A 72,089-nucleotide genomic window follows, 5' to 3' on the forward strand; every position below is an offset into this window, starting at 1 on the left:
TTGATGCATGAACATCTTCCATAAACACTGGGACTCAGTTGGAGACTCACTCCAAGCTCTTTCTTGCTGTAATTTTTCTTAGAACCCTGCAATGTACTCCATCCTTCCCTTTCCTGAGTTCATGGAATCCATGTTCCCAATCACAGAAGTAGGAGGGCTGTTGCTTGAATGAGCTGACAGGTACCTCTTTTCATGCCATTAATGTGGCCCTCTTCTCCACGTGTGAAATATCACACTTGTAAACATTTTACCCACAGGTTTATTTGAAAGGAGAAGCTGTTTTCAGGAGAAGAGACAGGCCCTGGTTCTGATTTTCCCCATGAATGTTCTGAGTCAGCCAAAAGGATACCTACACCCAATGGGCATCAAGAATGGGAAAGAAAGGAATTCCATATAAACTTCTCTAAGGCAAAAAACAAAGACGGGTTTTATCTTCAGTGTGACCACAACTTTCACTTTAAATAAGTTTTACTTAAATCACGGCGTTTGAAATTTACATCCAGGGTCTGCCAGGCATTAGGCTCTCTGCTTTTATAGGAAGATAGTTCCCTCTTAACTGGCTCACGGGGTACAAAGGGAGGCATCTGGGTACCATGTGAGGCATAGCTTTAATGTCACCTCTCCCAGGCTGAGAAGTCAGCTCTGCACTCTGGCACGGGTCTTGATTCCACCTCCTTGGCTGCAAGCTAAAGAAAAAGTGATCACAAACTGCTCTCGGTCTGTGTCCTCAAAGAGACTGAGCTCTTTGAGGCAGAAGGTTGTATCTTATTCAGTTGTAGTCGTTGGTCTTGTCCCCCTTGTCTGCTACAACTGGGGCACAAAGACCAAAAATGAAAGAGAGAGCGGGGGGGACAGAGAGAGAGAGAAAGAGAGAGAGAGAGAGAGAGGAAGGGGGCAGCAGGAAGGAGCAGGAAGAGAGAAGAGGAGGAGGAGGATAAGATAAGGAAGAACAGGAGACAGAGACAATTCCTACAGAACATGCTGCTATAGGGGCTCCTGGGCGGCTCAGTCGGTTAAGTGTCTGACTTCAGCTCAGGTCATGATATGGTTCGTGGGTTCGAGCTTCGTGACAAGCTCTGTGCTGGCAGCTCAGAGCCTGGAGCCTGCCTTGGATTCTGTGTCTCCCTCTCTCTCTCTGCCCCTCCCCTGCTCTCTCTCTCCCCAAAATAAATAATCAAAAAAAATGAAGAATATGCTGCTATACAGGATCGGAAGTAAGAAAGGCATAAAAACAACTCTACTACAAAATTCCCCAAACGGCCAGCCATGTGCTGTTTCCCTTCTTCAAGCAAATCTGCTACAGAGGGACAGTAACTGGTGAAGCCATGAGACCACCCTGCCGTCCTTGTCACTACACATGTCCTGAGGTCAGAGAGGGCTCAAAGATCATCATCACCTTCCCCACCCCAGGAACAGGGGCAATGGGAACTGTGAGCCTGTTACTTCAGGGAGAGAGTGGCAGGGAGAAGTGATAATGATGTATGAAGTGTAACTGTTCATTTATGCTCATTTAGTGAACAAATTAGACACTTCACATATCTTGTTAATTTTTGCAACTTATTCTGAGAGTTGAGATTGAGATATTTTGTTGACATTTTACATAGCATGACCGTAAACAACTCCCATCATACGGAGAAACATTATTCTGAATTACGGAGGGTCCTTAACGTTCCCAGAAAGACCGCAGGTACCTATTCTCAGTTCCCATGAAGGGTCTTTGTGAAGGAAGGGTGGATCTGAACTATCAGAAATAGAAGAACTATTTTCAGAGTACATTCTATGGGCTGGGCACTATGCCAAAGGCACTTTTTTTTTCCTACTCTAGAGCATTTGACTTGCCCCCAAACCCAATTTTCACACCCGAGTACCCAGGTCCCAATTAGAGATGAGCAAGTAGAGACTAAGTTATTGTCCAAGATCATGCATTCTGGTGAAGCTGATAATTTGAATTGAGATCTATCTGCTTTCAAAGCTCATTCTCTTTCCATCACATCATGCAACTAAAAATAAAGAACCAACTGGAATTTAGTTGACATGTGCTTCTACATGACCCAGTAGAGACAAAGACTGTTCTGGGGACAGGGACTTAGAAATTCTGAAAGTCCCCACAATGTTGATCATCCTAGATGATGGAACTTTACATGCCCATGACTTCACCATTGACATAGCCAATACGTACTGTGAGAACCAGCATTCTCCCATGTAACATGATGGAAACTCTACATGGGAACCTGGAGTAGAACTGATCTTGACACAAAGTGATCCTGAGATAAAAATAGCTATCTCCCCACCCTCTCCATTTTCCTTTTCCTTCCTCCCCTTTTCTCTTTTGCCTTTCCCTCTCCCCCTCCTCTTCGTTCGTCCCCTCCTCCTTCTTCTGTCTGTGTCCTTTGCTTTTCCCTATGTTGGTCGCATTCCTTCCTACAGCTGACTTCCTCCGTTTATTTGGACAAATGAGAAACAGAAACGTCTACAGAATGCTCCACACTTACGTCATGCCAGCCTTGCAATGGCAAAAGTTGGAGACATTTTCATTCTTCTGTTATCAATACATGAAATCCTCTGGAATTCACTTGATGGATCCTTTGGGATCATAGGCTCACCCTCTGTACTAATCTCCGTGAACAAGGCCTATTACTGGCAGCCCACGCTGTGGTCTAGTGCAGTGGGAAAATGTGACTTGTCATCCCCATCAGAGCCATATGGAATAGAAGAACGGTTATTTCTCGGGAGGGAGGGTAGGCTATTACCACAAAAAGGGATGAAGAGATTACAAGCAGAAAGTGATTGACAAATGTCCACAAAGATTCATTTTGACCTAACCTCACTCAAATTCCCAGAAGCATGGTCTTTCTCTCCTTCCTTGATGTCCAAAATTTGTAGCTCTCTTCCAGGTTTGGAGTTAGTCCTTATAATTTATTTTAATATCATCATCTTATAGCTGGCACTAAGATATTGACGTGCACGCTGTCTAGCAAGGCATAGAGGCCCCTCACGGTCTGGCTAGCCATCATGATGATGACGAGGACAGTGATCACCACCACTGTTACCAAGTGCCTACGATATGGTTATGAATCTGGACTCTGAAGGCCTAGATAGATAGAGGTGGTTTCAAACCAGCTGGTCACTTGCGGCTCGTGGGATCTTGTTCCTGACTTCCGGTTTCCTCGTTGGCAATACGGTGCCAGGGTGATGGTAGCATGAGCCCCCGAGCGCTTCAGTGAAGTTTAATTAGAAATGTACTTATAAGAGTGTCGGGCACATTGCTTGGCACATGTGAAATATATCAATAAACTGTAGCTACTCTTTGTAGGTCCCAGTCCCAGCTCTGGACATGTTATTTGATCCTAAACAGCTGAGTAAAGGGGGAAAGTGTTTCCTCATTTGTTTCACAGGGGAGAAAACAGAAGCTCAGGAAGAGCCGGATCAATTTGCTCCGACACATGTGGCTCGTGAGTGGCAGCCTGGGATTTGAAGGCACCTCTTAGACTTCAGAGCCCTAGCCGTTTGACCGCCAATGGATCTCTGTCACTTTGGGATAAAAATGTAGGTCAGAGCCTGGTAAGGGACAAAATCCTGAAAGCCGGTTCTGTACCTGAGTATGCAGAGTGCCCAGCGGCCAGGAGAGACGGCAGGCATCCCCGTGGTTCTGTGCGTGGCTCTACCACTGCTGTCTCAACATCCCTCTTCCTTTAATGTTCCATTTATCATCTTGCAGACAGTCTACGGGGTGGTTTTGGAACTGCTGCCTTGGGCGTTGCTACCCAGAGACTCCTGGGAGGCGATGGGGTTGCTGCCTGGTGTTGTTATTTCTTGAACATGCTGGGAGCGTTTTGCGGGATGGGTGGGTTGAGACGAGGGCCCGTGCCAGCGGCCTGCGCCTTCCTGTCAGAGAGTAGCTTCTTGGGGCTACCCAGCTGCGGGTGATGATGCTGTTGAAAACAATTTCTGTCGAGCAGAATCCTGAGCGGGGGCCAGGCTGTGTCTGTCCTCCTCCTGCCGCTCCAGTTTACGTCCGATCCCGGGGTAAGTGTTCCCATCTGTGTTATTCTGTTAACTGAAAAGGAAGGAATTAGCGCATGAACTTGTCACATCTTGTGACCTGTTGCACACTGAGATGGGAGGTGGTGGCAGAACGAATACCATTCTTTCTCTCAGCGCCTCGCAGGCTTGCGCAGGGGAGTCAGAAGAGCCCTTCTGGCTCCGTGAAACACGCCGGCACCAGCCCTCAAGTCAGACAAGGCCCCTCCGAGCTGCACCTTATGGAGAGCCGAAGGGAGAGGGTGGCACAACCTCAAAGGAAATCTCCCCTCTCTGCCAAGCTCCAGATGGAAGGCCTTCCCACGGAAATGCTTGCTGGAGACGCTTTGCTGACACAGAGCGTTGCCAAGGGAAAGGGCCTCTGGTGGGGCTGCTGCTCTTGTCCTTTCTCACGGGGGGGCACAAGGCCGGGAGGGGGCACAGCTTCTCCTTGGCGGAAGGACCCTACGGGAGGGCCCCGTGTGAAGGGTGTCGGGGAAGTTCTGACCTCGAGCTGCTGGTGGCCACTGGCCCCTCACGCAGAGATTTTCAGTGCGACATGACAACACTTTGAAGGTGTCTTTGATCCGTGTTTTCTTTTCACAAGGCTTTTATAGGAATCCATGCTTGGCTAAGTGTTGGATGCAGATTCAGGGAACGAACACACTCGGGTATGAAGTGTTCGGGAGAACTGGGCTCCATCGAGATTTCCTGATGGCGTCGGTTTGTACCCGTTTGCCTTGGCAGAAACTCAGTTAGGAAAGGAGAGAAAGAGGGAAAAAACATAGAAAAGAGAAATCCTTTTTGAATTCAACGAAATCGTGCCCCTGTAAATGGCAGAGACCAAGGGTCAGAGCAATCGTAGGCTCTCTCGTCAGAGATAGCAAGAGACGGGACCTCTCTCTTGGGTGAGTTGGCCGAGGCTGAGAGAAGGCTCTGTAGGCCCCAGAGAAGTTTTGCCCAGAAGAAGGGGCTCCCTGCCAACTCGGATTGCCACCAAGAGGCATTGTCTGTTTCCCACTTCCCATGTCCTCTCAGAAAAGAAACACTCAGCTCCACGAAGACAAACATTGATTCCAGGATCTCACAGACCCAGCCTATGTCATGACCTCTAGAAATAATTTCCATCAGCAAGAATATAAATACGCTTTTTTTTTTTCCTCTCTCTCTCTTTGATTTCCTCTGTTTTTAGAATTTTACGGCACATGCTGGGAGCCACTGTTGAGGTAGTTCCAGGCAAGCTATTCTCTGCCTCACCCGTCACCAATAAGCTGCGAACCGGTGAGTCAGGGCTGAGGTCAAGGAGCTTCAATAAGCATCTGACCCACAGGACTGTGATGCCGATGGTGCATCGGCCTGCTTGGAAACACTTTGCATGGGGGACTCCATGTGTCTGTAAACCCACGGATAATACCTGATTCAGCCAAATGCTCCAAACCTCAACCTGAACCCTCCTGTTGGAAGGGTGTATTGGATCCCAACGGCACTAATATGCTGGAACAAGACAGAATAACATACCATCCACACTTTCACGCTCTTTTGGTACGTAATGTCCTCAATAATTAAGGGCTCTCCTAGATTATAGATAAGCAGTGATTAATCCAGCAAGATTAATCCAAAGAACATTTTATCAGGCACATTTTTTTTTAAATACTGTGGTTGCCTTTGGTAACCTACAGATGATCACAACAAATGATGGTCTAGAAGGAGTCGCAGCCTTGTAATAAATATTTTCAATTGGACATAATATAGATATTGGGTAGTATCTAATTAAGCCTTTAATATCACTCAAGGGCTGTAAATATATTAAAGCATTTCATCAACTGTATGGAATAGGTGCCTGTGGTTATCCGCATCTTACTGATGAGGAAACTGAAGCTCCAAGAATTTGGGTAATTTGCTCACGAATATTCTACTGGTGATGCCACTCTGGTGCCCAACCCGGCATGCAACTCCAGAGCACATAGTCTTTAAATTAAGCTGTGACAGTTCGCTGGGGAAACTGGGAAGGTGTAGTGTATCGTACTGGGACAGAGAGGGCAAATTACGGCGATTATTTCGCACCCTGCATTTTCCTCTACGTATTATTTGGTAACCACAAAGCCATGACCCCATCTCCACCTCTCGTGAGCTCCACTTACCGTGTCCAACGTCCACTGCTCATCTGCACCCACGGGGCCAAAGGCACCAAGAAGCCAACACATCCCAACATCAACTAATTACCCTTTCCTCTAAATCTCTCTTTTCTCTCCCACTTTCTGGAAAAGTGGAAGACTTGGCTTTCTCCTTAAAAAGGAAAAAAAGAGACGACTAGCTATGGCTGTCTCCAGCCTGAAAATAAAGAGATCATAGGCTAGAGCATCAAGAAAAGACATTCCCTTTCTTCCAATAAAGATAAATTTCCAATTTCCAATTGAAGTCAAATGACCACACATGTGTTTATTCATTTCAGGTCTGTTTGGCCTTGAGGGTAGAACTAAGTCTCTCTCTCTCTCTCTCTCTCTCTCTCTCTCTTTTTTTTTTTTTTTTTATATCCATGTACCTAGTACAGTACCTTTAAATACTTAACAAATATTGTGGGACCAGTAAATGAATCCCTACATTGGATTCTGTACATTGTACAACAATCCCTACATTGTTGATTCTTCATAAAGCTGATGTAACACCTACCGTGTGCCAAGGGTTCTCTTGGTCTTGTGAATGCAGAGCCACACAAGACAACAACTTATGCTTAAGAAGCTGATAGTTTTGGAAAGCCGTAGGGGTCTTTTAAAATCACAGATCAAGCTTCTTGTCTGGCTGCAACTCTCCAGTGGCTCCCCGTGTTCAGGAAGGATAACATCGGAACTGGAGCATGGTCTGCAAGGTGCTCCCAGCCCGTGGTCGGTGCTTCCCACCTCATGGCACCTTCCTTGTTGTTGAAAATGTACAAGCTCCATTGGCCTGTTGATCTTTGTCTGCCTTGAACCTGCTAAGCTCATTTCCCTCTTGGAGCCTTTGCATCAGCCGCTTCCCTGAATTCCCCTTTCCTGATCTTCCCCTGCCTCCATCCTTTGGCCGTTCATTTACCAGCCTTAATGACCGCGGCTTGGAGAAACCTTCCTAGATGATCCAACTAAAGTGGATGATGCTGTCTCATACCATCCCGTGTTGATTCCTCATGTAGTGCTCCCGGATATCTAATACGTCGTTTGTTTATAAGTTTAAAATCTATCTCCCCTGTTAGCTTCTATGCTGTAATAAAAGTGACATTCTCTGACTTGTTCTCTATTGCATCTCATTATCAGAGGAGGACGAGACGCATTGTGGATGCCCAATAAATAACGAGATTAAGAATTGAATTACTGACTAACATCAACCTCCAAGCCAAGGTGCTGGACATGGCGTTCCCTTCTCATTCTGTAGCAGCCTGAAGTCTGTTTGTTTTAATTTTCAAGAATCTGTGATGTTTCCCGATCTCTCCGGTACTTGATGGTTTTGTTGCATCGGGTTCAAACTGTTTGTGGAAGTGCTGTTTGTAATGTTCAGAAATTAGAAGGGCTTTATCATCAGTAAGGACTGGGTAAATGAACTTCCTCACCCCCATAAAATGGAAAACTCTGCCATCATTAAAATGCTCATGGATGCCTTTATTTATTGACATGAAAAGCTAGTCACATAGATTATTGACCAAAACATGTATAAAATATTAGTTCATTGAAATTGTGTGCTTTCAGAAAGTTCTTCAGTGAAATGTTAGTGGTCGTTTTCTCAAGGTTGTGGGACTTTAGGTAATTTAGAAATATTATTTATAGGAGCCCCTGGGTGGCTCAGTCAGTTAAGCGTTCGACTTTGGCTCAGGTCATGATCTCATGGCTTGTGGGTTCAAGTCGTGCATCGGGCCCTGGGCTGACAGCTCGGAGCCTGGAGCCTGCTTCGGATTCTGTGTCTCCCTCTCTCTCTGCGCCTCCCCTGCTTAACTCACTCGCTCTCTCTCTCTCTCTCTCTCTCTGAAAAATAAATTAAAAATAATCATTTATAATTTTTCTGTAGATTAGTATGCTTATAATAATTATACAATATTTCCCTTGATGGAAGGACATTTTTAAAAGTTTTTTTCCGTTTAAAAAATAAAGTAAGAAAGCAATATTTGGAACAAAAAAAAACCCAGAGACAAACAAGAATATGATTTATTGTTCTTGGAGCTTTCTCACGGATCCCTATTTCCCACAGAGTGAAGTCTGAACAACTCAGTGTGGCCTCAAGATCCTTCTCTGTGGTACCATATTCTCCAGGCTGGCTTTCCAACAAGGCGCCCGCTAGGATTCTAAACCCAGGCACACCTCTCCTTTTGCAGTTTCCTAAGACGGCCTTGCTCGGCCATGACCTCATTTCCATAGCTGCTCCCTTTGACGACAGTGCCCTTCTCCACCTTGCTATCAGGAACACATCTTCGTATCTTTGCACCTGTGGACTCAGTGCCACACTCCCTCCCCTCTGAGACCTTCTTTTCTTTCTTTTTTGTTTAAATGCTTATTATTATTTATTTTTGAGAGAGAGCAAGAGGGATAGAGTGGGGGAGAGTGGGGGAGGGGCAGAGAAAGAGGAGACCCAGAATCCGAAGCAGGCTCCAGGCTCCGAGCTGTCAGCACGGAGCCCGATGCAGGGCTCGAGCCCACAAACTGTGAGATCATGACCTGAGCTGAAGTTGGACGCTCCACCAACTGAGCCACCCAGGAGCCAGGAGACCTCTCTTTAAACCTTGCGCGTGGCTGTGTCAAAGCCCTCCTTCTCTCTTCCGCCTACATCCTGGTATCTGCTTGTTCACATCCATGCCCTGTCTAATCGCTGGCTTTGTGTCCTGGTAATTAACACGTGCCTAATAATTGTGGGAAACAGTCTTGTTCTTAATTCATCACCACCCTGCAAATACTAGCATTGCCTCCATTTGACAGTATGGGACATTGAAGAGAGTTTTGCAATTTCACACAGTCAGTCATTCGGTGGGAGTTCCAGGATTCCAATCCAGCCGGTTCTGTTCCAGATTGTATGCGGCTGCCACCCACCTGCCGTAGCACGAGACACGTCATGGGCCTTTATTTAGACTTAAGGAATGGCCAATGCCACAGAGGTATCCATTTTCTCACTGGGATGAATCTCCATCCTAAATACAAGAAATAAACCTCAACACTTACATGTCCTTGCCTTTTTGTGGTTTAAGATACTCATCTTATACTACGATTCTTTTTTTTTTTTTTAATGTTTATTTTTGAGAGAGAGACAGAACACGAGGCGGGAAGGCAGAGAGAGGGAGAGACAGAATCTGAAGTAGGCTCTGACACGGGGCTCGAACTCATGAACCACAAGGTCATGACCTGAGTCAGAGTCAGATGCTCAATCGACTGAGCCACCCAGGCGCCCCATAATTCTTAAAGTTTTCTCTGAAGTAAAACCTTTTGAAGATGCGCCTTCAAGAATATGTCTCATGGTAGAAGGCCCCGATCCTGATGCCTTGTTTCTATTTGACATTTTAGTTAGTCCCTTAGAAGTACACAGAGGTACAGTATAGTCTGTTACTAGAAATTTAAAATTAAATTTGGTAACTGATAGTACAGAATGGTGTTTCTCTGATGAATGCAGTACTTAAGAGCATAGAGCTCTGGACTCCAAATTCTCCTTTCACCCCTTGCTGTGGGCCCTTGAGTAAGTTCCTTTTCTTTTCTATTCTCCTCTGCCCCATGAAAAAACCATGCTATACTACCTTCCCCACAGGGTTATTTTTAGGATGCAATGCAATAATGCAGGGGAAATGATTAGGATGGTCTGGAGCATAAGTGCTCACTCAAGCATCAAATCCAAAAATTAGCTATGGCTGTCACTATTTTCTACTCCAGGGACCATATCACACTGGGAAGAATAGAGGCCAGGTAAGACACTCAAAGCTTGAGGTCCTGAAGGAAACGTACCTTCCTTACTAATCTGCAGACATATCATACAAGACCAACAAATCCGGTAACTGCTAACATTTACCTCTTCCCAGACTATATTCCCCTGTATTTTTTTCCTAAAGGTTTGCTGCCTCCCTTTTGCCTATTTTTTTTTCCAGTAACACTTTTCTCTAATGCTAGCTTGCATCGACCCTAGCCCTAACAGGTGAGGGGCAGACAGGTAAGCACTCTGTCCCAGGGCAAGGGGAAGGGATAGGGATCCACATCTATAACTTTCTCTTCCACCACCCTCCCTCTCGGACCACAACCAAGTGGATCCTGGTACTGTTCCCAGTCTAGCAGGGTCCCAGAGTGGGAGCCTAAAGTGTGTACATCCTGAATATGCAGACTTGTCTGGAAATGCCTGGAGGGTGAGCCTGACAAGCAGGATGTTCGCCAAGGAGGCTTGTGGGTGGGATTCCAACCTATGATTATCTTCCTACCTGGCCATCGCCCTGTTAGAGCAACTGTTCTGTTGCAGCTCTTAGCTTGCCTATTGGTTCTTCTCTAAATACTCAATTCACTGAGGCCTTCCAGGATGCCTGCCTTATTAATATTCATCCAGCCCACAACAGAGAGCCTGACCCACAGAACACATGCACTAATCATGTGTGGAAAAATGAGTGAGCGGATGAGTGAATGAATGAATGACAAAGAGCTCAAAAGCTCATGAGTTTGACCCAAGGAAAATAGTTTTCTATATATAGGAGAGGCCATTTTGAATCGAACATAGCATGGTGAGTTGTTCAAGTGGAATTTGGCTACCCCTGCCCCTAGGAAGTGGTAACGATACACTGTAAGAAAACAACTTTAAGTGAGACAAATTCCCACCAATCTCCGTAAGCGAGGATAACACCGAATGTCCTAGCTTTAGGTCTGTTTCCCAGGAGCATATACTGAGAGGGCCTGGATAATTTCTTTCACTGGTGCTTGAACACTTGAGAATATTGGAGAACAGAAATAAGGAGAAGCTACAAACGTTCTGGAAGCTGTCAAAGAGGGAGACATCCCTGAAATGACCTGGGAATCCCTGCGACTAGAGATTGAATAAGAATCCACAGGAAGGGTCACTGGAGAAGGGAGATGTTTCTGTGATAAAAAGGAGTGTTAACAGTACCAGCTCTGCCCTGCACTTATTCTGTGGCTTTGGGCATGAAAAACTCCATTTTTTCATCACTAACGTGGAAGTTTTAATGGCATCCACGTTGGACATTATTGTAAGATTAAGTTATATAATATATGCACAGTGTTCTGCATGGTTGATAATTCCAGTTGTGATAGTTTAGGAAGCATGATGAAGAGGAGGGTGATGATGAGGAGGAGAATGACAGATGATGAAGTCACGTTGCAAAGCTTATCAGAAATTCTGCATTCTGATCAGGGTAGGGAAGTCTTCGTGAGTTTTCCCAATTCTGGCATATGGCTAAGGAGCCAGAGAATGTTTTATAACCAGTCTGACAATCCAAAGGTATTTAAGACGATTGTGGTCAGGACAAAAAATCAAGGATTACAATTTTGAGGACTTACCCAGATGTATTTAGCAAGTGCCCATCTGGACCATCAGCCAGTTTCTACTCCTGCTATTAGAGCCAATCCATCCTTTGTGAGCAATGCACCAGATAGTTCGCTGGTGTGAGACAACTGTGCGTCCTCACATATTTTTTTTTTTTCTCTAGCATGGGTGATACGAATGAGTTCCTCTAAAAGTCTGCGCTAGAGTCCAAGTCTTGGAAAGTTGTTCAATACAGCAAGACATTAAAAGGCAGTTTTCTGTGAAGGTAGATTCAGTGAATATTCCCAAGAGTTTACTTGTATAATGGGAACCTAGAGAGTCCATGAGTCTCCGAAGAGCTGGTCCTTATTTATAGAAAAGGAGTTTCAAATCTTTCTAGAAAAGACTGGGTGCTTGCATGTATGGGAACACATGTATAGTGCCGACTCCAGAATGTCAGCAGAGAAGTGTGACCATACGGGAGGACAAAATAGAGACATAATCCACATTCTTATGAAAACCATGCCCTAAGGAAAATTAAACCAGTCCGAGGAAGACTTCCCTGAAATTCAGCAGGAGAAAACTCTTGAAACATAGCTGGCTAGATGACTATTCATTCTTTAGGTGTATCAGGTGTAGGGTACAAGTTTGTGTGTTCGTATCACGTTAATAAAGCCTTCTCCCTCTGTATTTATTTTGTCTATATGACGTGTCTAGTTGAGAGTAATGTATATATTCCAAACAAACATTTCCTTTGAATTTCTAAAAGATTAATTTACATATTTATTTAATACTCAGTCATCGAGACTAGCAAAGAATATTAGTTATTTGTTCATAACGGGATCTCACTCCAAGTAAGTTCACTCTTGTCCTCTTTGTATATTTTTTTCCGCCCGGGAGTCTACTCTGTCCGATATTAATACTGACACATCTATGTTGTTCTTATTTGCACTTTCCTGATACACGTTTTCCAAATACTGGGTTTAAATCTTAGGAGACATTTGAAAAAAAATTGTTTTTTCCAGGAGGTGTGTTTTTGTTTCTCACCTGAACCGGTGGTTTCTAAATATTGTGGTTTTACGATCATTTACAGTTATCATCATAAAAGATAAATTCCCACTTCCTTCTGCGATCTTATGTTTTCTGTATCTCATGCTTTCCTACCATTTTCCTCTATTTCCTGTCTTTTGCGAGTTGAACTCTGCTTTGATTTCTTTAATCTCCTACAGTAATTTGGGAGGAATCATCCTGTTGTTTTGTTTCTACAAAATTTTGCAAAATAACATACTTGATCTGATATTCCCTTAATTATCAAGGTCAAGAAGAAACAATAGCCTTTGACTCCATCCTATTTTAGTCAAGAAATTTAGCACATTTTATTTTTTCGTCCCTTCTCCCGTTTCCCGGCATTTCGCAGTGTAATATGTGATTCTGGACAACTGTTATTATTTCTAAAATATTTTATATTTTGAGTTAGAAAATCCCCCTTCTTCAAATTAAAAAAAAAGTGGGGCAAAGGAAATATCCTTTTAAAACTCAAGCATACTGGGTGTTTGCCTTGTATCCTGTCAGAGGAAACAAATTGAAAAAGAAAAGAAAATCCCCCTTCTTGTTTCTTTTAGAAACATTCTTCACACTGTCTCTCTCTCTCTCTCAAAAATAAATAAACATTAAAAAATTAAAAATAAATAAATAAATGAATAAATACATAAATAAAAAGGGGCACCTGGGTGGCTCAGTTGGCTAGGCATCCGACTTTGGCTCAGGTCGTGATCTCACGTTCTTGGCCTTGTTCTCATTAGTTTCCACTTTAAATGTTCTCATTCAGTTTGCTTTTCCATGGTCTTGCAGGGTGTTCTGATGTGGCAGTTCCTTAAATGCGATGGCCCTGGGTCCCTCTGTTCTGTGCCTTTTCCCTCCCAATCTCTATAGCCTCTTAGGTGATCTCCTACATACTCGGGCATCTGGTCATCACCTCTGTGCTTTTGACTGCCTGCATCTCTGTCCATCTATTTCTCTGGTCATCTGGGCATCTGGTCATCACCTCTGTCCTTTTGACTGCCCGCATCTCTGTCTATCTGTTTCTCTCCTGACATCGAGATGCGTGCACCCAACCGGGTTGCTGGATGCCTCCACCCAGTCTTCAAGGGGTGACCTCATGTAGGAAAGGAAACGTATGGCTCGACCTTGCCCTAACTCTTGGTTGTCTCTTGAAACTCAGTGATTGCCCGACCAGCTGACTTTACGTTTAACAGCTCGCAATTGCCGATCGTGCACCAAGACCTGTCAGTGTCAGTACTTAGATCCAGGCTGATTGGAAGCCAGAGCCTCAGACAGCAGCTTTTAAAGTATGCAAATATATACAGGCTGTCTACCAAGAAGACGACGAGGCTGTAAAGCAACCAAAAGCGTTTATTTGGGGTTTTGGGGATTGCAATCCAGGAGACACAGAGTCGACTGAAATCGAAAGTGTGCTCCGAATTCCAAGTGGGGAGTGCAGGCGTATGAAAGGCAGAAACCACAGGGTTACATAACTTGTTGGCAAGGCATTGTGGTTGGGGCTGACGGAGTTAAACTGACCATCTAACGCATGATTGGCGATTTAGCTACCAGGTGTCACATTATCTCTGTTGCGGTCCAAAGTTGAAGGATGTGTTCCAGAAGGCGGTCCAGGTGCAATTGACAAATTACAATTGACAAAAGTCAAAAGTCCACGGTGTTCCAAAAGTGGAAACAGGATTGAAATAGGGGACTTGCATAGGCCTGCTTCCTCAGTATCCTCTAGAACCTACTTTTTGTGATGCTTATTTATTTGAGAGAGAGAGAGAGAGAGGGAGAGAGAACACGCATGCACATGGGGGAGGGGCATAGAGGGTGGGAGAGGGAGAATGCGTTGTCAGTGACGAGTTCAACCCGGGGTTTATCCCATGAACCATGAGATCATGACCTGAGCCGAAATCAAGAGTCAGACGCTTCCCTGAGCCACCCAGGAGCAACCAGACCCTAATTTTAAGGACTCTCTTAGCACTGCTTCCTTCACTTTGGAATCTTCTCTCACAGGTGCACCTCATTTTATTATGCTTTGCAGATAATTGCGTGTTTTGGTTTGCTTTGCTTTGCTTTTTACAAACTGAAGGTTTGCGGCAACGCTGTCTCCAGCAAGTCTGTTGGTGCCATTTTTCCAAGAGGGCTTGCTTACTTCATACCCCTGGGTCATATCTTGGTAGCTCTCACAGTGTTTCAAACTTATTCAGCGTTGTTAAATTTGTTACGGTGACCTGTGATTACAATTCACTGAAAGCTCAGAAGGTAGCATCTTTTAGTGATAATGTATTTTTTAATGAAGCGATTGATGGACGTTGTTTTGGTTTTTAGACGTAATACTATTGCACGCTTAGTAGACTACGGTATAGTGTAAACATGACTCCTATATACACTGGGAAACCAAAAAATTCATTTGACTCACTTTATGGTGAGATACGCTCGATCACAGCGGCCTGGAACTGAACACTCCATATCTCCGAGGTGAGCCTGTACCGTGCCGTGGGACCGCAAGCCCAAGCCCTGCTGGCCACCAGACCATCAATGCCGTCCTTCCCAGAGATGCTCCCAACAGCCACCCCCCCTCACTCCCCGCCCTGCCACCAGAGAGCTTTAGGTCAGAAAATAATTCACATTCAAGACTGGGTGTTTTTCAAGTGGCTGCCCCTGCATCGGGCCCTGGAGTGAGTGAGCCCATGTGAGCCTTTGAGAGGTACTTCACAGTTTGCCTGGGCCGTTTGGATCTCAGGGAGACGGGCCCCACTGGTTTTCAAGGCCAGATGTTTCGGGAGCTCAGGTGCAAGTCTTAAAAGTTGGGGTGCCTGATGCAGGGTATGAACCCTTCACTCCTGAGGGAGAAGCTCCAGGGCTTTGAGTTCTCTCCCAGTTGTGGGTCTCCTCAGGGTTGAGGGGTATGGCAGGACTGAGTCACAGCCTCTCCTGCCTACCTCAGGTGTGTCCCTTTTCACATTTTCCCCATGGGAAGGAACCGCTCCACAGCTCTCAGGTGTTTCGCAGAGGTGGTTGTTCCATACGTAGCCGTATATTTCATGTGTCCTGGGAGGAGGTGAGTTCATGGTCTTCCTATGTCGCCATCTTGGACTGCCTTTCCTGGATATCTTCTTTAATATCTCAGAGACACACAAAGCTTTTCAATAGGAACGATCACAGAAATAGAGACTTCTCGCATTATTCTACTTTTCTCTTAAGTCAAGGGAATGTGCAGAGAGCTAACTAATAATGAAGACCTATTATATGCCTGTCACTGCATGAGGCATTTTTTATACTCAATCCCCACTTTAACACTCCGGTCTGAGGACTCAAGTGTCTAATTCTAAAAGTGGGAAAACTGAGTCTCGGGAAGGTGAAGAAACTTACCCAAGACTCAGTTTTTTGTTTTTAAATGCTTGCATTTTCTATTTCATCCACATCAAAACTTCCCTCTGTTGTTTCTTTGGATCCCCTTTATCTTCACGGCTCAACTTCCTTTCTTTAAGGAGACAAATCTTGGAGCACCTGGGTGGCTCAGTCGGTTAAGTGTCCAACTTTGGCTCAGGTCATGATCTCACCATTCCTGGGTTCAAGCCCTGCGTCGGGCTCTGTGCTGACAGCTCAGAGCCTGGAACCTGCTTCAGATTTTGTGTCTTCCTCTCTCTCTGTCCCTCCCTTGCTCATGCTCTCTCCCTCTCTCTCAAACATTTAAAAAAATTTTAAAAATAAATAGACAAATCTTACTCTTTCCATTTGGACTCATCCTTGTAGGCTGCCCATTCCTTTCTGAGGTTGTTTCCAGGTTTCATTTAACCTAAAGAGACCCTGACAGTGGAATGACTTCATCCTACGGTTAGCCAGGAGACCAGCTCCACTCCGTAGTGGGGGGAAGGGGATGTCCTAGATCCCAACCCCTGTGACTCTAGTGGAACAATCAATCAGTTGCCAGGACCCAGACCTTGAGGTGAAAGGAATGGTGGGGATTATATCCTATGGGATTCTGCCTAAGAGATTCATTGGCCTTCAGCACTATTTTCCTTCTAGTCCTTCCCGTTTCGCTTAAGAAGATGGGTGGGACTAGAACAGCATACAGGTTTTTGGGTTTTTTTTTTTTTTTTTTTTTTTTTTTTTTGAGAATGGACTACTGTGTTTGAAGTGCCATGTGGAAGGTTCTGGTTTAGTGTTAATCCTGGAGGATTCTTCCACTGGCCCTGTTTGTCCGCAGCCAGGTTTCTTGTCTCTGGCACTCCAGGTCAACCTAAAACATGGCAGAGTATTTACAGTGATCAAGCTAAAGGAGCTCTCAAATTTCCATGTAAATGGAACGGAAGACTGGAACTTTCCTACCTATACTTTGGGTGGTACAAAATGCCCACATTCCTGTAGTCCCGCTTCTGCAGACCAAGGCAAACAGATTGTCCTTTGAATGTCTCAAAAGCTCTTTATTTTTTTTCTTGTAATGCCAAATGCAATATTTGTTTGAAAAGACTACACCAGAAGTTTCCCAGCTGAGAAAACAGGCTTGTGAAAAATGGTTTCAGAAAATGAAATAAACCATGCAAAAGTTGTTCAGGGTGTGTTTGAAATGAACATCTGGATATGAACTGCTAAATTACCTCCTTCCTCCTCCTCCTCTTTCTCACAGCTGTTTGAAAGAGTCCTGAGGGCAGGGAAACAGGTCAATGGACCAAATTGCACCTTTCCCCCACTTCTGATCCCTTTTGCACCTATGCAAGGAATCTATTGCACATGTGTGTTTAATAAGTGGGCACAAATACAAGACAAAAATTATCTCAATTCCTGTTGACTCTCTACAGCAATACCAAAGGAAAATAAACTCTGGATTTTAAAATTTCTCAAACAAAACTTATGGTTCCAATAAAATATCACTTTTCAGTTGACTTTTTTATATCAAGAGCTGAACAGACCACTCATTTCTCTTCATTTCTTCAGAAAGAAGGAATGATTATTACGTCACACTTTCCCCAAAGTCAAGAAAGTCCAGTTCCCAAAGCCCTGCCTTTTAACTCATGATGGAGGCACACGAGAAGTTCTGCATGTTCGTGCCGTCACGCAGCCCCCTCCATAGCCACCTCTTCGACACACGCATCTAAAGAAGTACGTTGGGAAAGAACAAGTTGACGTTTGTCGATCTTCACGAGACTATCAGTGGCCACAACTAACGCAGAAAATATGAAATAATTGCCTCATGTTAGAAGAACGTGTAGGCGAGTCTTTGGGGAGACATGATAGATGTTTTCACGTAAGAGGAGGCTGGCTGGTGAACTCTGTACTGTCAGAGGCCAAAACGGGCCTGATGAGAAAAGGAGACGCCATACGGAAGCAGGTTTTATCCTCTGTTTCAAATGTCTGTTTCTGCTACAGCCTCTCCTCCTTTCTAGGATAGGAGAGGAGACTCGCTCACCCTTGGATCCTGGTGCTGTGCGGTCAACTGTATACAGTGCATTATAGGTGCTCCTGTGATGGACGAACGCCTAACCGACTGAATGCAATTCCTAGTTTAGGTTTTCCAGAAGAAACAGGAGAAAACTCCCTTATGAATACACGGATGAATATTTGCAGGGCAAGTTGGAGAAGGCGTTGGGAGCACACTTCTGAGATCAGATGGACTCCAAGGCTCTCCCATGGTTTGGAGTCTGAAATTCTATGTTCTCCTTCTGTATTGTTTAGAAGGAGATGTCCATCCACATGCCAGGGCTCAATCTCAGCCATCCTCCTTTCTTATATCCCCTAGGCTCTACTCGACACTGAGCTGGTTCTTGGCTAGGACCACTGTAGAAGGAGTCTTTGAACTTGACTCAAAGCTGCATGCCTCTAATCTAGGCATCTCTTTCCAGCTGATTTTATTTTGTTTCGACCTCTTGTTCTGTACCAAGAAAACTGTGCATAGTAGTGGATACCTACTGGGAAGCTGTTAAATTGCATGGCAAAGAGAAATTACCCAGCCCAGGAGATCAGAGAAGGCTTCCCTGAAGAAGCAGTGTTTGAGGCAAACAAAAGCAATGTAGATGAAGAAAGCATCCAGGAAAAGGGGCTTGGAGTACAAAAGATCATGAATGATACCGCACTGAGCAGGGGTACTATAAGCAGCTGTGGCTGGAGAATAGAACACCAGGGAGAGAATGTGTGATGGGAAGTAGGGAGCGGAGGCCATGGTGGGGAGTCTGTGTAAGTTCCCCTAACTCGCACTTGACAATAATGCAGCCCAAATGGATGGCATTTACTTCTCAGGTCAATGCCATTCATCAGGCTGTTCCGTCTGCATAGTACCCTTCTAATTTCTACCTGTTTAACATTTTCTCTCTCCTCGAAAGCAACCCTAATGCTCCCTTCTCCGGGAGCCTTTGATGATTTCCTCCAGTGGACACACTTCCCCCCATGGGTGTTTGTACCTCTCAGAGCACTTCCACATTCTGCCTCTCTGCTGGCTGGACTTGTGACATTCCATCCCAGACACCTTGAGCTTCATGACAGCAGGGGGTAACTCCTACCGCTCTTCCTGCCCCGTTCGACTCAGTAAATATTTGTTGATGAGCTGCGGACAACATTCTGCTCAAAATAGAGTGTTAGTCAGGAGGCGCGCGGGCCAGGCTTCTTAGGTTAGAATCTGGACACTGTGACCTGTTCGATGTGGAATCTTGGGCAAGTTGCTTCATTTCTTCCAGTGTCATTTTCTTCAACTGCAAAGTAGGGGTGGTGACAACACCTATCCCCTAGGAATTGCAGGAGCATTAAAAATAACATTTGCGAATAACTTGGCCAAATGCTCAGATATGTTAGTCATGATAAAATCCCGAGGAAAGACTACAGAGACTGACTTGTCAAGCCTGATTCACGCTCATTTTTTTTTCCAGTTAAGTCAACACCTTCAGAGGATTTTGTATGTCTTATGTCCCATTCTAGTGTCTGTGTCCTCAGCCAGCCTACAAGAATTCAAATTGGGAACTGACATCAAACATTACATTAGTTAGTTGCAGGTGTACAATATAAAGGCTTGATATTTGTATATACTGCAAAATGATCACCACAGTAAGACTAGTTAACATTCATGGCAATAGTTACAGATTTTTTTTCCTTGTGACGAGGACATTTAAGATCTCCTTTTTTTAGCAACCTTCAAATATGCAATATAGTATTACTAACGGAAGTCACCATGCTGTACATTATATCCCCGGGACTTACACAGTTTCTAACTGGAAGTTTATACCCTTTGATGATCTCACTTGTATGTGGAATCCTAAAAAGAAAAATCTGAGCTCATACAGAGACCAGACAGAGACACAGAGCCTAGGTTGTGATTCCTCACGTGCATGTACAAACAAAAGTTGAGCTAAAGGAACAAGCTGAGTGAAACCCCGGGCACACGAGGGTAAGGGATGCTTGAGAAATGGTGAAAAGCACTTCTTACTTGAGCCCCCGTTCTGCCTCCTGGTCTGTATTCCCTGTCGCCATCTGAAACTGGGTCTTCCGCAAGTGACTGGTTTGCCCCCAGTGGATTGTATCCCATCCAGTCTCTCATTGTAGTGTACCTAGGTGTATAAATTACACAGTGACTATGTAATGTGTAACTAGGACACTTTTGCGGGGGGTAGGGGGGATAGGCGGAGGGTGCTCTGTTAAACTTTACACTGGGACCGCAGATGTGAATTGGGACAGTCACGGGCAGTTCAAGCTGTGCAATCGTCTAAGTTAGAACCAGCAATCATGCTGACTTGGGTCACACAGCCTTCTGCGTCTTTCAAGTTCAAACCTCTAGCTCCCAACCAAAAAAGAGTAAAGGTTTTTTTTGATCCACTTTATTTTTAATTGTATCAGAACATTTTCAAGTCAGTGTTGCACATAGGTTTCCTGGAAGGCTATGTCAATATATTGTGAAACATCTGGATCTTTGCATATTCGGATGTTGGACTATAATGAGCAGTTTTCATCCCAAATCTTTAGAGTCATGTAGATAAACCGATTGGTTTCGATTCAGGGAACTTAACTGCCAGCTTCAATTAGCCTGGGTTCTTTAATATATTCTTTTTTCTAACATAGTAGGCAACTTCAATAAATTATTATTTATAGAGTACTTATTAAAATGCTACAGGGAAATCGTTCCTGGAAACATCTCGCTGTGTAACTGTAAATGATCAAGCCCTTACTTGCTGATTGAGTGTTTGAGGACTGAAGTCAGATCATAGGATCACAGCTACTCATGCCTGAAGACCTCAGACAGCACCCACGCCAACTCTGCATCCAATCCCTGAACCCCTTCGACAACATCACTGCTAGATAGGTGCCCAGGAAATATTTGATGTCTTGGTGATGGAGGGATGCATTCCTGCTCAAAGTAGCCCTTTCCATTGCTGGGTGGCTTTGCCAGATACAAAATCTTGCCTGGTTTTAAGTGGAAATCAGCTTCCCAAATTTCCATGCACTGAGCCCCATTCTCTAGTAGGAACTCCATTCTCTGACAAAACGAATCTCCTTCAGCCCCTTTCTGTTCTCCCATCATGAGAGGTAGTGCAGACCTGCATCATCTGAGCCAGTAAGAAACAAGCACAGCCCATGAAGTGAAAGACAGTACAGCAAAGTGGTTTATCCCATCCACTAGGGCCAAGATGCTTGAGTTTGAATCCTGGCTCCACCTGTAACAAGGCGAGGCATTTAACCTCAAGGAATCTTAGTTTTCCCACATGTCCAATGGGAGATGTTCCTGGGTATCTTCTTGAGGCATTCTTGAAAGATTATAGGAGGTGGTGTAGGTAAAGTCCTTAGAATAGTGTCTCCTGTCACATAGTAAACACTTCATAGACTATTATCATATAGAATCCCAGCAAATAGAGTCTGGAAACCATCCTTCAGTTGTAAAATCACTGCTCGGTGGGTCAGAAGTTAGTACTGGACACTTTGTGACCTAAGATGCAGCCTCCTCAGCAAACTCCACCAAGCATTCCTAGTTCTTTGGATTGAATGATACATTACTTTTTGGAGGGGATAAATCCTGGCAATTAAGAGTCAGGGCCTGGGAAATTGTATTCGGCACTGGATATACATTCAGTTGATGGGACAGGTTTGTTTATTTTTTAATAGAGAAATACTGAGGGTTCAGAAATGGATATTTTCCCATGAAAATGAGAAATACTGAGGGTTCAGAAATGGATATTTTCCCAAAGCTCCTCATGAAATGTGAATGTGCACTCAGATTAAGAACAACAGACTTAACGTGAGTCTCTGTGGGTCAGGATCTGGGTTCCTTCAGTAGCCAGCTGCACAACTGTGGGGAAGTTTCTTCATTTCTTCAGGCCTCTGTTTCCACATCTGTAAAATGGAGATAAAAATAAAAGTTCCTTCCTCATAAAGCTGTAATGACCCTTAAAGGAACTAGCACGTATGGAGAGAAGGGTGCTCATTGGGTATTTATTCTGTTTGTTTCACTGTAATAAGTATCTTCCATTCTTAATTCTTAGCCATCTCCATCTATCACCTTTGCCTCAACCTTTTGGCAGGTGTCAAAGAGTACCGAGCACCCTCTTGGCTATAGGTACAACCCAAGGTCCAAGACTAGGATCTATCAAGAAACCCTTTCCTAGCCAGGGTGCACTTCAGGCTGATGGTGGCCCGGTTTTCTTTGAGTAATTAAGAATGATTTGCATTTATACAGCACTGGAATAGACCTGGGTCCCTAGTGGCAAAGCAATTAGGAGAGATGACAGCATGATTATTGTCTTAGGCTATGGCTTACATCAGCATTAGAATCATCTGGGTGGTATCTGTCACTTAAGGATCTGCTTCAGGATTGGCAGAAGGGCTCCACATACCTGCTGCTCACACTGTGGGACCCAAACCAGCAGCATGGGCATCACCCGTGAACTTGTTAGGTCTACAGACTCACTGGTCTCACCTTAGACCCACCAAATCAGAAAGGGTCTAGTTCACTGAATCCCCAGGTGGTCAATGTGCCCATTAAGGTTCGGAAGCATGATTCTTCATCAGCATTGAGAGGAATTCATACCCAAAGTTTGTGACATGTTCCAGAAACCTTCATTCTACCACCCACCAAAAATGAGGCCTAGATAAAGCTCTTCACAGCCCTTGAATCACAGCCCCTCTAAGTTAGCAGCTCTCTCCATCTCCCCACCATCCTGTACCACTGGTTTAGCACTTATATAAATGCCTTCTTTGAGTTATTTTCTGGTTTGGATTTTCTACCTGATCCTTGGTCCTTGTTGAGAAACGGCAATATTTGTCATAATGGAGGCCCCCCTAAGACCTGTTCACTATTCTAGACATAGAAAGAAAATGTGCTGTTAGTTATTCCAGCTTCTATCACTGATTGGTATCTCTTTCCTATGCTGTTCCACTCTGGGGAATGCCATCTTCAGGAAGGGTTTGGAGCCGGAATTCATACAGAAATGGAGAAGTCTGGCCTCAGGTAATATGTGCTAAAGGCTTTCACTAAACAAACAGACAAATAAACAGAAAACCCAGAGTAAAGTCAGAAAAGAGTTTGCCCCAATTATCATTTGGCTTTATGTTGACATCAATACATAATGAGATCCCTGATTTCACTGGATTTCAAATAGCTGGAGAAAAGATGGAAGGGGGTTAGTGAATAAAATTCTGGGATAAGTCTTGGGGTGTAAGAGGCACACACACACACACACACACAAACACACATACACATATTGAACATCTATCATTATGCCGGACAATGTGGATCCAAAGATGAGCAAAACCAAGTCCTGTCTTCATCTCTCACCCTTGGCCCTTGCGGAACCTTGAGAGAAAATAGACATGGTCAAATAACCACCAAAGTATGTGTTACATCCTAACAGCGGTCACCACCCATAAAATTGAGGCACAAGTGCCTTGAGAACGTAAAAAAAAGGAGACGGATCTATTCAGGACGCTTCCTCTGAAGAAGCAACAAAACTGTAGGGTGGAGAGGGTTCAGAAGGACAATGCGGGTGTGACAGGGAGGGGTGGCCCAGCTGGTGCTAATGTCGTGTGACCAGGGAAATCTGTGCCCCTTGAGGAACTGAAACAAGCTGGAGTGCGTGGAGCCCAGAGGAGAGAAGGAAGGGGAAGGAGGATTGAGAAAGCTGAGGCTGGAATGATGGTGGACGCGCTTTGGTCCTCGACCTGAGAGCACTGGGAAGAAATGAAGGGGGCAACAGGGCCATATTTGTGTTCCCCAAATAGTGATTTTTTTCTGCCAACATGGAGAACAGATTGGAGAGGGACAAGAAAGGATGTGAGGAGCAGACCGATTAGGATTGCATCACGGCCCCTGGGGTAGGGACATGGCACCTGGATTGTGAAGGTGGTAGGGGCGGTGAAGAGAAGTGGGATATTCCAAGAAATAGGTGGGAAAATGGAAAGGACTCAGGTTAGTTTGGCGGGCAGGAGCAGGGGAGAGGGAGGTGTTAAGGATCACAGTTTGCTGAAGTTCCTAGATGCTGTTCTTTTGGCTAAGGCGGGGAGTGCTGGGCGGATACCGGATGGGGAGGTTGGGTGGGTCATGAGTTACATTTTGAACATTTTGAGTTGGAAGCCTTCCCTGACCTCCCAGACAAAGCTATGCAGGACTGGAGTGTGGATGAGAGTCCTAGGCTGGAGGGGACTATTTTATAATAATAATTTAAAAAGTAGAAATAACAAATGTTACCATTCATTGAATACTTACTCAGTGCCAAGGCTAACCATCCATTATCTAATTTAATCTCGCAGGACTCCATGAAATGACTGATCATCCCCATGTTGCAGATGAGGAAGTGGAGGCCCAGAGACAGCGTCCTGTCCAAGCTGTTAAGCACTGTGTCACACTGCCCCCTGCTGAGCACCTACTAAGTGCCAGGCTCTTAGAAAAACGATGGTGTTTAAGACCTCCCCAGGGAGGAGCTTCTATTCTGGTAAGGTAAGTTCACGGATGTGTGTGTCTTCCCTAGCAAACTAAAGGAGGAGAAGCCCCAAGGTAGGAATTTCTGCCTTTTGTCAAAAACACGGTCACTCGCCTACAAGCCACATCCCTCTGGCATTCACGTGCACAGATTCGGGGCCTGCCCCTGCCTTCTCTCTAAACTTTTTGTTCAGAAACTGAAAGGACAATTTTGGGTTGTTTCTGCTCCCTGGTTTTAGGTTGCCTAAGGGCAGGTAAGTTAAGTAAGAAGAGTTTCACCATGCATCCACCGGGCAACCCACCCCCATTAGCCTTTGATTTCAGGGTCTCAGACACACAGGAGGGGAGGGCAGCCCCACACTGCTCTCCTTTTTCTAAGGCTCTTTATTTGCCGCGAGCGGCTTCTTGTGTTTACCTGTCTGGGCATTGTGCTGAGGACTGTGAGAATGACACTCCTCAAGCCAGCTCTGAGATGGAAACAGACTCACCACGGCAGCTAAAGAAAGAACGTGTATGCAAAATGATCTCTTCCAGCACGTACTGCTTTTGCCCAGGCGTTGCACATAAGCATGGAAGAATTTTACTGCTCCTGTTACCCAGAAGAGCTTGAGATTTGAAACTGGGAACCTTTCCAGAGCTTACATGGAACGGAGCATACAGATCAGTACTGAAAACATAAATCACTCTTCAACCCTTGATTCTTATTATTTTAGTAACAATAGTCTAGTTGAAATTTAACACTCTGCGCCTCCGTGTGTGTGCATGTGTGTGTGCGTGTGTGTGTGTGTGTGTGTGTGTGTGCGTGCGTGCGTGTGTGTGTGTGTACAGGAAAATAAATACATTTTCAGTAATCTGCTTTGGATTTAACTAAACCTCAACTTTATCTATTGTCAGGTGTGCTTCTGCTGTTCAAATAATATCAATCTCCTAAAAAACAAAAAAACAAAACAAAACAAAACAAAAAAAACCTGGGGCCCCTGGGTGGCTCAGTCCATTAAGTGTCCGACTTTGGCTTAGGTCATGATCTTGTGGTTTGTGGGTTCGAGCCCCGCCTTGGGCTCTGTGCTGACAGCTTGGAGCCTGGAGCCCCCTTTGGATACTGTGCTTCCATCTCTCTCTGCCCTCTCTCTCTCTCTCTCTCTCAAAAAAATGATTTAAAAAATTAAAAAAAAAAAAGCCTATTTAGGTTTAGTACAAGTGATGATAATTAGTGCCAATTCGGGAAGTGAGAAGTCCCAAGCAAGTGTGCCCCTTACTGTGTTTCACTTTTACACACACGATAAAACTTTTCTTTCTTGTACAGAGTCATGCTTTTCATATTTTGTGATTTTCCCTAAACGTATATCCCAGATCATAAGAGAAATGGTATTTGGATTATCCAGCGTGAGGCAATTCAGAACAATGCCGTATTTGAACAGATAATCAATGCTACCCTCAAGGACTGTCTGAGGTTATGGGCCTTTTGCAAACAACAGAGAATATGTAAACCCGAGCCCAGAGGGGAGCATTTCATTTTGAGCGTATTTTTCCAGAAATATTATTATGATTTATTTTTACTCAGAGAGTAAAATATATTCATCAGAAGTCTTTTGACTATTAGGGGGAAATAGAAAACAGTCCTGTTGGGAGGGTGGGGAAATAACTGTTGGCAGTTCTCTCCATGGTACCTCAAAGCAGAGTTTAGGATAACTCATCCCCCCCCCCCCATCATATAATTGTCCACACATTCGTGTGCAATAATGTTAATGACATCAAACCCAGATTAAAAGCAATTCTAGGAATTTCTGTATTTCTACCTGAGGCAGTTCCTTCTCCTGTGCCCTGGGTGACATTAATTTCTGCTTTTTCAATAACTTTGCACTCTCTAGACTATGGATCTTTCCAGAATATCATTTGCTCAACAAATGATTCTTAAAATCAAAAAAAAAAAAATCTTTTTTTTTTTTAATTTTTTTTTCAATGTTTATTTATTTTTGGGACAGAGAGAGACAGAGCATGAACGGGCGAGGGGCAGAGAGAGAGGGAGACACAGAATCGGAAACAGGCTCCAGGCTCTGAGCCATCAGCCCAGAGCCCGACGCGGGGCTCGAACTCTCGGACCGCGAGATCGTGACCTGGCTGAAGTCGGACGCTTAACCGACTGCGCCACCCAGGCGCCCCCCAAAAAAAAAAATTCTTAAAAAAAAAAATCTTCCCTGATTTTACTTCCCCATTAACTCTTGTGCCGCGTGCCCTCTGCAAACAGCAACATTTCTCAAAAAGTTGCCGACACAACTAACACCCGTTTCCGAAGACTGTGCTCACTTCTCCAAACTTACTGAATTTGGCTTTCATTCTTACCAGTCTAGGAAATAGTCTCTTTTCACCACCACGAGGGGGTCCGTACCACTAAATAAAATGGACACCTTCGATCTCTTTTTCATGTGTTTACTTATCCATGTGTTTACGGAGTGCCTCCTACGTGCCCAAGTTCTGTTCCAGGTATTGGGGACATGGCAGTGAAGAAAACTGGACTTCTTTTGGACTTCACCGTTGTAGTGGAGATTACGGATAATAAACTTAAGAAGTAAACTTGCATCTTCCGTATCAGTGAGGGATCACTCTCCAGACTTCAAGAAACTTGGCGATTTCCTGCTGGGGACACTCTTGGCTTCTGTGATCCAAACTCCTGTGTCTCCTCTTCCCAATCTGGTTGATTTTTTTTTCTTCTGTCTTTGTCAACTCTTTTTTTCCTTTTTTTGTCGGTTACACCATCCTGGACTCCCTCAGGATTTTGCTTTAATTTACTTCTTTGTATTCTTTCATTCATTTCTTTGGCCCTCACTTGTGTATGTTCTATTTGATTCCTAGGTGATTAAAAAAAATACTCCCCATTGTTTTAGCCACCACCAGACCCCAGTGATGCTAAAACTGATGAATCAAAACCCAGAAATGGTTGTAACGGGTTTATTGCAAAGCTAAGGAGGCTGTACTTCTGTCAGGCCATTCTCTTCATGGGCCTCTGTGAGTGTTGCAAGTTCCCAGGGATTATATAACATCTCAGGTGTGAAGGGAAATAGAAGTTACAACCAGGGAGCATTTCCTTGGAAGCATTCCTGGAAAATTGCCTAAAGAAATCTCAGAAGGAAAGAAACTGAATCTTCAGGATTATAATCATTTGTTGTGACTTCTTTTCCCACTCCAAATAAATACTACCTTTTATACCTAAATTTGTGCTTGTCAATTCGGTTCGTTTTTTTTTTTTCTGAAAGATGGTCCCCCAAATTGCATAAACTTTAGGCCCCATAAAAACTGGATCCTTCCCTGTCCAGAACTGGCCTGTCTTCTGAGGTCTAGTTAGTGCCAAAGTCTTTTTAAGTTTCTACTAATTCCATCATTAGCCTCTAATCCACTCCAGAATTCCTTTCTTGCTTCCTAGATTATTATAATATCTGTCTACTTGGTCTTTTCAATCACAGGGAAGCTCCCAACTATTTTCTCTGCACTTTGTCAGCTAAATACAATCTTCAAAGTATAATTTATTTTTTTAAAAAAAACAATTTAAATGTTTTTATTTAGTTGTGAGAGAGAGAGAGAGAGAGAGAGAGAGAGAGAGAGAGAGCATGAGCAGGGGAGGGGCAGCGAGGGGGAAGACACAGAATCTGAAGCAGGCTCCAGGCCCCGAGCTGTCAGCACAGAGCACGATGCGAGGCTTGAACTCTTGAACCGCGAGATCATGACCTGAGCCCAGGTTGGACACTTAACCAACTGAGCCGCCCAGGCGCCCCAATTTATTTATTTATCTTTAAAGATTTTATTTTTTAAAGTAATCTCCACACCCAACACAAGGCTCGGACTCACAGCCCCAAGATCAAAAGTCACACGCTCCACCAGCCAGGCCAGCCAGGCGCCCCACCAATGTAAACCTTTATAAACAGAAATCTTCAGTGCTACTTGCATCTCAGAACTCCTCAGCAGTCATCCATTGTTCTTAGAACCCAAGGACTTACATTAAATCCAATATTTTTAACACTGCACCCACGTGCTGTGGGGTCTCGCCCTTGCTTCCATCCCCATTCTCATTCCTGTCTCCCCCTCGATGAACTGGTAGGTCTTTCCTCGTTTCCTCCCAAAGATAGCATTCACTCCTCCGCTGGGATTGTGCTCCATGATCTTTCCATTTTTTGGGACTCTTTTCTGCAAGATTTTCACCTGGCTAGCTCTTAAGATCTTGCCTTAAACATCTTCTCTTTAGAGAATCCCTCAGCCCCTAGAGGCAGGGATAGAATGTGCTTCACTAAAAATATATGGGATAAGGAGGAGGTGAGTGGCATACAAAGCAGGAACAGGTTGCCACTGCCACAAGAAGGTAGATGAACCCAAGGGAGAAAGGCTGAAATAAACTGGCGTAGACGGCTGCGTTTATCATGCCCGGTTTCTTCTTCATCTAGGGTACATAGCCCTGTGACTGAGGTCTCATTGGTGGAATGACAGCGGTTCAGATCTGGCCCCATGCAATCCTCCAAGCCCGTTCTCTCTTCCCTTACCTTCTGGCAGGATGCAGGCGATCTACTGTTAAGACTCGGGGGCCCTAGAACTGCATGGAAGACCACCTTCCAAATACCCAACTGAACTTTTGATGATCAAGAAACAGACTTCAGGGGTACCTGGGTGGCTCAGTCAGTTGAGCGTCCAGATCTTGGTTTTGGCTCAGGTAATGGTCTCACAGTTCCTGGGTTTGAGCCCCACATCAGGCTCTGTGCTTATGGTGTGGACCCTGCTTGGGATTTGTTCTCTCTCCCTTTCTCTCTCTGTCCCTCCGCCACCTGTGGATGCGCTCTCTCTCTCTCTCTCTCTCTCTCTCTCTCAAAATAAATAAATAAACTTAAAAAAAAGAGGGCACCTGGGTGGCTCAGTCAGTTGAGCGTCTGACTGGTTCACGTCACAATCTTGCGGTTTGTGAGTTTGAGCCCCATATCGGGCTCGCTGCTGTCGGCACAGAGCCAGCTTTCCAATCCTCTGTTTCCCTCTCTCTGCCCCTGCCCTTCTTGTGCACAGTCTCTCTCTCAAAAATAAATAAATAAAAACATTAAAAAAAAAAAAAAAAAACCTTCTCTAGATGAAGCCTCTGGAATGTGGGGCTTGTTTGTACTTTAGTTAGTATCACTTGTAATAACCTCAAACAAATTAAGAAAGAAGCACCCACTGTATGCCCTCATCCCATTTCACTTTCTGTTCAAGTGGAAATGTTTGGTTTAACCTCCCATAACCCTACATGGATATGGACTGGCTCAAAGAACTCATCTGAAAGGCCCACTGGACTATATACCCTTGCAGAAATCCCGAGACTCAAAGGATTGTTCGTTTTGATGGGCAATAGACGTAGTGGTTAAAAGCTAGGACTCTGGAATCTTTCACAAGCGGACTAATGCATTGTGGCCTGACTGCATGCATGATCACTGTCCTTTACTTTGTAGTCCCTTCCCTTGTTGGCTCTGGGTTCAACCATGTGACTTCCTTGGTTACTGAGTTATTTGCAAACCTGATGCAAGTGACATCTTGAAAAGCACATTCATATTCCTCCTTTCTCCTTTCTTTTGCCCAAGTGGGCTGCTTCATTCTCATACTTGCTTCTTTCCAGAAGCAGGTGCCGTTCTAAGCTCCTGGAAGAATGTGAGGGATACATGGAGAAAAGCCAAGGTCATCTTAGATGACTTGATAGCTAGCTGACTCCCCCACTCCCCCGAAAAGTGAGAAATCCCAGCCAAGATTAACAGAGTCACCTACCTAGCTCCCAGTTGACTTCGGAGACATGAGTGAACCAGGCAAGACCAGAAGAGTGTAGCCTACTTGAACCTCATTAACAACACATGGCTATTGGTTTGAGCCAGTAAGTTTGGGGTGGCTTGTTGCAGGGTATTATGGAAGTGATAGATCAGGGTGAAATAGGTCCAAGTGAAAATCCCAGGGCTGACCTTTATTAGCTCTAGGACCTTTGACAAGTTACTTAATCTCTCTGCCTCAAGTTTTGCGTCCAATAAATGGGATCTGGCAGTGTTTATTTCAAAACACTGTTGTGAAAAGTGATCAAGTTGGTGGGTGAAAAACACAGCGCTTAGTTATTGGTGTGTTGAAGAAATCAGTAAATCTTAGATGTGATGTATAGGAGACGTGAAGGCAGAGGAGAAGGAAAAATAGAAGGGCAGTGAGATCTTCTGTGGGTCAAAAGTTAGGGTGGCTCAGCATTCTGGGTATCTAAGAGGAAAAAAAAAACCATTGAGAAATATAAACCATTAGGCAGCCCATCCATTCATTACTGAATAAACTAAGCTCTGTGTTTTATAAGATGTGTCACTGGGAGGTTGGTATGCTTAGTCCTTGTGAGCTTACTCCCTTGGAAGACGTTCTCCACCAAATCTTGCTTCCAGATTTTACCTTTGGTATGTATCAAAGCTGTTTCCTCAAATAACCGCCTAAAAACCACTTTTGTCTTGGTTCCAATGTTGCCATAAGGGTGTTTTCCATTTTACCTATCAATACCCCCGTTAGAAGTTGTCACATAACATACTTCTTTCCAATATAGCAAAATACAGAGAAAGAAATGGGGCTTATTATATCTCCCTAGGAATCAACTTATGCCCTCCTTTTTGATAGACTTTCCTCTTAACCCTGACCACCAGGAAACTCAAATATATTACTCATCATAACAACTACATTACTCTTAAGTTTAGCATTCTTTCTAATTCTCCAAAGATTCTGGTTTCTTACGAATACAGAGTTTCTCTAATGCTCTTTCTTATAAGTCATATGTTTTGGGCACCTCAAGTTGTGCGTAAGCAAATGGGCCTTTTCTAGTGGGTGACAACAGTCTAGAACCAAATGTTCACAAACATTTGTAAAATCTAGATGAGAAGCTGTTTCCTAAGGGCCTCAGCTCAATCTCTGAAACCTGTTTTATGGTCGCTCAGCCTTGGTTTTGGAAAAGTCATCAGGTTGCTAACTGCTTTGGCGATCATAAAACAAAGTTTTCTCCTAAACAGAGGAAAAGGCTCCACGAAGGAAAAACTTGTTCACAGAACACAGAGTGAGAAAAGGCCCCTCAGAAGCCTTGCTGGCATCAGTCCCAAGCTCATGTTACCAGGAATATTTACATTAAAAATATATCTCCAGCTTGACCAGCAGCTCTGAGGTCAAGCTCAAAATCCTGCCTGGGAGTTCTTTGGTTTTATTACCATTTGTCAGCTCAAGCTTTGGCTATGATTTCCCTGCCTTCTGAGGCATGAAGGCAAACAGAGCAGAGCGAGGGCTGGGAATAGCAGCCCTGATAGTGTGAGGTGGGGATGAGGGGCTTCTGAGGTTTTTCAGCAGGAAGTATCTGGTTGAAGTCCTCTTGGCCAAGAACTTTCCTTTTACATACTGGTCTTTTTATACGCAAGGAAATGCCCACAAGGGAGGTTAGTAGGACTAAGTAGGCAAAAAGATTGCCTTCTTTTCTGAGACCTTCTCCTAGAGATAAACTTACTTGGTCCCCTTTCCCCACCCATCCGGAACCCCCCCTGAGAGGCCTCACCAGCTGGAGGAGTGAGAAGGAGAGATTTATGAAGTTTCCTTTGTAATTAGAGCTATAATTGCATTTTGATTTTCACTAGGTTGCTACTCGGCCTGACATTAACAAACACCTGCTGGAGAAACGTGTAAAATATAATTTTATTATTCACATTGTTTTGTTTTAAAATAGTTCAAGGATCTATGATTAAAGAAAAATTAAGTGAATAAATAAACCATTCTAATTTCAGTCCCTCTCAATAACAATACCAGCCAAGGTAATTCTGTGAGAGACATAGTACAGGCAAAAAAAAAAAAAAAAAAAAAAAAAAAAGATTATTGTCACACAGAATTGAGGTCAAATAATTCCATCACGTTGCAGTAACATATAAATAGATTTCCAGCTCTCACCCACATTCCAGTCCTGGTTCTGAACATCTTGTCCCAAGTCATGCCTCACCTTTTACTCAGTGAAGTTTCCAGGCTTCTTAGTGGATTGCTTTTTCACCAGTGTTAGTTACCTTTTGTACTTTGGATTTGACCTTAGGGCAGTAATTACCTTTTGATCTTTCACTGCTGCATTCAAATCTATTTTCCAGTTCATGGATTCTCTCTTCAGCTGTGTCTATTCTGGTATTTAATTTGTTCATTAAGGCATTTTAAAAAATTTGCTTTCTCTATTTTTTCCTAGAAGTACTATTTGGCTCTTTTACAAATATCCTATTTTTTATAGCATGTTCCCATCGTGTTTCTTATTATGTCATTTCATCTTTAATCACATTTAAAATTATCTGATAGAATATTGCAGATTTTCATCGTCCACTCAAATCTTAGAGTTACCTGTGTATGTTGCAGACTCATTGACTCTCCCTTATGAACTTTTAGGCTGACTCTTGGTTCCGCCCCTGCTTTGGGCAGCCCCATAGGAAGAACACATTCCCTCTGGGTCGTGATAAGGAGACAGAAAGTTTTTCATTTTACAACACCACAATCCTTCTGGTCAATCACATTGATGAGTTGAACACAGAATAGAATGTGGATGTGCAGCTTCATGATTAATAGCTACATCCTCTTAAGATGGCAGGAGAAGCAATAAATAAACAGCACCTAGAAGCTCTTTAAAGCATATAGCCTCAGGTTAATTCTTATAACAGAAAGTATGACCTCCTCCCTTGATGTGTACCAGAGACTTCTCCAGTACATCTTCCATGGGGTGCTCACCAGACTACAAGTGCCTCTTCCTACCACCGTTCCCATGGATGGATGATAGGAAACCTTCTCCCCTGTTTCTAAATATAAGGAAACTAAGGGTCAGAACAATGAAATAATTTTTCAAGGTCATATAAGTAAGTAGAAGCGTTAGAATTTGAACATTCTTTCCGATTCCAGGGCCTATGTTTATTTTCCCAGCAGTAGAAATCAGAGGGGAGTGGGCACATAAGCCCACTGAATCAGAGGCCCTCCCAAAAATGCATAGTAAAGGCAAGTTTGCTTTGTGTCTTTTGTTCTATGTTAAAAATTAATATGAGTCTTATATATTAATTCATAAAATTTTGTGTCAGTTTTTTTTAAATTTTTTTAATGTTTATTTATTTTTGAGAGAGAGAGAGACAGAGCACGAGCAGGGGAGGAGCAGAGACAAAGGGAGACACAGAATCCAAAACAGGCTCCAGGCTCCGAGCCGTCAGCACAGAGCCTGATGTGGCGCTCGAACTCACGAACCGTGAGTTCATGACCTGAGCCAACCCGGACACTCAACCGACTGAGCCACCCAGGCGCCCCTGTGTCAGTTTTAAAGTGAAGAGGAGAAGATATTCTGAGTTAAATTGCCTAGTTTTCATCTTAATCCCTTTGCCTTTGTAGATATTTTTCTCCTTTTTGTTGAGGCCTGGGCTAGCTGCCCTCTAAGAATCCATGCTCCCTCACCATGATAGTGCTGTTATGGGACTGTGGCTACCTGATCAGGAACAGAACTTCCTGACCCTTTTTGGGTAATATGACCAAGTTCCTTACGTCCAAAGGGATATGGGTAGAAGTGATGTTCCATTTATAATCATGACTTGTAAAAATGCCCCAACTGCAATTTTCCTCCCTCTCCATCTGACACCCCCACGTAGATGTACATGACACCCCCATGTAGATAGATTTCCCAGGCAACCTCGGAAATTATTCTGTAAAGATGGCCAAGCCTGCGTCAGCTCAGTCCTTCTCAGGGAACAGAGAAGGACTTGCCTCTTCCAGTTTCCCCTGGCTTCTAGCCTTGCTTGGCTTAGAACTCACATCTCTACTGCCCTCTTATAATAACAGGTGATTCGATTTAGGACCCACTTGGATAATACAATATACACCCCCCCCACCACCACCACCACCAAGTCAAGACCCTTAACTTAATCACATCTGCAAAGACACTTTTTCCTTATAGGGTAACATTTACAGGTCCCAGGGATTAGGACCTGATCTCTTTGGGGGCTATTCAGCCTAGCACACCACCAAAAAACGGCTTGAGTGGACCCAGAACCAAAGACCACGAGGGAGGAAGGGGCTCTTAAAATGGGGAGAATGTTGAATTGGGGGCGACTAAGATCTTCCAGTGACTTCTTCAGTAAGGATCAGAAAATCCAATTTGCACACGCACAAACATGCACACTCGGTGAGGAGAGGGGTTCACAAGCTCTCAGCAGTGGCTCAGGCCGTGCAGAGAGCCTCACGGTTACCCGGTGTGCGCACTGAAGCCCCGAGGAACGTCACCATGGCGGGGCTGCAGGCTTACCTCCCTCCCCCCTTTTACTTACTCGGTCAACAAACGTTATTCAGAACTGTGTTCTATGTGCTGGGGATACACCAAGGGAGCAGATGAAAGCAAGAGTCCCCTCCCCGTCCTTGTGGCGGGTTTGGCAGTGAGTAGGACCCTTGGTTGATGGCGAAGTTAATTGTAAATAAAAACATTCCAGTTCCCAGTCTTCTGGCATCTCTCCTTGTTTCCTTGACTCCCCAAAGATGTAAAGTAGAAACCAGTAAGTCATCGCTGGGCACGTTCTCGTCACTCAGGTTGTGTTTGGTCCTTCTCTCAGAAGTGTTTTCGATTCCTTTTTATTTGGGGTTGATTTTTTTTTTCAGCACATAGTAGGTTGCCGCATAACGTCTTATTGATTTGTAGGTCAGAATTACTCTCCAAGGACTGGGGCGCCTGGGTGGCTCAGTCCGGTAAGGGTCGGACTTTGGCTCAGGTCATGATCTCACAATTCGTGAGTTCTAGCCCCGTGTCAGGCTCTGTGCTGACAGCTCGGAGCCTGGAGCCTGCTTCGGATTGTGTGTGTGTGTGTGTTCCTCCCCCACTTGCGCTCTCTTGCTCTCTCTCTCTCTCAAAACTAAATAAACATTTTAAAAAATGAAAAAAAAAAGAATTATTTTCCAAGGACAAAAATGTACTCTGCGCCTGAAACTTCAGCTGCACAACCTTGTGCCTTAGTGTTTAGATAGATAGATAGATAGATAGATAGATAGATAGATAGATAGATACTTTTTATTTTTTTAATGTTTTATTTTTGAGAGAAAGAGACAGAGCGTGAGCAGGGGAAGGGCAGAGAGAGAGGGAGACACCGAATCTGAAACAGGCTCCAGGCTCTGAGCTGTCAGCACAGAGCCCCACGTGGGGCTCGAACCCATGAACTGTGAGATCAGGACCTGAGCCAAAGTCGGATGCCTAACCAACTGAGCCCCCTGGGCGCCCCTAGTGTTTATATTTTTGTCCATCTTTCCTTGCGGTCAATACATTGCCTCTGCCCTCCCCCCACCCCACCCCACCCTCCTCCCCAGTTCTCCCATTTAAGCTCACACGGGGCTGTACAGTCAGCCAAGAGACAGACAGGCAGCTTATCACAGACCCACCGACACCCCAGCCTCTCCCGTCTGGCCCCGCTCTCAGTACAACCTGATGAAAAGATGTCACACCGCAGACAAGCGGTTCACCTCCTCACCTCTCCCCTTTGCCCTCTGCCTTGTCTAAGCAGCAGTGGGGGGAGCTGGGGGGGGGGAGCAAAGAGATTAAATCAGGTAGTTGAAAGCTAACACCATCTCTAAGCAACCCTCAAAGCGAACCCAGGAATTTCAACTGTAATATTATCCCCCAGGAAAAGGAGCAAGAAAATGAGAAAGTCAGTGCCTTGCTGGGCTCAGCATTGGGGGTGCCCAGGCCCAGCTGGCGACAGGGAAGGGACAGCAGCCTGGCCTTAGCTGGAGAGCATCTGGGGGCAGAAAGAAAAGTGGGGCTCACACAGACATCCATGTGGGAGCAATCAGGAACATGCCTGCCAAGGCTCCAGGGCTCTGGGACACATTCACAAACTCCAAACAAGTGCACGGGAAAGATATACTTTGTTTCCTTCCCCCCAACCCCACCCCTTGCTGCCCCGCTGAGAAATGCTGGGTGTTGTGTTTCCAGGGGAGGCTTTTGTGGCTAATTTTGAAAAATGAAGCGAGCAGGTAAACTAGAGCTAATGGCCCCAGGCCGGGGGCAGACATCTGGGGCAATGTTGACTTTGCTGTGGGAGAGCCAGCTGGCCTTTCCACTGCTCTCCCTCCAACCCCTTCCCTGCCCGCCTCCAGGGGGCCTTCAGCTCCTAAGCAGCCAACAGCCTAGCCCCTTGCTTACAGCACCAAAAATGTTTGGTTTTTACGCATGACCTTGGCCCGAGCACACCTGGACAGTGCCCTCTCCCTCATCCTGAGGGGCAATGGCTTCCCACCATCCCTGCCCACGCCAGGGGACGAGATTCTCAGACCCGGGGAGAGCCAGACTTGGTAGAACTTGTGATATGAGCTCATCTTAACGACCAAGAGGGCGGGGAGAAGAGTAACCTCGATGCCAAACACTGTGCCAGCTAGGTGCTTGGCACGCTTTGTCCCTGCAACTTAGGACATACGATTTTTTTTTCTCATTTTATACATGAGAAAACTGGCGTGTAATGCATGTAACAGAACTAAAGCCACAAAGTAACCAGTGCTCAGGTTAGATACAAACATAGGTCAAATTTAGTGCAAGGCTGAAGCGTGTTGTTCAGGAGGTCCTGCTGGCCCCGGGCTCTGCCGGCTTACTTGCTGGGAACCTCAGGGTAGGTAAACTTTCCTCCCTGAGCCTTGTTGCCCTATGTGTTAAAGAAAAGGTAATAGCTTCTGCTTCTCGGATTGTCCTGATGGCTGAGTGAGATGATGAATGGAGAAGCTTTAAAAGGTAAGTGACCCGTGCAAATAAATGCTCAAAAGGTATTTGCTATTGATATTAGAACATTAGCGATCTTTCCACTGTACTGTACGTAGTTGGTTTCTAGAGAGTAGAAAAGTGCTTAGCTTTTCAGTACATATAGTAGGAGAGCCCTAAGGTACGGGCTTCAGAGAAGGACATGTCACTCCAGGGCTGAGAAGCGAGGTCTGGTTTCCCCTCGTCACTGCGCCAGCAACAGAAGGTCACCTTCCCAGAAGTGACTGGAGTCAACCCTGTCAACAACCAGGAATCCACAAGACTCCTAGAATGGAGTTCTCCAGTGCCTCTTCCCCATCCTTTCTTTGCCTCGATCCAGGATCACGGGCAGAGAAGAGAAAACGGGGGTTAGGAAGGCCCTTCTCCCTGCTAAATGGTCTCATTCTTTGTCCGTCCATCCATCATCCATCCATCCATCCACATTTTCTCAGCATGGTGCTAAGTGCTGCACAGGAACAGAGAGGAGAAGAGACATCTACGGTGATACCCGGATGTAAGTTTATTGCAGGAACAGTGCCCCGCCCCTTCCCAGCCTTCACTGCAAGTCGGAGGTCTGGGCGTGTGCAAGGAAGGTGTAGGCACCCGCAGCCAGAACAGCACAGGCACAGAGTAAGGACATTCTGTGGATGTGATCGGACTAACCATTTCGTGTTAGCCGAACACAGACTCTTGTGTCTGTTTTTACTCTTCCACTCCTGCCCTGGAGCCCCGGAGTTCCCCCCCACCCCCCAGCCAACGCTCCACTGCTCTGCCTCCCCCATCCAGTTGTATCCTTCTGACTTCATGTCTGAGTTTACAGGGAGGGACTGTCCAGCAGAGCTTCAGACTGAGCTCCCATACTTTCACAAAGAGCAATTCCGTGTTTCCTTCATCCAGAACATCAAACAGAGTATCTCCTGCGGGGCCCCTGAAATCTATGTTGCCACCTCGTTAATGACTATCTGGGGGAAGGTTTTATGAGGTATCGGGGCAGATGTGAACAGATATGGGAGAACGGATGTCTTCTAGCCTGAGTCATCATGGGGTAAAAGCAATGCTGACCTTTTTGTGTATCTTCCCAAGTCATTAGCATGCATTTACTGGGTTTTTGCCCTGTGCCCGCCCTGTGCTCATGACCCTGGGGAGACACAACAAAGCAGGGTTACTTTGATGGAGGAGTGTGATGGCTTAGCCTCAAAGTCTGCAAAAAGAGCATGTGAGGGCAGGGTTCCGATCCTTCCTGCTGTCCTGGTGGCTGCGGTGGAAAGTCACAGTGTCGTGGCATCCAGAAAAAGGTGTGGATACTTCAGTTTCTGGGAGGGTTATCTGCTGGCTGTAGAGACAGTACCTAGCATAAAGTGAATGCTCCATAAATTTTAACTGAATGGATGATTCCATGAACAAGTGAATGAGTGGGTGGTGGGAGAGATGTGGCAGCTGATATCCTGAGATGGTGATGATGTGCGCAGTGCTGTCAGAGAGAAGAGGTAGGGTGGGGAAGACCTTGACCTAGGAGATTCCCAGCCCAAGTTAAACTATGTACTTTAGATTCTGCAAAGGAAGCAGGACTTCAGGGCAGCTTTTTAATCACTGTAGGGAAACTGAGGCGTAAGCCCAGTCAACAGTACTGGTTACTATTGGCTGGTATGATAAAAGAAATAATAAAGGCCAAATAGGTGAGCTTTTATTCTATGTCAAGAACTTTCTGAATGCTTTAACATTTACTCTTCAGAGCCAAGCACTATCACATACGCGCTACGTTTATTCCAGATTTGCAGAAAAACGGAAAGGAAGGTAGAGGCTAAAAAGCCTTCCACATTCTGAGTGCTAAGGTTCAAATCCAAGTGGTCTGATCCCAGAGACTGCATTCTTAAAATGATCATAGAGGCAGGGGAAAAGTTCAGTTGCGCGAGCAAGTGGATGTCTGGGGCTCCTCCCACACAAAAAGGGCAAGATCGTGTCCGGACTCCACCCGTCGTCCGGGAGGCTAAATCAGTCCTGCAGGGTGGACACGGGGACTGGACAGAGATGTGACTGGGAGCAGCACAGTCACATGAGCGGGCAGGGACCAGGCTGTCAGGCTGCTGCCGTGGACATGCTGTTCTTGGTGCACATGGCTTAGACCTTCTCTTCCTTTCTCTTTCTGTCTAGTCCTGGCGCCCACACTCCTGCGTCTGTCTCTGAGCTGCAGCACCCAGCTCCGTGCAGGCGGGTTCCATCTACGTCTCCTTCTCTGATTTGTCTTCAGGTTTGCACTGCGCTTTCCCGAATGCCTTCTGGTGTGTGCTCTCCATGCCTTGTCAGCAGCTACGACCTCCAGCAAGGCCAAAAGGGAGCCATCTTTGTCCCCAACTCAATCTGCACCGCCTCCCCCCGCTTCTCTCTCTCTCTCTCTCTCTCTCTCTCTTTTTAAATATTTTTTACGTTTATTTATTTTTGATAGAGACAGAGCACACGTGGGGGAGGGGCAGAGAGAGAAGGAGACACAGAATCCGAAGCAGGCTCCAGGCTCCAAGTTGTCAGCACAGAGCCCAACGCGGGGCTCGAACTCACAAACCGTGAGATCATGACCTGAGCTTAACCGACTGAGCCGCCCAGGCGCCCCTCCCACTTCCTCTCTTCTGCCCACACCGCCGACATTCTGTCTCCCGGGGCTAAGCCTCAGAGGCTCCGGATCACTCTCTCTCTTTACATAACATGAAATCACTTAGGAGTCCTTGTCAATTTTCCTCTTATAACTGAAAATTTTTTTTCGTTAAATTTCTGTGCCTGCAGCTGTCCTTTCCTTGCCATTCCTACTGCCCATCCCTGAGCGCAGTTGCTTTGTGTTTGAAACAGCGTATGGACTCTCGATGGATTCTTGCCTCCAGTTTCTCTCTCTTTGGTTCCATCCCCCACGCGCTGCCAAACCCATCTCCCTGAAGTGCACTTCTGAACATGTCAGTCCCCTGAGCCACAAGCTTCAGCGGCTCCCCATTGTCTGCCAAATAACGTCCAGATTCCTTATCATGGCTTTTCACATCCACTTAGATCTGGTCTCAACTCAGTGCACATTTATTGAGTCCTGTGTAGTCCCAGACCCTGTGCAAGGCGTTGTAAATGTAAAACTGAACCCAGGATGCTTCCTGCCCTTGGGGGAAGAAAAAGAACAGAAGCTGGTCCTCAGATCTCCAGCCCGTACTTCTTCCCACTCATGCCCACTGCCTAAGGTATGAGTGTGGATTTTTGCTCTTCTCCGGAACTTCCTTGGCACTTTCTTGACCCTGTGTCCGGGAATTTCCTCATTTCCATCGACAACCAACCCTCTCCTGGTTTACTATCCCCTCCTTATAGAGACAACCATGAGCGGCCCTTTTGAAGATGAATGCTTCTGACCACTCTCCTTTGCACGATTCTCCTGATGGATCACGGTCCGCTGTACGTTACAGATTTGCGTCTACCTTTATCTCCGTACCTTTATTCCCCAGACCGGTGTGCAACAGCCAGCCGGTCCGCCGAGGATTCATTTATGTATGTTCTTAGAAAAAATCAGCAACCTTAGGTACTGTTTTCATTCAACAAAATGTGGCAGTTTTTTTCTCCTGCATGCCTCCTCGGAGAGTTCACCAATTGTGTTTTATGGATCCAGAATCCGTAAGAGAACGGTGGAGTGTCTTAATGTTTTCAAAACATAGGAATATGGGATATTTTCCTCACATCTATTTTATTTTCCTACGATTCGATCACATCTCCTGGAAATAGGGTTCCACGGAACACAATTGAGGAGACCCTGTCCTAGAAAATGAGACCATGGAGTAATAGTGAGAATACTGACGCTAAGAAAAACTTGTCATTTGAACATTTGCTCTGTGGTAGTCACGACACCAAGGGCTTTTCCATGCAGGTTTGCATTTAATTTTCATGAAAATCCAATGCACAGGTGGTAATTTTGACCCATTTTGCAGGTAAGGAAACAGAGGCTCAGAGCTCTTAAGTGATGTTCCCAAGGTCATTATTGTCATCGAGACAGTAGTTAAACTACAACATGAAACCAACCTAGCCAACCCCAGAGCCTGTGCTCCTTGAGGGAGGGGGGCCTGTCTTTAAAATCTCTGTGATCCCTCCCGCCCCCAAATTCATAACGGTCTGTGACTCTCGAACACACTTAGGCCTCTGCTTCTGCAGTCTGATCCTTGCATCCGTGCTTTGATGCTTTACAACAGAGAGTAGAAAGAACACTGCTACACTGCTCCTTGGCTCGGGAGACCTGAGTTTATGACCCCAAATCTGCCTTTAATTAACCATGTGTCATTAGGCAAAGAATTTCTTCCCTCTGGGGCTCAGTTTCCTCAGCTGTAAAATAACAGTGAGGTTGGACTCGTTGATATCTGAGGTCCTTTAACCTCTTTTCACCACGCTCTTCTTTTTGCCAAGTTTCTGTGATTAATAGAATTAGATGAGCCCTTTGTTGCCTATTGTATCTGCTGGAACCGTCTCTCAAAGGAATCCAGGCCATGGCCAATTCAATGTGTTGACTTTGAGGCCACCTCGATGACCCACACAGTCGCTGGCAGCATGAGGAGCAGAAGCATTGCCTTTTACCAAATATGTTCTTCCGTTAGAGTATTTTTTTCATGTGAAACATCAAATGAATTTCGAAATGTTATCTGGATGATATAAGTATAAATGAGTAAAAAAAAAAAAAAAAAAACCAGATGGGATACATTTCCCTTGCAATATATATGTGATTAAAAAATTGAGGGGAAAAAAATGTTTGTAGCAAATATGTTTTGGATTTTCTGAACCAAAAGCTCTTGCAGAATAGTTTGAGGCCTCCAGAGTACCAGTGTGCAGCTGCTTTGGCCGGCCTTCAATGACCCATCAAACCCCAGTCGTCTTGGAAACCCGCCTGCATCCTGGGAAGTGTTCTCCATTGAGCAGCTAAAATGGCTTCCAGTCTTCCAGGGTAACATAGTTTGACTATAGTTCACCTCTTGGGAACCTTCGTACAAACAAGATGTCTATTTCCTGACCCCAGAGCCGTAAGTGGCATAGCTTGAAGAAACACAACAACAATAGAGGCTGATGTTCGTTTGGGGGTTTTCCTGACGCAGAGCACAGAATTTCAAGGATGGGGAATTTCACCGGTAAAAATGTCTCCCATTGAATTATTCTTACCCGTTGAGTGAGGAATTCGGGGTTAGCCTGAGCAGCCATAACGGTTGGAAGGGAGAAGAACAACGAAAGGGAACGGGGATGATTCTCTCGTTAATTAAAATGCTCTCAGGCTTGGACTGACGACTTGGATTTCAATGTGAATTCTGCAGTCGTTAGGGTAATGCTAATGCTATAATTTTAATGATGGCAGTTAGCATTTATTGAGCACTTCCCATGTGCTAAAGCCTTAAACTGATCATTTCACTTATCTTTTTAACACTGGTAGCAGAGTCTGTTCGTGCCTGGCCCGGTCACCTCTGCTTATCTACGAGGCCACCACTGATGCTGAAGAGAACTGTGCCTCTCTGCCTCAGAGCGTCCTCTGGCCACAGGAGGGGTTTGGCCCACCGTCCTGGACAAGCAAGAAAGGCCAAGGTGTTACAAGAACCATCACTAACCCCCAAGCCACGAGGGGCGTCAATTGGCGAATAAACTCCCACTTTCCTTGCCCTCAGCAGGACAGTTCTGAGACGTGATCTGTATGGGTTCGCAGACAGTCCCAGTGGGATCACTGGAGGAGCTAGTGAGACAGGGATCCAGTGAGACAGACACCGGTGACATATTGCGTGGGGAGAAGCCCAGGAGGGTTTGAAGCATCGTGACCCGAATACCAGCGAAACTGGAGGGTCACCGAGCTGGGAGCGGCCACTGTCATACTATACCTTTGTTGATTCCCCCATACAGGCCTATGTGCCACCAAGATATCTTGAAGCTTTGCAAAAGGATCGGTGGGGTCGGGGTTCGGTACATCTCGCTCTGAAGAGGCACACTTCAGGTTTCCTCAACAGGAATAAAACCTAATGTTTTCATTGTTCTTAAAATACCATGTCCTTTGGGGCGCCTGGGCGGCGCAGTCGGTTAAGCGTCCGACTTCAGCCAGGTCACGATCTCACGGTCCGGGAGTTCGAGCCCCGCGTCGGGCTCTGGGCTGATGGCTCAGAGCCTGGAGCCTGTTTCCGATTCTGTGTCTCCCTCTCTCTGACCCTCCCCCGTTCATGCTCTGTCTCTCTCTGTCCCAAAGATAAATAAATGTTAAAAAAAAATTAAAAAAAAAAAAAAACGGGGCGCCTGGGTGGCTCAGTCGGTTAAGCGTCCGACTTCAGCCAGGTCACGATCTCGCGGTCCGGGAGTTCGAGCCCCGCGTCGGGCTCTGGGCTGATGGCTCGGAGCCTGGAGCCTGCTTCCGATTCTGTGTCTCCCTCTCTCTCTGCGCCTCCCCCGTTCATGCTCTGTCTCTCTCTGTCTCAAAAATAAATAAATGTAAAAAAAAAAAAGAAATAAAATACCATGCCTTTATTTTCTAATTATAAAAGTAAAATATACCCATCTCATTAGCCATGAAAATTAATGAAAATATCAGGAAACATATATCCATAATCTCTCTAACGCAAAGACAGGTACTAGCAGTGAATGCTCTCTGAATGGATTTCTTTATCCATAAAATGGGGATAATGAGAGAACATACCTCACTGAGTTGTTATGAGAAAGAAATGATTTAATGCTACTATTTTCCTTAGAAAAGTGCCTGATAATTATTAGCTAGTGTTATAATTTTCAAGACATTCCGGACATTTTCCTGGGCACTTTGCATGGCATCTCCTTATGTCTTCTCACACACTCACACACGCTCATGCACACACTCACACACGTGCATGCACACACGAATAATCCACGTGAGCATTTACCAGATGACCCACGTTATAGCTGAACCGAATGACCAATCTAGAAATGAATTGTTTTCTTCTTCCGTGGCAAAGCAAAGATTGAAGCTCGTGTTTGCTTTACTATGTTTTTTTTTTCCCCCTGGAACACACCATGTGTGTGAACAACATGAAAAGATTCTTGAACCTTCGTTACTTCCATATGTTTGTCACCCAGTGCCTTTCTCAACATTTCTCTCTAGTAAATAATTAGTAGTAAAACCACTAAAACAAAAATGACCAGTATTCTTCTCAGCCTTGACAGCAAAACCCGGGAGAACAGAGGATCCTGTTCTGGGTCACTTCCTCCCGTGCCGCAGGGAGCTTGCTTTAACAATTATCCACTCTTTCATTTGGTTTCTCAATTTGTTTTTCATGGCACCACCCCCTCAGCCTCCAAACAGAGTCAGAGGTTTCCCATTCTAAGAAGGGTCTCTTCCCTTAACTTCTACACCTTATGTGTTCGTTAGAATAGGTCACCTGCAAAAAACTGCAAAATCTCAGTGACTTATACAGTCCTAGTTTACTTTTTGCTAATAGCAGGGGGCAGGACAGGCCAATGGTGCGGGTCCCCATGCTATGCAGTCCTTCAGGGATCCAGGGTCACTTTATCTGCCATTTCTGCTTGGAGTCCTTGTCTTCCTCTTCCTTCTGTGGCCACTGGGGGGGGGGGGGTGGGGAGACAAAAGGGAAGATCTCCAGTGGCCAGTTTTATGGCCCAAGGTTGTAAGTGATGCACATCACTTCTGCACATCACGTGCGATTGGTCAGAAGTAATGACTTTGCCCCGCTTATGCTAGAATAGTGCCAGGAGGTAGAGAAGACCCCGGATATAATAAAAATTGTCAGTCTTAGTCATGCCGTTGTAAGCAACCCCTCATCTCTTCCTGTTGTTTCCCCTCTGTCCTCTTTGAAAGAAAAAGAAAAGTTGCTAACCTCTGAATAGGGTGTTACATTTAACACAGCATTGACCCACCTCGGCGCTCATTCTCCCTAATGTTTTACAGCCTTGGATTAGCACCACCACCCGCCCCCGCCCTGATTCACTGTTCTCAAAGCACTGAAAACCGGCTCCATGTCAAAATCTAGCACCTAGAACAGAGCCTGACACAGAGTAGATAGATGTTCAGCTTCCATTGGATGGATGAATAAAATATGTAATTTTGGCGGTATCAGCTTCTTTCTTTGTGCAAAAAAAGCCATTGCTCTCCTTTGATGTGTCAGATTTTGTTCTAGACGCTGGGTAGTCACTGGCTGAGGCCGTCACAAGCAGATGCCGAGACGGAGTTTGACATACAGCGTTTTATCAGGGGTTAACACTTTTGGAAGGGGGAGGCGAGGAGTAAGATAAGGCAGATGAAGAAGGCAACTTGTGGTGGAGGCCTGACAAAGACTTAGGCTACCATACAGGAAGTTCTGCGGAGTCATTCCAGCCACGGGTTACGGGCCGCCACGGGGAAGGTGTGCCCTTGGGTGAAGTGGACCTCTGCGGCTGAGGCAAACCCTGTAGGAGTTGACAGCTGAGATGCCTCCTTCTGTGAAGGGACATGTGAGTGGCATAGTTCTCTGTCCACAAGTGGGACTATAATAGTAAATGCAATATGGCTTTTGCTCCAAGATCTAGTAAGAGACGTGAATATACACACTGCACGTTTCAAAATAACCTAGTAAATGTGATGATAAAGATTTGCAGAAGGTGCTTTGAGTGTTCTGAAGGGGCATTTGGGCAAACTTAGGTGATAAAGTTGTTCAGTTTCCTAGATGAGTTTTAAACGTGAGGTTTCCTAGACCATATGGCCCCGCTCTGGCAGTTGAAACATGCACAGGAGTCAACAGGAGAAGAAGTGGACAGAAGGTTTTCCAGACAGTGAATGCAGCCTGAACAACAGTATGGAGGCTATTTCTTCTCTGACTTCTCCGGGCCACTCCTTGCCTTACTGATAGATAGAGCAGTTTCCTTATTTTCCCCTATTGCTTCCTAAATATTAGATCTACCTAATCTCTTATGTTCTCTTTTGCATGAGCTATACAAATTTCCCTAATGCCCTCACTAACCCCCAGCTCTAGCAGCCATTACCTCTAAAGTAGCCTTTCTCAAATGGGATCATTTGATGATTAGAGTGGATCCTCTCCATTCACTCAAGGAGGGTACATAGCTAATACCATTTCCACGCACAGGAGGAAGGTCAATTTGTTATACTCAGTGGATGCCTTAGGACATCTGGTTTAATTCTTTTGGAAACCCGATTGAGAAGGGCCATTCTAAACCGAAGACCCCAAATTTGTATCTGTGTCCTCAGCCTCCATACTGAACTTCAGTGCTATTGAGCTGATTTCCAGCTGCCCCCCGTAAATCTACAGTATTGCAAACTCCACGTGTCCTCAGCTTCCCCTCTTTCCCTCCTCACACTTGCTCCTAATTTTGATCTTTCTCTTTGAGTCTGTGGTATCACCAGCCGTGTAGCCATCAGGATCCTCAGCATCCCTTAGTGGCCAGCATACCTCGGGGACCGCCGGGTCCTCTAAAACGTCCTTCCGTTTTTTTCTCATTCTACTCCCAAATCCATGCTTTAAAACCATTTGTTATTTGCTTTTACCCAAACTCTCCTAACTATCCCCTCGACAGATACACACACACACACACACACACACACACACACACACACACACACATTCCCACACAGGTTTTCTCTAGAACCTTCCAATTCCAGTGTCTCCTTGCTACAACCACAAGTACCAACTTGCTAAAGGGAAGCCCTTAACATGTCCTTCCCCTGGTCAAAAAGCTTCAAAGCTTCCTAGATTTCTTCACATGACAGTCCTTTCATCAAAAGCCACAGGTAAGTTAGGGGCTACCTCCTTGTCACCATGGCAATATTCTATAAAGGCCCCAAATAAGAAGGATGGTTCAGCACCATCTGAATGCCTAGCCGTAGGTCCACACAATTCCTCATCCGTGTATGCGAAGTTCTCTACCACACTGTGGTAACTTCCCTTTTCTGCCCAGCCCCCATGATATCATGATTCATCATCTCCAATCCAGCCACACTCCATGGCTGTTCATGCTCTGGAATCTCCTTGTTCCAGGCATTTATCACTACCATCCCGTCCCCTCTCCCAAGTCCTGGTTTCCTTTCACTTGCCAAAATCCAACTCATCCTATCATGTCATATTTTTCATGATATTTTTTTTTTCTGATTTATCACCGGATGTTAATTCTCCATTCCTAGAAATACTACAGCACAAAAACGTGTGCCCTTATCATTTTCTCGCTGGTAATATGCTTGTCACTACACAGGTAATGAGGCCCCATCTGCATTTCTACGAGGAGAATTCCAGCGTGAGATCTCCGCTGAGCTTGTCTAAGTTTCCGCCTGAGCGCAAAACTCGTGAGCCTTGTAGCAAAAGATGCTTCTGCTGAGAGAGAGCTCCCTTTCCTCTTTTCCAGTATTCTTAAAGTCAGATATGTCTGTGCCTTACCTGCAGTTTGGTTTTTCATCTCTGATTACATGCTGCAGTCCTACATTTGAAAGATACATGTGGCTTTTGCCTGAGCTAACATGATCTGGATGTCTTTCATGGGAACAAAAAACGTTCTGCCCAATACACAGGCCAGGACAATGCAACTCCTTACAGTGGCTTTTGAACAAGCCTTGAACTAACTAACTCCCTCCCTCCCTTCCCTCCTCCGTTTCCCTTCTGTTCTTCCTCTCCGTCTCTCTCTCTGTCTCCCCCACCCCTTTTCCCTGCCTCTCTTCCTTCTTCTCTTCCTGCTTCTAACATTTCCTGACTCTTCTCTGCAGGAAGAGAGACGGAGCTTTTGGGCAAACACTCTGCTATTAGGTCCTAGAACCACTCTGTCACAAGCTCCCTTTAAGAGGGTGGTGATGGGTGCTTGGGTGGCTCAGTTGGTTAAGCGGTTAAGTGGTTAAGCGTCCGACTTCGGCTCAGGTCATGATCTCATGGTTTGTGAGTTCCAGCCTCGAGTCGGGTTCTGTGTTGACAGCTCAGAGCCTGGAGCCTGCTTCGGATTCTGTGTCTCCCTCTCTCTCTGTCCCTCCCCTGCTCATGCTCTGTCTCTCTCTGTCTCTCAATAATAAATAAACATTAAAAATTAAAAAAAAAAATAGGGCGGTGAAACCCAAGGAAGTGTGGCTCAGTAAAAGAGTACAGGATTTGGCTGACAGGTCTGGGTCCAAATTCTAATTCTATCACCTGCTATCTGTATGACCCCCAAAAACGGACTCCTACCCTCTAAGTTCCAGTTTATTCGTTTATAAAAGGTTCACATAGTTATGAGTTCTCCAACCCCACAACACTCCTAGGGCACGATCGGGACCCAGGGGACCGAGGGTGCCCTGTTTAAGGGGGCGCTCCCTCCTCACAGCCCCGACAGTGAACACCTCCTTGCATTTTGCCTCTGGGAGCCTCCTTTGCCCCACCTCAGTCCAGGCCTGGAGAGCTGTGGGGGGGGATTGAGCGAGTTGTTACATGGAAAGCGTTCATAGTGGGAACCGGTCCGTAGTCCGTGTTCACAAGCACGAGGCATTGCTGTTTGCTGTAACTACGATAACCGTCATTCTTCTTTTTTATTTATTTATTTATTTTTTAATTTTTTTTCAACGTTTTTTATTTATTTTTGGGACAGAGAGAGACAGAGCATGAACGGGGGAGGGGCAGAGAGAGAGGGAGACACAGAATCGGAAAACAGGCTCCAGTCTCTGAGCCATCAGCCCAGAGCCCGACGTGGGGCACAAACCCACGGACCGCGAGATAGTGACCTGGCTGAAGTCGGACGCTTAACCGACTGTGCCACCCAGGCGCCCCTCATTCTTCTTTTTTAAACAATGATTACTGTGACCGCAACCACCGCACCGTTTTCGCCATCACCGTCACCACTAATATCGGAATACACTGTGCACATTTGACTTGAGGATAAAATTAATTTAATGGACGTTTTTTGCAAGGCAGTGCTTCTCCATCTTTGTACCTCTTGAGCAAAGTGGCAGCCAGACGCACAGCCTGGCATCACGTCGCTTTAGAAGGGAAAGCACAGTTGCGGCAAAGCCGCGAAGAGTCTGATTGGTGCCACAGCAGCTCGGGGCTGCTTGGTCCATGTGGCTTTGGGGAAACTGAGAGACTGGCGACTCCCCAGAGGCAGAGAGATGTGATGCTTATGCGCTCAGGTTGGGGCACACCTGAATTTCAGAACGGGATTCTCCGTTTCCCGACCGTGTGAGCCTGGGCAGGTCATTCTTTCCCCAAGAGTGATTTGTCCATCAGGTGGCTGTGTGACGACGACATACGACAAGGCCTGTGAGTAACTTAGCACCACCGTCGCGTACCACGTGTACCTGTATGGGACTTACTTTATCTTTCCCATCTTTAGGCTATTGCTACAGTGGAGGTACTGGGATGCTGCCGTCCCCCGTCCCTGTACTTCCAACCCCAGTGTAAGATCACCCCCTCTAGGCTTGTGTGGCCTGGGAAACCATGAAACCCCAGCCGCCTGGCTTGAATGGGCCACTGTTCCCTGCAAGGCAAGGCTGCGGGTGGGGGAGACCTCACTGTGATCTTCTGCCATGCTTGACACATGGTCAGCACCTGTCATGTGACGGGAAGTGGATTTTATGGTTCAAGTTCTTCCATCAAGGGAGAGCATAGTGGCTCGAACGTTTCCTTTTCCAAGCCTGCCCCGCGTTCTTCTCTCTTTGTTTTCTGGGTATCTGTTGGCTCTGTCTAGTGAAGTAGCTGACATCTTAATGATACCTTTCTGTGGCTTCCTCCTACCCACCCCCACCCCACCCCGATTCAGGATGAGGATGCCTTCCATGGGCTGGCCATGAAGACCATGAGTCTACACTGGATCCCTGGGGGGAAGATACCTTCACTCTGAGCCATAGCTAAGATGTTCATCTATTTTCATATTCCACATGGGTGGAAGGGAGGGATGTTGGAGGGGATGTTGACAGGACTGGATGGGATGCTGGGTGGGACTGTCTCTAGCGAACAAGGACATACAGTCCCCTGGCCATTACCTATCACCCCTTCCACGGCCACTTTAGGGAACACCTATTCAGTGTGTGTAATAGATCTATAATTGGGCTCCTGTCATGTAAGCCTGTGTCATCAAGACAAGCAGTCATGGGACTGTACTTGATGGAAGGGGGGAAATATCAAAAGTGGTCTCAGAAACACAATCTGCACTTTCCGTCTGGAATACAGTCTTGCTCCCTGAGATCCACGGGGGCGGCTGGTCATGAGCAGAGGCAGTGCAGCACCAGGCCTCTTGGCTGAAATTCCATGAGCACAAGGGTGTTCCTTCCCTCCCACATTGCTTAGGGAACCCACACAGAGGAACATCTGGCCAGATGCAATCTACAAAACATGCTGTGAAACATACTAGCTCCCTCAGGCCAGTGGGACCCCACCTAGTCAATGAACAGGAAAGGGCCCCACAGTGAATTCTGGAGGCTGAGATCTGTCTCACACAGGACCTGTCCCTCTGTAAAGAATGAAGTCCAAGCCAACCATTCATACTGAAGTCTGACAAGATCTGGGAGGCTGTCTTAGGAGTCAGGGATGTTAACCTAAGGGATCAGTCAGGACCTGGGGCCACTGTCTGCCAGTTTGTCACAACAAAGAGGAGAAAGGAGAAGGGGGAGAGGCCCTGGGTTGTCAAGGGCAAAGCATCCACAAAGAGCTAGCCTTAATCCAGCAATTGCTGGGCCCCCAAGTCCTGTGCTAAGTGCTTCAGCTGCAAAGCTTCATTCGATCCGTGCAACAACCCCAACTAAGGTCTGTACCCATTTTGCGGATCAGGCAGGCGAGGCCAGAGGCTACAAAATGTTCTCAAGGGCGCACAGCTAGCGGGGGTGGAGCCAAGGAGAAAACCCAAGTCAGTCTGCCTTTTCAGAATTTGTTTGCAGGGAGTAAAGCACAGATTCTTCTGCCTGTAGACGCTTCCAGCCTCCTGCCACAGCCTGGGTCCTTGAGATTAGGGAGGTATTGTGTCTATGTCACAGCCTCTGAATCCCCATCTCCCAGGACACTGAGAACAGGTATGAATATTTTGTTGGCTGCCTGTAGTGGTGGATAAGCCCTGCCAACTTCTCAGGTGAAAGGTGGGAGCCTGCATGCAATGAAGAATGCTTTTCCCGCTGGACGTTGCTCAGGTGTGAAGGCAAATAAAAAGGGAGGACAAGGGAGGCGTTGCATGATTAACCGAATGACTTCACAGGTTCCAAACTTCTGATTCCAGTTGACCTCTGAACTTAGTGCCCTCTCGGTCTGCTGACTCCCAGCGTGATGGACCCAACCCCCCAAAGTGGGGAGAGATCTGTTTCTAGTAGCTTCCACGGGATCCTGATGAGGAAAGGGCCAATTGGATCCATAAACAGGACTGCCAGGCAGCAGACCAGGCCAGTGATTACGAGGGAAAGAGCTCAGACTCAGGGAAGCTGACCCGGGGCCAGCACCTCGACTGCTCTTGAGCGCAGAACTTCGGGGGACAAACAGATGACTCAGAGCAGCAAGCCTGAGATCCAAATTGGCAGCACCCACCAGCAAATAACCACGTGTCCATGTGGACCTGTCCACCGTCTCCCGCTTAACCGCTGCATCGTCAACATGCCACTTTGCGTAGCGCCTCTATTACCTCTCATTTACGAGGCTCAGGGGAAGTGAGTGCCCCTCGGAGTGACTCCACTGGATGGCCCTTCTCTCCCTGAGCTTCTCCCGAACTGCAAGGTGAATCAGGCCCCAGGATTTGGCCTGGTTCAAATCCTTGTGGTGCTTCTTCCCACTTTGAAAATGATCCTTACATTCTCTAGGCTCCAAGACTCCATTTCCTTATCCATGTAACGGAAATAATAACTTCACCCGCCTCATAGGAGTATTTGGGAGGGGAAAATTAAATAATGCACATAAAAGGCCGTAGCCCATGGCTGGTGCATGATTAATGTTCAATACAGTTTTGTTAGTATTATTACTGTTACTAAGGATGTAATTACAAGTGTATAAGTTTGTTAGAGCTGCCATAACCAAGTCCTGCAAAATTGGTTGCTTAAACAACAGAAGTTCTGAAGCCTCCAACTCCTAAATCAAGGTGTCCTCAGGCTTGCCTCCTTCTGAAGGCTGCCAGAAGAATCCATTCCAGGCATCCTCCACGGCTTCCGGTGCTTTGCTGGCGATCCTTGTCATTCCTTGGCCTATAGATGCATCGCCCCCAATCTCTGCGTCCACCTTCACATGGCGTCCCCCCACGCACGTGCCTGTGTCCACATTTCCTCTTCTTATAAGGACATCAGGGTTCTGAAAGATTCAGGGTTTCTCCTACTCCGGTATGTCCTTGTCTCAACTAATTCTGTCTTTCATGATCTTGTTTCCAAAGCACGGGGGCTTAGGGCTTCAACATAAGAAATTGTGAAAGAACACAATATAACAAGTATAATTTTTACTATACTTAACATAACATTAGACCCATGTCATTACGACCGTGTATTTTTTTTTTTGAAGTAGAATCATATTCCATTTCCTTCCCGCCACCTGCTCACCCTTCAGGAGAGCCCGGGTTGCCGTGTTGGGATCTGAGGAGCAAGGGTGGGTGAAGAGGGGAAAAGCCAGCATCACAGGTTAGTAGAACCCATGCGGGTAGACCTGGTGGACGAATGCAAAGGCCACTTGTCCAATAGGAGGTACTGAAAATGATGTCACAAAATTGAGTTAGATTCCGATGACTGTAGTTACCCCAGGCATTCCAGTGTAGTGGGCTGGGCCTGGAGGAAGACTGTGACGAGTGACGACATCTACCATTCTAGATGAGCGGGTCCAAGTCTAGCCCCAGCTAGTGAAGAGAAAGAGGTCAAAGATAGTCTGGTTGCAGGTGAAAAGAAGACAGCTCTGAAGAGCTTTGCACCACCACGCAGACCCAAACATGAGGGGGAAGCACTCATTTCACTGCTTCCTCACGTTGGCACAATATCTGAGACGCTGCAGCTTTACGACGGACACGCTTTAAAGCACGCGCTCGCGTCTGGAAGCTAAATACATCATTTCGAAATTACAATCACTTCTTATTTTTGACTCTTCCCCTTCTCGAGATTTTGTGCTCGTGCGCACACGCACCCAGACCTGAGACCGTCTCAAAGAATTTTCCAGAGTTCTTTACTCGATTTACTCTTCATGATAACCTTTTTTATAAGCTTCTACTGCTGATGCCATTTGAAAGATTCGGACACTGAGCTACAGAGATGTTAAGAAGCTATGTCACCCAGCTCTTAAGAAGAAGAAGAAAGAGGAGAAGAAGGGGAACTAGGAAAAAATGATATTTCACCACAGGTAGGACCCTGAACTCTTGGTCCACTAAGAATGTCTAAGCCAGGGATGAGCAAACTATGCCCCATGGGTCAGGTCTGGTACAGTGTTTGTGTAGGTAAAGATTTATTGTAACACAGCCACGAACATTCATTTACATGTTATCTATGACTGCTTTTTAAAATGATGTCAGGATTGAGTAGTTACTGCAGAGACCATATGAGCCAAAAATATTTACTATCTTGCCCTTTACCAAAAATGTTGACTGAACTTGACTTAAATCAGCTCACAATGTCTATCTTTCAGACCCGTTCTGTGTGGGTGCACTGTGAACTCTGAGCGTTAGAACCGAATTTGCTCTGAACCATCCATATTTTTATCATCATAGTCCTTGAAGTTAAAATACCCCATTGGTAAAATAGTGAAGCTAATGGAGTAGAAAAATGCCAGCCAGTCCATGGACCTCACCTTCCAGCCAGTGAACTGGACCTAACCCTTGGGGATCCAGCCACACTATAGTAAAAATCACTGTGCGAGTAACTGACCCTTTTGCCACATCTTCTGTGGTCAATAACTCCTACCTAACTTTCCTTCTCTAAAGATTGCATAAATTATCACCTATATGCAAATATGATTATGACTTAATTACTAGGGCTGATTGGTGACTCATTTTTTGATTATGATCAATCACTTCTCACGAATCATAATAAAACATTCAGGGCAACTGGCAGAATGCTGATAACGCAGTTTTCCTTCAAATTTTGTAACCGCCCCCAAACCAGTCAGAATAAGCTCTTAACTGAAGTCTTCATTTTGTAAAGAAATGTTCTGAGGGCAGTTCATAGGATAAGTCAATAAAACTATGAAAAGTGCTTAATATTACTCATAAATAAAGAAATGCAATATAAAGGGAGTTATGATTTTAACCCATCAAAATGACATTTAAACATTAATAATAATACCCAAATATGGAAGCTGATTTCAAGGAGTAGACAAATTGTCAAATTTGTCCAGATTCAAAATGGCCTTACACTTTGACCTAACTAAACCACTTCTAGGAATTTCTCCTAGAGAATTTTCATAAAGTTTAAATCATCTATTTATCTATGTATCTATGTATCTATCTATCTATCTATCTATCTATCCATCCATCCATCCATCCATTCATCTATGTATTCATCCATCTATCCATCCATACATACATACACTTATCCATCCATCCACCCATCCATCTTTTCATCCATATTTCCATTTGTTCATCCATCCATCTGTCCATCCATCTGTATCACATAAATATAACACAAGTCTTTTTATTATAACTTTGCTTATGATACTAAGAAACTTGGATACAGACAAAGATGTGGATTTGTTTAATGAAGTGTGATGTATACACATGACACATGACAAAGTCCTGGGTGTCAGAAATATATATATATATATATATATATATATATATATATATATACATACACACATATATATGCATATATGTATGTATGTATACATATATACACGTATGTATATATGTATACTTGTATACAGGTTTATATATGTACATACATATGTATATATATATACATACACACATATGTATATGTGTGTATGTATATATGTATGTGTGTATATATGGCTGTAAAGTTTTCCAAGATCTCCAAAAGTGAAAGAAGTGAGCTACAGAATGGTACGTAGGATCAAAATTTATCATGCATCCGCACCGTCTGAAGATTTTGTTAAAACACAGATTGCTGGATGCACTTTGGAATTTCTGATTCAATAGGTGTGTGTGTGTCAAAACCTGAAATTTTGCGTTTCTGACAAGCTCCCAGGTAATGCTGTTGCTGTGCTGGTCCTGGGACCATACTTGGAAATCCGTTGATCAGTGAATGATACCATTGTATGTCTACTTACATATGAAGAGATACATTCCGGGAGAAAATAATATTATTGGTTTTGGGGCATAGGACTGGGGCATGAGAGAGTCTACATTTTACTTTATAATTCTTATACTCTCTGAATTTATACTACTAACATTTGCAGCATAAGCCTATTAGCGATACTTATTGCTTTTAAAAAGAACCTTCCAGTCACTTGATTCGTTTTCATCTCCCCTTTTAGGCTAAATATAAGTTTCTTAAATAACTTATAAATTCCACGTATCTTCTTCTTGTCTGAGAGTAGAGAACGCATCGTTGATACGGTCTGCATTCGTTAGCTATTGCTGTGTAACAAATTGCTGCAAACCTAGCGGTTTAACCTTAGCAAAAAGATTTACTATTGCACACAGTTTCTGAGGTTTAGAAGTCCACAGGCAACTTAGCTGCGTGATTGTGGCTCCCCTGAGGTCTCAATTATGCAGTCTGCTGGGATTACCATCTTCTCAGGCTTTGAAGCAGGGCTGGAGAATTTAGCTCCAAGTTTACTTACGTGGCTGTTAGACAGGCAGAGTATTTTTATTCCTTACCTAGTAAGTTAAGCAATTTTTCATTATGACCTGAACTCCCAAACATCTTCAAATTGCTCACACGATGGCTTGTCACTAAGACCGAAATATTTTTTGTTTATATTACAAGTCTATTTTTTCACTGTAAATTAATCAATTATTCTAATAAATAAGAAGTAAAGGAAAGACTATAGGATGGAAAAGAGGAAGAAAAAGAAGGGAGGATGGGAGAGCGGGAGAAAGGAAAAAAGGGAATGAAGAATGAGAGTAAGGAATACAGAATAAGGAATGAGAGGCAGGGCCCCCGTGTTTGAGGCTAGGACTCTGAGCACATTTCAGATTGCATAAGCAGGTGACATGTTAACGTTTAACTCAGGATTAGAATTAATCCATGGACTTCAACATTCGTTGAACAGTTGTTAAGTACTTGGCCTTACCTTGGGAGCTCAAGGAGCTGTAAAAGACAGGGGCTCTGCCCCCAAAAACTCCCAGGGAAGACTGACCTACAGACCGAAAGAACACCAAACAAACAAACAAAAAAACAGCCAGTCCTTATTTAGTACTAGTATGCTATACTACATATTATTCTTGCATGATTTCATTTAATTCTTACGATAACTCTGGAAAAGAGTACTTTTATGCCCATCTTATCTTATTTTTTAATTATTTTTTTTAATGCCCATTTTATACAGGAGGAATTGGAGGCACCGCTAGGTTAGGACTTGAGTTAAACCCAGGAATGTGTGCTCTCAGAGCCTGAGCTCTTAATCACATCAGCCTGAACCTCAGGCACTTACAATATAGCTTTGAGATAAGTCCTTAAGTAAGTCCTTTGAGGTGAGTCCCTACTTTGATATAAATGAGGGGAAATATGGGAACACAGAGGAGACTGGTTCCAACCTAAGGGCATCAAAGAGGAGGCTGTCACATTGGGGCTGGGTCTTTAAAGACGACCTGAGGCTCACCGTGGAAAAAAGAAGGCGATCGATGTCTTGGCCAGAAGAAAAAAATATTGTGGAGAGAATCACAGGAAAGCATCTCTATAGTCATGGAATTCTGGTTGGTGCCTACGATACAGAGGAAAGGAGTGGGGGTGGCCTGGAGGAGAGATGTGGGACAAGGCATGAAGGATTTTGTGTACCGAGTAAATGATTGGAATTTAGTGTCATGGGAGATAGAAACCAGTAGGTTCTTTAAGCAGAATGAGTTATTAAGATTGATCTCTTGAAAGACTCCCTCTGGACCAAAGTTGGGGAATGATCACAGGAAGGGAAATTACTGGCGGGGAGGCAAGCTGGGGGCGATGCCAGTCATGAAAGTAGAAGTGATGAAAGCCAAGTTGGACATTCGTCTTCCAGAATACGAGAAGAATGGGCTCAGTCAGGGAGACAGTTGAATGGTGGCTGTGAGCTGGGGGAGAAGAAAGAAGGGAGAGGAAGAAGATGCCCCCCCCTTATGCCTCGGCCACTTGGGGTATGATAGTGCCTTTCACTGACGCTGAGGACAAGGAGAGCCATGTGTGGGAGAGGGATTTATCATTCATAAAAATAATACCAGTAATAATGACAGACTATTTCCTGAGTGTTTACTATAAAGCTCACACCGGGCTAAATTTAATATTTTATGAGTACTGTCTCATATTTTACCCTGAGAAACAAGATAGGCACCAATGTTACCAGGATTTGGCAGAATGAGGAAATTGAGGCACAGAGGTTCATTCATTTGTTTGTCTGCAGACCATTCACAAACACTAAAGCCAAGATGCCATCGAAAGCCTTCAACTCTGGAGGCTGTATCTTAACCACTATGTAACATAGATATATTATTTCCTCTTGCTTTGAACACAGATGTCCTTGGAGGAAAGCGGTGGAAGTGGGACTCTTTGTTGAGGTAGCAGACAGTCTTCAGCGCCAAGGAGGTGTCTAGTCCCATCACATATCTTCAGAGTGAAAGATGATGACGCTGTTCAGAGGTGACAGAGCCAGTATGGCCTGCTCTGAGTCGAGAGTCGTCTTTCCTCCCCCTTCCACACCAGTAGCGAAGTTGCATTTGCTCTGAACCATTAGCTCTCTCTGGCCGGGTTGCCCTGGTGATCAATGGTATTTGCAAGGCAGCTGGCTAAGGTCACAGGTCAGGCTCTAGCTATGGAAAACACACCCTGGGTCTTTGTCTCTTCAATAACCAAGCTGGTCTCACCAACTGAGAGAGCTAATTGGCCCCATCCCTTTGAAATGAGGACCCAGCATAGCGGGAAGTTAATAAAATGTATCTAAGAAGACCACAGGATCACATCAAAATCACCAGGGGAAACTTGGAGGAGACCTGGAGATTCCTGAGTCTCAGCCCAGACCTCCTGAATCAGGATCTCTTTAAGGGAATCCCATGGATCTACATGTTTTCTTAAGTTTCCCAGGTTATTTTCATGCACGGCTAGGTTTGGGTACTACTGAAAATAGCCTTCTCTCTCATGTAACTCCAAAGAGAATCAGGTGGAATGGGGACTCCAGGTGCTGAGCTGGGGGGAAAAAATGGAAAGAGAATTGGTGTATATCGTATCTCAAGCTTGTTCCTCTGGAGTGCTTATGACTAGTGGAACGGATGACAATAATAGGCGCAGGGGCCCAGGTGTGAAGAGGTGACTTAATATTCCTGTTTTAGTAGAAAGGAAGGAGCTTCTGCTCCTGGATTCCCCTAAGACCCCAATAGTAAGTGGTGAGAATATAGTGATGTTTATATCTGCAGAAGAGACCAACAAGGCAGGAGGGCATGGCTTGACTCTGTTGGGTGGGAGTGCTATCCTCGACTGTGGATTACTTTTTTTCCAAGCAGCAAAGGGTTATCTGTGGGGGAAACTGGCAACAGAGACTGTCATTGATTTACGATCTTTGCTCAGCATTCATGTGGTAGGCAGCAAAGGGGAAACTCAGGTCTCAGGACCTCCATCTCCTTGGAGACCTAGGGTTCCCTTAATCTCTTCGGATGTTGGAAGTCATACTCCTGCGATTGCCACTTCCTAAGCTTGACTTAGGAAGGGACTGGGAGGCTGGTCCCATTCCATCTACTCCTTTAGCCAAGTCTGTCAGAAAGCATCCAGCGTCTCTTTCCAGGCCTTTCTGTGTGTGTTGCTGGTGCCTTCTCCTGTAAACACTGGACTGGAAACCCAACTCCTGCTCCCAAAGTATATTCCTTCTCCTGGGATCTAGGAAGACTATGGTGGCTGTGACCGACAGGATGTGGCAGAGGCTGAAAGAAGTCAGGAGCTTTCACTTCCTGTCTTCAGAAATGCTCCCTCCTAGATCCCTGAACAATCACGTAAGGACTCCAGTACCCTCCTGGAGAGACCGCTGGAGAGTCCCTGAGAAAACACAGAGAGGGGGAGGAGCCCAGGAAAGCCTGGACAGCCTGCCAAGAGAACTCGTTTTCCACCAGACGTGTGAGTGAAGCCATCTTGGATCTTCAGACCAAGCAAGTCATGGTCGAATACCACCTCGAGGTGCCAAGCAGCTATGAGGGACGGAACAGCCCGACCAAACCCTGCTTGAATACCTGACCCACAAAATCATGAGGTATAATAAGACGGGTTTTGTTCAAAGCCACTAACTTGAGGGATATTTTGCTAGATAGCAGTAGACAACCGGAGTAGGATCCCAGTCTGAGCAAAGCCCCCCTGAAATGGTGGGTGATTAGTATCCCACGTAGCATGAATCTCAAGAGCTGTGGTGTTGGCCGCTCTCCACCAGAGAGAGAAAGTCAATACCTTCTGGGAGCAAAGAACCCATCAGTTCCCATATTATCAAAATAATAGCCTATACACGCAAGGGAATAAATGGATCAACCCATTTTAGGACTTCCCCTTCAACACACGCTCGCCTTCCCCTTGCTCCCCCAGCAGGGGCTGGACCTCTAAGGGGAAGCTGTCTTACACCCCACTTAACAGAGCTCTCCCTATTTCAAAGGTTTTTGTTGAAACGGGGTCAAAATAAAGGAAAGTCCCTGGGAATCCAGAAGGAATGACTCGGAGAAGTATAATCCAGTGACCTCTGTTACAATGACTCAGCTGGCCTGGCCTGGCCTGCCCTCAGGAGTAGGCCAGGCCCGGGGAGAGAAATGAACCCTGGGGCCCCACAGCTGCAGGTAAAGGTTTTCAGTTAGAACCGTTACTAAACCCAGCTTCCAGCACCCGTAGTCCCGGGGAGAGAATGCTAGTGGTTTTTCAGCAACACACACACACACACACACACACACACACACACACACACACACTCTGTCTCTCGGTGTTCTGTACCCTCCTTGTTAGCTGAAACCAGGAGCGCCTGGATCCCCTAAAAACTCAGTCCTGGAAAGACAAAGACAAACCCCCAGTCGTCTGTCCAGGGAAAACCAGATCTGTACACGCAAAGAGGGAATGCCAAGGCGAGGGCCCTGCTAAGATTACGGGCTGTTAATAAGGAAAGACAGAAGCCAGGAGGTTTGATGTACAACTCGACAAGCAGAGGTTAAGGGGAGAGCCGGGGCAGGCTCATTTGCAAACTTGGTCCTGTTTCATTAAGTGAGAGCAGAGACAGCCTGTCTCAGTCCAGCAGAGAAGGACCTCATTATCCACGTAGGGAGCAAGAGATAAGAATCTTTTAATAATTGTTGGGAATTTTTTTATTATGATGTGGAATGCCAATTTAGGCCTCTCCTCACAGACTGGATACAAACAGCCTCCTTGGAGTTAAAGCTGCCCACCACCCCCCCCACTCCCCCCCGGCTGTGGTCATTAAGGACAAAGAGGAGAGAGACGGATGTTTGCTCGAAGAAAGGCTGCTGCTCAGGGGGGGGCTCCCGTGGCTGCCAGGGACCAGCAGCCTCTGGGCTGGTTGTCCTGTCTCCAGAACTTTCCCAGAGTCCTCAGACGCTTGCCATCCTGGGCCCTGTCTCCCCTACCTTCGGTTGGCAATGAATTTCCCCAAGATATTCCAAGGATCTGCAAAGGGTTGGGCTATTTTTCCGTTCACTTTTAAGAACTTCTCAGGTACAGGGATTTGAACATAACTTTGTGTCGTTAACTTGAGAGACAACGAATCCTTCCCGCACTAAGCAGCCATTAGGCACGGAAGTGCAGTGAAAACCAGACAGTTTTATCGCGTTGTACCTAGACACCCTTGCCTACCAGAGACTGGGCTCTTTCTTTGTTGGGAGGGACGGTGGGGAAGGAGGTAGGTGTCGCTCCTAGACACTCTAGAACCGATCGGATGCGTTGCCCTTGGTGTCACCCAGGGATTGAAGAAGAATTGAAGAGAGGATTCCTTTTTCTTTTTTTCTTGATACGATTTTTACTTCATGATGTGTGGAACAGTCCAGAGGTTGGACACTCCCACTGGGGGGGCTCTTGTCAGAGGCTGTTCAGGCCCCCGTTGGAGACCCGCGTCCTGAGGTAGGATTTCCTCGGACAGTGGCTGGACTGCCCTCAGAGGCTGAGGAGAAGGGACATCAAGGCCTAAGGAGGCCTACGTGGTGCTGATCCTCTGGCCCTGGGCTGCGCTGGGGGCTCCCCTTTGATCCCACCCAGCTGGGCCGTTAGCCCCGCACCCCCAAGGGCTCCCACAAGTGGGTCCGTCCTTCTTCCAACCAGCCTCTGCCCCCCTCCCTCCCTGGCTCCGCGGGTCCCTTCTATTTTTCTCTCCCTCTCTCCCCACATCATGCCCCGCGGGGTAGATGCTGACTGACAGTGATGGTGGGTTTTAAGCCCGACGTGTCAGGAGCGATGAAGCGTCTTCCAGGGAGACGGGCCTGGCCCTTGCCATGTTCCCAGGCGAGGGCTCAGTGCCCAGGCCTGGAGGCTCCGGGAGCCGTCTGAGCGCTCGCGCAGCGCCTGCTCCTTGGCCGGGTTTCAGAGAGGCCGGAGGAAGTGAGGGGTGTTGCCGGCTCCCTGGTGGGATCTGTGCTGACAGATCTAAGGCTTCTGAGGGTCCCCGGTGCGACGGCAGCTCCAGGCAGCTGCGGCCCAGCGAGCTGCCCCGCGCGCCCCACTCGCCGACTCTCGCTTGCTTCTGCCGTTGCCCCGGAGCCGTGATCCCATCACCGTCGGTGGCAGTTACCCAACAGTCACAACCACTGCTATGGAGAGTGATGTCCAGAGCAGGAACCCGCCCTCCCTTCGTCAGGGTCCGAGAAATGAAGGCATTGGCTGCGTCCTCGCCGTCGGGGGGGGGGGGGGGTGGTCTGACGCGTCTGAGCCCCAGTTGGCTTGTGGAAATGGGACCCTCATGCTACAGATCTTTCAGTTGCGACTGAAAGACACAGGGGAGCAGAGTTTGGCTGTGACCTAAAGGCACGCAAGGACACAGGGCAGGGAGGGATGGAGCGCGGGGGCAGCGGGGGGGGGGGGCACGTGTGCATGAGTCCAAGTCCCGTTGCAGCCACGTCTCGGTTATCCCAGGGGGTCGGGAGAAGTGAGGCACCGGCTGCGGAATCGCCCGCGGAGGGAGTGGGGAGCAAGCCTTGTTCACGCCAAAGAAGAGGGAGGGAAGGAAGGAGGGAGGGAGGTGCAGGATCAAAGTGCTCAGACCTGGCTTTCAGGGACCCCGTTCAAGGGGTCCTTGCTTCATATTTGTGACCTTGCCTTCTCGCCAGCACAGACGTGCTCCAACCCGGCGTGTCTCCACCCGCACACGGACCGGGTGGTACCCACCTCCAAAACTAGGCAGCCTGTTTCTTCCGTCTGGAATGCGCCTCTTTCTCCTTTCCTCCAACTGGCGTTGTGTACGTCCTGAAGTCACCTCCTCCAGGAGCCTTCCCTGACTGCCTTCCAACCATACGGTGCCATTCAGAGAGACGAGATCATGATTTCCATGTGAAGCAGCTCGCGTCTCTCACTGACGTTTGAAAAGCAGGTGGCCCGGGTGCCCGAGATGCTTGTGCGGGGCTCCTGTTCAGGGCAGGCCTGACGCAGAAACCCCGTGGACAGCGGGTCGGCTTCAGAGGTAGCCTCGCGGTCGTTCTGTTCCTCTGGTGACCTTGGGCCAAAGAGATTCTCCGGAGTGTGTGGTCAACTTCCACCAACACCACGGAGGAAACAGGATGTTGTGGTAGGAGAAGACGCTTCTTGTAGTTAGAGATCCAAGTGAAGAGAAAAGAAGCAGTTTTCCTGGCTCACTGGGTGCACGGGCACGGTGGTATTCCAAATCGCATTCCGAGACCGCGCTGGTGCCGCCCTGATGTTGTGACCCTCACGGACGCACCTGTGGCTGCCAGGGCAGTCTTCTGACTCCCTGTGCCTGGAGTTCTCTTTTCCGCTACCCTCACATGCCTGGCTTCTTCTCCTTCTGCAGGCTTCTGCTTAAATGACACCTCCTCCAGGAAGCCTCCCCTGATTACACTACCGAAAGTAAAACAACCCGCATTATTTTCTCTCCCTACCTCCTGAGTTCCTTTGAGACTAGTTAACTGCAACGTAAAATGGTTTTATTTTTGTGATTAGTTATGTGGTTACTTTTTGCTCCCGAGTTTCACGGTTTTAAGACCCTTCTCGTTGGTCACCATAGCTCATCACCTAGAACAGAGTCTGGTATCTTAGGTGTTAGTGAGCATGTGTTGACTGAATGAACGACGGTCCATAAGCACCCTGAGCAGACTATAGAATAGGGCTTTTGACTACAAGGGCCTGCTGAGTAAAAGTAGCTTGTGAACTGCCAACATGTCATTGGTGACATCACCCCCTCTGTTCCCTTTGTCCTCCTGCACTGCTTTCAGCCACAAAGAATTGCCCCCAAATCAAGGCCAGGGAAACACGAGGGTGCTACCCAAGCAATTAGATAAGATCCCTTTTGTGTCTGAAAACTCTGCTCCGGGGACGACAGGGCTCCACTTGGATGGGGAGGTGCATAAGAATGATCCGGAATTCTCAGTGAAGTGTTGGGCCAAGCCACGCAAGTCTTGCTAGCTCGTTTTGTTTTCACATTAAGTGCTTTGAACTGTCGACATCCCTGTTGGAGGCAGACCCCGTGAAGAGGGCGCTACAAATGCCTCTCTGACAGAATTCTGCGATTCACTGTAAGTCCAGTCTCCGAGCTGGTCAAGTACAGGCACCCGATCGACAGCCCCCACGTGGAAGGGAGGTTTCTACCTTCTCCCTCTCTGTTTCTACCGTGGCTAAGAGTTCATGTGTTAATTGGAGACAGAGTGGGCTTTAGAGCCAGCCTTCCACACCAAAAGCTACCGTCAGACGCGGGACAGTTCCATTAACCTCTCTGCGTAAGCCTCAATCTGGCATCTGCAGAATCAGAATGAAAATACCCCCCTCATGGGTTTCATGTGAAGAGTAAAGGAGCGAATGATTGAGAAGAACACTTGCTGAAATTATTGCAACGTGTTCTGGGATTTTCTCCACCATAGTTGTGACTCACTTGGTCATTACACCCTCTGCTCTTTCGATTTGCCTAGATCTACTTAGCAGGACACCGGCAAACCACAATAACAAGTGCCCCGTGCCTGATGCCATAAAACCATCAGTGACCTCCGACAGTCACTTGCACCAGTGCAAGAGAATGCCAGATAATTGGAGAACCACTTGGGAAATCTGAAATCAAGGTAAGAAGATGTGTGGGCTGAGCATTCTCACTTCCTGGGCTTATCATGGGAAGCTTCGTGGAGAAAGTGCTTTTGCGGTAGATGTTGGGTCATGAAAATGACAGGGGACAGGGCATATGTGAAGGCCCGGAAGTAGACGAGGGCACACGGCATCCTGCCGGGGAGCCAAGGACTCAGGCTGCACTGGAGAACTCCAGGTGGCCTGGTGGCAGCTACAATATATGAGTCACCCAGGCTTGGTTGTGCTTTCTTCTGGGGCCCTGGGAGAATCAAAGATGTCAGGGGGCGAGGGTGGGGCACTGGACGAGGCGGAGATAAGCCCATCCTACTGCAACACGCCTTGCAACATGGGGCCAGCTTGTGACCCGCAGTTCCTCTGGGCACCTCAGACAGTTTCCTGCTTTTATCTCCGATTTCCCGCGTTGCTTTCCAGTTGTCTGTGCACGTGGCATTCTCTTGCCCTTGTACGTCCACCGTCTGAAGGCAGTGGCCGTTTTCTGTCGCCGCACACGGGGCACCTGGTACTTTGCTTGCAGGGCGTCCTACTGAGCAGATGTAGGCAGGTCGGATGGGCAGAGGGTATAATGACCAAGTGAGTCACAACCGTCGTGGCTCGTTCAGGATCGTTCAGTGGGTCGTTCAGGGGCAGGAGGCCTTCATTTATCTTCTGTTCCTTCTAGAGGTTTTGCATACATCGCCTCACCTAGGGGACCAGAGAGTCGGGTCCAACACCGAATCCCGGCTCTCCCGCCCACTAACTAGCACTGCCACCCTGGCCGAGTTACCCGCCCTCAAAAAACGCCCATGTCCTCATTTGTGAGATCGGAGGACCAGTGGAACGTGCCTCGTCCAGTTGATGGAAGGGTGAGAGTCACGTGAAGGCATTTCACGTGGCCCCTGACAATGTCCCCACTGTTCCCTTCAGCAAGTATCTGTGGGACACCCTCTAGAAGCCAGCCACTTGATCGTCCCTGAGAATACAGTGAGGGGGGTGACCAGCCGGCTTCCGTGGAACTCGCGTTCTAGGTGGGGAGACAGATCGGCGACAGAGAACTCAGGGCGCGTTGGATGATACGTGTTCCAAAGGAAGGATAAAATAGAGCAGGTTCCAGAGCAGAACTGGGGGTGCCGTTTTAGCTAACACAGCCGGAGAAGGCCTTTCCGAGGAGGAGACATTTGAGCAGACATGGGCGAAGTGAGAGGGTAAGCTTCGCAAAGTCGCGCAGGAAGAAGATTCCACGTCGCGGAACCGGAGGTGCAAAGGTCCTGAGGCTTGCGGTCCACGGAGCGGCGGGATGGCTAGAGCGGTGGGAGCAGGGTGAGCGAGGAGGAAGGGGAAGAGCAGAGCAGGTAGCCTTGGCGGCCCTGGTGAAGGCCTCGGTGTTTATTCTGAAGGAGACAGAAGGTCATCAAAGGAGTCTGGAAAGGGTGGCTCCATCATGTGATTGACAGATGTGGAGGGTGGCTGTGCCCACCGTGTGGAGGCGAACATGTGGTGGAGGTGGTTGGGGGGTAACCTCTGGAGGGGTCCTTGCAGTTATCCAGGGGAAAGGGGGTAGGGATGCCCTTTCCTCATGCAGCCGTCGCTGGTACATTGTGACCGTGTGAATGTCATTTCTCCTTATACAGGCTTATGCAATGCCTCTCCCTGTCATTTTGCCCTTGTGGCCTATGCAGGACCCTGCCCGGTCTTACCGGTCCTTGAATCTGAGAGCCCCCAATCGCTCTCCTCCTGTGGAACCAGGGCCACTGGGTCCTCAGAGAATCAGTCCAGCTGTAGGCAGCATCCTGAGGCCCTGTCTCCCGCTGCTGATCACTGGGGACACACTTTCCTTAGCTCAAGGCTTGGGCCCAAAGGCAAACGTGGTTTGCTTATCCACAGGGCGTCTTTTTGCCCAGTCTCCTGCTATGTGACTCACTAGATGGCCAGGCTGACCTACAGGTGGCCTGGGGTTGCAGGGAGAGGTCATTTCCAATGGATATCCGTTCCTGAAACTGCTGGGTTCTGAGGCCTCACTCCCTCCTCCCCCCCTCCTCAAAGGAGATTCCACAGCCCGGTTAGCACCCAAGGGAACAGTGGGGATGGGGGTAATCCAGAGACAATATCCTCTGGGAAGCCGGTCTGGCAGGCAGACTTTAGTCCGGGCTGCCAAAGTCCTTGGGATCGTTTCATACCCAGGTATTCGCAATCCGGGCTGTGTACAGATGAATCCCTTAGGGGGAAATCATGAAGCGGGGCTGCCCCAGAACCCAGGGAATGCAGGGCTGCAGAAACTGCTGCTGGAGAGGAGGGACTGTACCTTCCCTGTGTCACCTCAGTCCTGCATCGCTGATGCCCCCGCGAGGTGAGCCCGCCTCAGCCTCCAAGCAAACCGCTGCTCCATGATTTCACAGCGGCACGGAGTCTGGACTGTTACTGACACCACTTGCATTTTGCAGCTGTGCGTCGCGTCCCCATGGCAAGACCCTCACTCTGTGCCTAGCTCAGAATCCATGGCTTTCCGGAACAAGCCCAGCCCAGCCCCAGTGAGGCACTTCCAGGCACCGTTTTGTGGGTCCTGGCAACTTCTGCCTGCCTGTGGATTTCTCGTGACCTGCTTGCTAGCCACTCTTTTTTCCTCTGGGCCACTACTGGTACCTACGAGATGCCCTGTGGTCTTCTTCCCTGGGCCCCCAGCTTCTTCAGGTTTTGCCCATTTCCGTCTCTGGATTCCAACCAACACATACACCCTGGGGCCACCTCCGTTCCAGTTTTGATGTCCTAATAGAAAGTCAAGGACCAACACTCCGATATTAACAATTTGGTCCATTACCAGAAATGGCAGAGCCCAGGACTGTGGGGAGGGGTCCTAAGGAGGAGCTAATTTAAAATTTAAATTATGTGCACACTTTGAGCCAGCACATATATCTTGGTATTGATCGAAGCTCTTTGGAAGCTATTTATGTTTTCAGCCCACCTATAAGGCTGAGATTTATACTGCATTTGGTGTTTAACTAGCCTCTTAATGCATCCTGTTGAGCCCTGGTATTGGTGGGTGTGTTGTAAATTTTAGCCTGGGTGCTAAATTGATTTGCTTAGTGGAGTTGAATTTAGGCCATTAAAATAAATAAATAAAACGAATAAGAGGAACTTCCAGGCCTTCGTGTCATATTAAAATCAACCAAAGCCAGAGAAACACAACCTCTGGAGTCGTGATTGGGTTTCGTGTGCCAGACTTAGGGCATGAAGGGTTCCTTTTGGTATGGCCTCCCGTAGGGAACACTTGCAGTATGGAATTGAGGAAGAGACCATGGAGAAGCAGGTGTACATGCTGATTGGAAAATAAGAAGGACCGCGGGGCGCCTGGGTGGCCCAGTCACTTAAGCATCCGACTCTCGATTTCAGCTCAGGTCACGATAACGCGGTCCGTGAGATCGAGCCCGGAGTCGGGCTCTGTGCTGACAGCATGGAGCCTGCTTGGGATTCTCTCTCCCTCTCTCTTGCCCCTCCTCTGCTCATGCTCTCTCTCTGTCTCTCTCTAAATGAATAAATAAACTTATTTTCTAGAAGAAGAAGAAAAAGTCCTGAATTCACACCCTGACTCTCCCTGTACACCCATAGTGGGATCCTCTTTTTCCCAGTTTCCACTGGCCTGGCCCAGTGGTTCGATAAATTTGTGGTCTCCTTCCACGGGTCTCATCTCATTGTATTTAGCCTGCCTGTGTTCAGCTGGACTCTGACATATGTCCAGCCTCTGGGTTGGAACAAGAGGGCAGCGGCTCTCAGCCATCCAGGGCCGACTTTGGAGGCATCTGAGAATCATGGAGGGTCTCCACCATTTCCACATTCCACGGAATCAACAGCTTCCACGAGACGTGGGCTGCCAGGACCTAAGCTAATTGGAACACAGGCCAGATATTTTCCCGAAGATTCACTCCAGATAAAAGGCTTATGTTGTCTCCTAGAGAGAGGTTAAAAAAAAAAAAAAGTTCTGAAATCAGTAGACCATTTAGGGCCTGTTGCTGTCCCTCCTGGTTCTCTGACACAAGAGCATTTTCCTTTGCAGTCAGTACAGAGATGGTGGTCATTTGAGCTGGCTTTTTACCGTGGTGGCTTAAGGCATACTGGTCACAAGCCACTGTCAATGGCGGGCTGCGAGAGCGTGGGCAGAGGAGGGGCAAGAGAGAGGGAGAGAGAAAGTCCCAAGCAGGCTCCATCTCGTGACCAGGATGCTGGTGGCTCCCGGAGCAGATCTGTGGGGATGAAAGTGCCAGCAACACTTTCTCTCTCCTCACGTGGGTCGGGCGAGGTCTCAGTCACTCTCGTTCAGCCTGGGTCTCTTGATCAGCGATTTCCGGATTTCCCAAAGATGGCATAGTCCTCTCTTCAGGAGGCACGGGCCATTGTCTCTGACAGTGCTCGACCCTGAAATGGGAAGTAAGCTTGGCTCATCCACTTTTTACCCACACTTATCTAGCCTTTCAGTGGCCCTAGCTCGAACCTTACCATCGGCGCTCACAGATCCCATCGGAGAAGTGGCACATTCTTGAAAGTGTTGGGATCGTGGGAGAGCAAAGGGCAAAAAGGAGACGTAAGCAGATGTTTCCATTTGTGGACATCTTTTTTCTCGTCCCTTTGGTTTTTCAATAGAGAAATATCTGCTTGGCCTCCTCTCAACGGGATGATTAGGTCTTTGGCAGATGGATATGTTAGCAGTGAAGACAAATGACACAGCAGGCCCTGGTGATTCCCTGTGGCCGAAATGTAGGACGCTGTGGGTGCAGGCTGGCAGGTAGACAGCAGCTGCTCACGTGGAACTTATAAATGCCGGGTTAGGGAGTGTGGGACGTTAATCTCTAGGACATTGGCTTATACCGAAGGGCGTTTGGGCAAGAGAGCGCATTACATAATTTGTATACTACAGAGAATTTTCTGATGCAATCTTCGAGGAGATTGGACTGGGTGAGCTTTGAAGCACAGGGATTGATTAAGGCACAGGTGCTCTGAGTGAGCGGTGGGAGGTGGAGAAGCCCTAAAATCATGAGTAAATTATAATGCGGTTTATTAATAATTAATCATAAATGAGATGACCACCTCCCTAAGCGGTTATTTCCCCAAGTTTATAATCCGTCCATTTCTACACACACACACACACACACACACACACACACACACACCCCTACCTCACACCATGCCTCCACACCACAGTGACTATGCTCACTCATTTCTGAAATATCACTTTTAAAAAATTGCATTTCAAAAGCAGCAGAAGTTACCATAACTCTCTTTAGTTTCTCTGAGAATATGATCTGTGCAAAACCCTGGGCATGGGTGAGGAACTGGAGAAAGAATCGATATTGCTGACTCCGCAGAGTCCTTCGGCTGCCCTCATTTCAGTCCAGTGGGAACACTCAGCTTCCTCTTTCCTCCAAGTACGTCTACAGAGCAGGGGAGAAGTTGCCACAAACTTCTTCAACGCGGCTTGGGCCCTCTTCAAAGCAGCGATACTATTTCAGCAAAAAGTCCATGCAAGAGCTCAGCCGGTGGTAAAAACCCATTTAAGCAGGCTCTGGTTTATTTACTGTAACCAGAGCAGAGTGGAATTGGAGCTGGGATAATTAAGCCCTAATTCATCAACACTTTGGAAACAGCACATTTGGACTGGAGAATTCCAAAACGGGACGGCCGGACTGGGGCCGACTGGCCTTGACTGAATTCTGGGGAGGGGCAGACGTTCTCTTGAGTTGCCCACTGATTCTGACCTACCCAGACATAATGCCTTCCTCTGGGTTCAGGGGACTGTGGAGCCAGCTGGGGCCAGTCGACTAGTCTATCCCCTTGGAGGTTTCTAGGTACCCCTCATGGTCTGATGTGGGAGAGATCAGATGCTGGCAAAGTGTGAACATCATTTGTGTGCCTGGCACTGTGCTATTTTTTTTTTAATTTTTAAGTTTATTTATTTATTTTGAGAAAGAGAGAGCACAAGCTGGGGAGGGGCAGAGAGAAGGAGAGACAGAATCCCAAGCAGGCTCCGTGCTGTCGGCGCAAAGCCCGACGTGGGGGCTCAAACTCACAAACCATGGGATCGTGACCCGAGCTGAGATCGAGAGTCAGAAGCTTAACTGACTAGGCCACCCAGACTCCCCTGTGCTGTTCTTTTAAAACTAAAATTAGGTTCTAGGTTTCATGCCAAGTCCAATGTTCCTGACAGGGTGTGCTGAGAAAACAGCCATTCTGAGCTCCTTCCCAGGCATTTCACAGCAAGACAACCTGCTCAGACCCAGGGCCTGGGCATTTAGATAAGGACCCTAAAATGAGAGTTTAGGATTCCTACCACAGGTTCCCACCTGGCTTTTCCTGGGGTGCCTTTGAACATAGCCAATCAGAGTTGAGTCTGCGAAAACCTAGTGAGCACTTCCCCCGCCATCTTTCTAAGTCACAAGTGCTTGCCGCCCGGCTCTCAGACTCTTGCCCGCCTGTGACCTGGGCTGGAGGACTGGCCTCCCTCAGCTCCCCCCGCCCCCATCCTGGGACTTGTAAGCAACAAACCTTGTGACTCTACTCCCTTTGAGTGTATTGACGCTGTGCCTTCAATCAAAATGACCCTGGCGTTTCACTTCCCCAAAATGGGAGCCCCAGTGCTGAGGAAGCGACCTGCCGATCCTCTCGTGGCTGGCTTGTGCCTCCTCATTCAGCAGGTCATAATCTGCATAGTCTTAAGTCAGCACACAGGCTCCAGGTCGTCCAGAACAGAGGGATCCAATGAGACTTGTTTCCAGCCTCGTGTCCACATACATTTGTAGCCAGTGCCTCTGGTCCTGTCTGCAGCTCCCTAGTTACTCAAAATTACCACCAGTCTGGGGCCAAGACATTTTGCTAGCCTTTGCACATGCTATTCCCCTAAGCCCCCTGGCATCATGCAAATGGCTCTACCCCTCCTCCAGCTTCCCTCAAGCATTCCTGTCTGTGACTCCCCCGGGGAGATTTATGCCTTTTACTCGCTGTTCACTCCAGTTCTCATTCATTCATTCATTGACTCATTCATTCCATTGAGAACTGTTGACTGGTATGTGTAATTACATTACAGGCATCGCCCTAGGTCTGGAGTAAACAAAATACCATCTCTGCCTTCATGGAGATTACATTCTAGAGAGGGTAAGGGAAGGACGGGGGAAAAAAAAGTCTATTTCAGACTAGGAAGAGAATGAAGGATAAAGGAAATGGAGTGTGAGAGAGTAGGTGTTATTTTATACAGGGTGGTGAGGGGAGATGTCTTCTACAAAATGATATTTGAGCAGAGACCTGAAGAATGTTAAGGAATATGCTGTGCGGATACTGGTGGAAGGAGTTTAAGGGTAGGAGGGAGAAAGCGAGTGCAAAGGCCTTGGAGTCGGTTCATGAATGGCATATTCTAGGAAGACTTCTCTCTTCTCTCTTATTTCTATTTTATATACATAATGTATACCCTTGCTGTAATATCTCATTTGCCTTTTCCCTAGAATGGAGATCAGGGACCTTGGTATGTACCTATACATATCTGTGTGTACACACACACACACACACACACACACACACACACCCAGGGACGACCACTGCTCTCGGAATATAGTTGATGCTTAATAAGTGCTTGTTGAAAGAAAGAATAATCATCTCAGTAATACTCCTAACCATCATGTAAAGAATATACCATTATATCTTGCTAGATAAGG

The 72,089-nt window shown here is 46.5% G+C and overlaps 1 long non-coding RNA gene and 1 other non-coding gene across 2 annotated transcripts; both read left to right on the plus strand.

Moving 5' to 3' along the window:
* Positions 1 to 12,931: 12,931 nt before the first annotated feature.
* On the plus strand, positions 12,932 to 13,061 carry LOC111559974. Its single transcript, XR_002741434.1, has one exon. It is a non-coding gene; the product is annotated as a small nucleolar RNA SNORA27 (small nucleolar RNA).
* A 3,593-nt stretch (positions 13,062 to 16,654) lies between these two features.
* On the plus strand, positions 16,655 to 25,111 carry LOC102899995. Its single transcript, XR_006595186.1, has 2 exons — positions 16,655 to 22,948; positions 24,247 to 25,111. It is a non-coding gene; the product is annotated as an uncharacterized LOC102899995 (long non-coding RNA).
* Positions 25,112 to 72,089: the final 46,978 nt, after the last annotated feature.

This window comes from Felis catus, chromosome A3, assembly GCF_018350175.1.
Source record: "Felis catus isolate Fca126 chromosome A3, F.catus_Fca126_mat1.0, whole genome shotgun sequence".
NCBI classification, from domain to species: Eukaryota; Metazoa; Chordata; class Mammalia; order Carnivora; family Felidae; genus Felis; species Felis catus.